This window comes from Littorina saxatilis, linkage group LG10, assembly GCF_037325665.1.
Source record: "Littorina saxatilis isolate snail1 linkage group LG10, US_GU_Lsax_2.0, whole genome shotgun sequence".
In the NCBI taxonomy this organism is placed as follows: domain Eukaryota; kingdom Metazoa; phylum Mollusca; class Gastropoda; order Littorinimorpha; family Littorinidae; genus Littorina; species Littorina saxatilis.
This window is the reverse complement of record NC_090254.1, coordinates 1,368,652-1,435,990: the sequence shown is the minus strand read 5'-3', so window position 1 is coordinate 1,435,990 and position 67,339 is coordinate 1,368,652. Positions and strand designations below refer to the sequence as shown.

Genomic DNA, 67,339 nt, shown 5'->3' with positions numbered 1-67,339 from the left:
TTTTAAGTTTAACTAAGAGAGAGAGAGAGAGAGAGAGAGAGAGAGAGAGAGAGAGAGAGAGAGAGAGAGAGAGAGAGAGAGAAAGAGAGAGAGAGAGAGAGAGAGAGAGAGAGAGAGAGAGAGAGAGAGAGAGAGAGAGAGAGAGAGAGAGAGTGAGAGAGAGAGAGAGAGAGAGAGAGAGAGAGAGAGAGAGAGAGAGAGAGAGAGAGAGAGAGAGAGAGAGAGAGAGAGAGAGAGAGAGAGAGAGAGAGAGAGAGAGAGAGTGTGTGTGTCGTGAGTGACTGCTAAGGAATTTCAGATGTGTTTCAGTGCAACTCTCAATTCTTAGTAAATGTGATGTTTCAGTGTTGTTGGTTTTTAGTGCAGCTCTTAATTCTTCGTAAATGTGATGTACACTTAGCACAACAAGTTAAGGATATTTTCGTCAGAGGTATAACCCAGATGTAAAACGGCATCTTGTTGGTCAGAAGCATATATATATATATATATATGTGTATTTAAAGATCCGCCTTTCTTCTGTTAAAAAAAGTATTATACATTTTTTTATTCCAGAAAGTTTATTACCTGATCTAGCGTGTGGAAGAGAGCGACAACACTACTGGAAAACGGCCAACAAATGCCGGATTTTGATGATGTTTTTGCTGGATAGCTGCAGTTGAAATGTAATAAATCTAAAACTACATATAACAGCCTCTTCATATTTTACATATATTTTTTATATGGTCAAGGCTCTGGAGGTGACTCCAATGAGTGTGACATGCAAGAACAAATTTCAATGTTATTACATGCTGACAATTTCCTGACAATGTACTAGGTATGGTCATGCTAAACTTCTACGAAAAATGTTTTTCACACTTGAGCCATCGTTTAGATGTATTTACAAAAATAATATCAATGTTCAAACATAACATGACGCCATCACAATTTCAGATTCAGGCAATTTAATGATCCAAGAGCAAACAAAAAGAAATGTTGGTGGTGTTTCTTTATTGCTAGACCACACATCCATCAATACAAACAAGATAAGCAGGTAAGAATCTCTAATTGGGTCAAATACCTGAGCTTGAAATTGCTTAAACATAACATGACACCAAAACACTAAGTCAAAATGCAGCATGGAGTTCAAAGACAAAATACTATCAATACTAAGTCCAAAACAGAAAACATAGATAATGTTTGTGTGTCTCCAAAATATCATAATGAAAATACTAATTATAGTCATCAAATTAAATCAATAATAGAGCCATCCTTCACTGGATGCTGCGTAATACCCGAAAATGCCAAAAATTAAACCAAGAACACGCCCAAATCAATCATTTTGGCATTAAATAATAATAAAACATTGTTACATACATTATTTCCTTTGCCAAAAAAAAAAAAAGTGGATGTGTTACCTTGTCTTTAAATGAGAGGGAAAAAAGAAAAAGTAGCCATGCTTGAACATAACATGACGCCGTGACAAAAGATACACTTGCATCATCTGGAGCTATAGATGCAAATAAAATATCAAATTCAGAAGCCATTGTGTGCATAGCGTTGGTAGCTACATTGCACAGTTAACTGCATAGCCAAGTCACAACCTTAGAAAAAGTTATTCTGAAATTAAAACACTTAAACATAACTTGACGCCATGAAACATAACATGACGCCGTGACACAGTCTTAATCAGGCTAAAGTGGCAAAACCAAACATAATGAAAGAACAGGAGGACAGCTATCTACATGCAGCGATGGTAGGTAATTATTAACCACCAAATAATCTGATGTGTAAACTTAATCTTTTATGTTTGCACAGAAAATTTGCTGTTTGAGCATAACATGACGCCATGAAACATAACATGACACCGTGACAAAAGATAAAATTACATCCTCTGGAACTATGGGTGTAAGTAAGCCATCCAATTCAGATGCCATTGTGTGCACATAAAAGGCTGCTACAGAGCTAAGTTTACTGAATAGGTGAGGGGCAACCTTAGAAACAGTTTTTGTACCATGAAAAAATGCCCAAACATAACTTAAGACCATGTTCAAACCAATTAAAAGGAAAAAATGTATAGTCTACATTTACCTGTACAAAATGATAGATAACAAGTCGCGTAAGGCGAAAATACAATATTTAGTCAAGTAGCTGTCGAACTCACAGAATGAAACTGAACGCAATGCCATTTTGTCAGCAAGACCGTATACTCGTAGCATCGTCAGTCCACCGCTCATGGCAAAGGCAGTGACATTGACAAGAAGAGCGGGGTAGTAGTTGCGCTAAGAAGGATAGCACGCTTTTCTGTACCTCTCTTTGTTTTAACTTTCTGAGCGTGTTTTTAATCCAAACATATCATATCTATATGTTTTTGGAATCAGGAACCGACAAGGAATAAGATGAAAGTGTTTTTAAATTGATTTGGACAATTTAATTTTGATAATAATTTTTATATATTTAATTTTCAGAGCTTGTTTTTAATCCGAATATAACATATTTATATGTTTTTGGAATCAGAAAATGATGGAAAATAAGATAAACGTAAATTTGGATCGTTTTATAAATTTTTATTTTTTTTTACAATTTTCAGATTTTTAATGACCAAAGTCATTAATTAATTTTTAAGCCACCAAGCTGAAATGCAATACCGAAGTCCGGGCTTCGTCGAAGATTACTTAACTAAAATTTCAACCAATTTGGTTGAAAAATGAGGGCGTGACAGTGCCGCCTCAACTTTCACGAAAAGCCGGATATGACGTCATCAAAGACATTTATCAAAAAAATGAAAAAAACGTTCGGGGATTTCATACCCAGGAACTCTCATGTCAAATTTCATAAAGATCGGTCCAGTAGTTTAGTCTGAATCGCTCTACACACACACACACACAGACACACACACACACACACACACACACACACACACACAGACACACACACACACACACACACACACACACAGACACACACACACACACACACACACACACACACACACACACACACACACACGCACATACACCACGACCCTCGTTGCGATTCCCCCTCGATGTTAAAATATTTAGTCAAAACTTGACTAAATATAAAAACAAGTCGCGTAAGGCGAAAATACAATATTTAGTCAAGTAGCTGTCGAAATCACAGAATGAAACTGAACGCAATGCCATTTTTCAGCAAGACCGTATACTCGTAGCATCGTCAGTCCACCGCTCATGGCAAAGGCAGTGACATTGACAAGAAGAGCGGGGTAGTAGTTGCGCTAAGAAGGATAGCACGCTTTTCTGTACCTCTCTTTGTTTTAACTTTCTGAGCGTGTTTTTAATCCAAACATATCATATCTATATGTTTTTGGAATCAGGAACCGACCAGGAATAAGATGAAAGTGTTTTTAAATTGATTTGGACAATTTAATTTTGATAATAATTTTTATATATTTAATTTTCAGAGCTTGTTTTTAATCCGAATATAACATATTTATATGTTTTTGGAATCAGCAAATGATGGAGAATAAGATAAACGTAAATTTGGATCGTTTTATAAATTTTTATTTTTTTTTACAATTTTCAGATTTTTAATGACCAAAGTCATTAATTAATTTTTAAGCCACCAAGCTGAAATGCAATACCGAAGTCCGGGCTTCGTCGAAGATTACTTGACCAAAATTTCAACCAATTTGGTTGAAAAATGAGGGCGTGACAGTGCCGCCTCAACTTTCACGAAAAGCCGGATATGACGTCATCAAAGACATTTATCAAAAAAATGAAAAAAACGTTCGGGGATTTCATACCCAGGAACTCTCATGTCAAATTTCATAAAGATCGGTCCAGTAGTTTAGTCTGAATCGCTCTACACACACACACGCACACACGCACACACGCACATACACCACGACCCTCGTTTCGATTCCCCCTCGATGTTAAAATATTTAGTCAAAACTTGACTAAATATAAAAAGGAAAGCTAGATGAAAATAGACTAAGAAACTATAACAATTAAACTCAATATTACACTACAACACTGTGACAGTTCAAGCTGACACCGATGTGTTATGTTGTGTTTGGACATGGATCACACTAACTACAACAAAAACGTGGTTTCTATGGGGGGGGGGGGAAAGTTATTTGAAACAGATAATATCAATATTAAATTCTACATCTGTTTTTCTTTACCAAAAATAAAATAAGTAAAAAACCGAGTGCCCAAACCTAACATTACACCAGCCGTGGCAGCAGAGATCGACTGTGCATAGCGTCAAGTTATGTTTGGACATAAAACTAGCACTCGGCGATCAGACACAATAAGGGTCTACAAGTTCAGACCCAATGATGATGTTAATGCATAGTATTCAATCTGCCACAAAAATTAGTGTATGTTAGAAGACATTTAGTTGAACGAGTTTAAACATAACGCTGACGACCTCGGACTTGGTGTAAAGTTGCGTTTGATCTCCTGCATCCCATAATATCAACCACGTATCTTGTAAATCGCAGTAAATGACTATTAGGGGTACTTCACGAAGTGATTTCATGAAGGGATGCATCATTGATGGTTGAAAACGTACTTTGCTCTATCAAACCAAAAACGCAACAGTGACACCACATGATCGGCATGAATGCACATGACAAAGCAAAAATTGACAAATGTAGGAACGAAGGAAAGTGTTGATGAAAGCACAATTATTCAGACAGGATCTCTAGTTTTATCAGAGAAACAGAACTCAGCACTCGAAAGCCTAATGTGGTCATTACTTCATATTCTATCCATAATTTCGCTGGATTTGCACAAACTCAACAAATGACGCCAAAATAAAAACCTTACTTTTCGGCCTATCCTCGGCGTCCATCGCGCGCTTTGTCTTCAAATGGCGCAATATTCTAAATTGGAGTGGTTTTCACTTCCATGCCGGATTAATCTCCAAAAAATGGAGTGAAAAATACACATACATTGTTCCTTTTTCGTGTCCAAACGCAACGGTTTGTTGACACCATATCGCTTCCGCAAAATCAATGTAAATTTCTTGCTGCATCAGAGTTTAAAATGTTCGCTTGCTGATTAATCCAAGAACTAAAACATAAAATCTTTCAGATTAGAGGTTAATCACGTGTGTTGGATGCGGATATTTCTTTCAAGTTAACATCGATCGCTATCACCCAAACATGACACCACGCGTTGTGTTTGAGCACGATTGATGACGCTCTATATAAACAAGAAACGAACAAATATTTGACACGCACGTAACGTCAATAGGAATTGATAACGTTTTAAGAATTCGGAAATCAATAAATTGACTCTTGATTCGATCTTGTTATGGTGAAAAATGCCGTCTGAAGTGACACACAGGTATGTCTGTCACGTTTTTCTTCCACCACGATCGTCGATTTTTCATTAATGACAGAAAGCAAGTTTAACTCATTTTATGTCATCACACGAAGCTTTGATTATATAAGAACAAGTGACAACAGTTTGATTTCATTAATTCTTTATCTTCAACCTTAGAATCGCAGTCAAAAATGCCAACTGGTGATTTCTGCACTCGAGCCACCTCCTGAGCCTTGACCATATATATATATATATGTGTGTGTGTGTGTGTGTGTGTGTGTGTGTGTGTGTGTGTGTGTGTGTGTGTGTGTGTGTGTGTGTGTGTGTGTGTGTGTGTGTGTGAGCGAGCACGGATATGTTAGGAAGCTGTTCTCGCAAAACGCACTAAAGTGGGTGTCACACTTGCGTTACGTTTCACGGCTTATGCATCGCCTTATGAGATGTGTTTATGAAATCGCGTTCACACTTGCGTTACGTTTCATAACGCGGTTCAACATTACCACTTCCGCTTACTCACTCGCACGTGAAAATTGCCCATTTCGAAGAAGAAACTAGTCTCGGCCCGCTCTAAATAACAATGACCGAGAATTCTTGTAATTCCTTCGCGTGACGTCGAACCCTCTTACGCCATAATGTGACCTCTTCAAGATATAACCCTGACTTTATTCCCATTTTGGGTGGGAACTCAAACTTCCGGTTAGAAAACACGTGGGTAAGAACACTTTTAGACACTAATTAACAAAATTGTCGTCACAGTTACGTCAAATGTATAATTACGTCATGTTTTTAAACAAAGGGGCGTAATCGATTCTCGTTTTTTCCCCGAGCTGAAAGTGATTAGGAATCTGTCGATGTCGCTGCGGGAAAAATTATCGGAAAGGGTGAAACATGTTTCCCACACGATTTCGCATGTGAGAATTATATACGTGTTTTTTAACCGACATTTCTGCACCTCCCTCCCCCCCCCCCCACCCACCCACACACACACACCCCGTATGGCATTCAACTTGGCTTGGGTCTGTCAATTATGATGGGTCACGTGGTCTTGCAAGTCCTGGATAAAAACAAGTCGCGTGAGGCGAAAATGCAACATTAGTCAAGCTGTCGAACGCACAGAATAAAACTGAACGCACTGCATTTTTCCAGCAAGACCGTATAAACTCGTAGCATCGTCAGTCCACCGCTCGTGGCAAAGGCAGTGATATTAACAAGCCAGAACAGCGCGGTAGTGGTTGCGCTGAGCAGGACAGCACGCTCTTCTGTATCTCTATTCTTTTTAACTGTCTGAGCTTGTTTTTAATCCAAGCATATCATATCTATATGTTTTTGGAATCAGGAACCAACAGGGAATAAGATGAAATTTTTTGTAAATCTTCTTTTTAACATAGAGGGGGAATCGAAACGAGGGTCGTGGTGTATGTGTGTGTGTGTGTGCGTGCGTGTGTGCGTGCGTGTGTGCGTGCGTGTAGAGCGATTCAGACCAAACTACTGGACCGATCTTTATGAAATTTGACATGAGAGTTCCTGGGAATGATATCCCCGAACGTTGTTTTCATTTTTTTGATAAATGTCTTTGATGACGTCATATCCGGCTTTTCGTGAAAGTTGAGGCGGCACTGTCACGCCCTCATTTTTTAACCAAATTGGTTGAAATTTTGGTCAAGTAATCTTCGACGAAGCCCGGACTTCGGTATTGCATTTCAGCGTGGTGGCTCAAAAATTAATTGATGACTTTGGTCATTACAAATCAGAAAATTGTAAAAAAAAAATACAAATTATAAAACGATTCAAATTTACGTTCATCTTATTTTCCATCATTTGCTAATTCCAAAAACATATAAATATGTTATATTTGGATTAAAAACAAGCTCTGAAAATTAAATATATACAAATTATTATCAAAATTAAATTTTCGAAATCAATTTAAAAACACTTTTATTTTATTCCTTGTCGATTCCTGGTTCCAAAAACATATAGATATGATATGTTTGGATTAAAAACACGCTCAGAAAGTTAAAACGAAGAGTGGTACAGAAAAGTGTGCTATCCTTCTCAGCGCAACTACTTCCCCGCTCTTTTTGTCAATTTCACTGCCTTTGTCGTGAGCGGTGGCCTGACGATGCTACGAGTATACGGTCTTGCTGAAAAATTGCATTGCGTTCAGTTTCATTCTGTAAGTTCGACAGCTACTTGACTAAATGTTGTATTTTCGCCTTAAGCGACTAGTTCTTTCTTCTTCTGCGTTCGTGGGCTGAAACTCCCACGTACACTCGTGTTTTTTGCACGAGTGGAAGTTTACGTGTATGACCGTTTTTTACCCCGACATTTAGGCAGCCATACGCCGTTAAATTACAATTTACATTTCCTGCAAGATGTGAATCGCTTAAGGTGTGGTATATGATCAAAACTATACAACAAAGGGAAGCTCCAAGCAGAAAATAAGTCGAGCACTGACGAGATTATCTGCTCTTAGTTATCCTTAATTGGTGGGTCTTTATCCGTTGGAAATTTCCTGAGTAAATCCCGGCTTGGCCCCCATGCGTCACGTTTCAATATATCACATAAGGTGATTATGAACGGTTAGTTACTACTAACTAACCACACCACGATCCACTCTCGCAGTCATACAAATAAATAGAATGAACAAAAGTATAAGTTTCAGACGCCTGTTTATATATTATCACGCCACCTCCCTCGAGACTTCACTCCAAAAGATGGTTTTACGTTCAAAACGTAAACAAATGGTCACTGACAAAAAATGCCAGTTAAAGTTTACACGCTGATCCCGTGTATAGCTAGAAAAGATAGCTGTCTGTGCTGGTTATAAGCAGGTGTCACACACCCCACGTTGTCACCACTCAAATGAAATCATTAATACACAAGATGACAAGGTGGTATTAGGGCGCTATGACATGGTGCACTTAGCTTTTTGCCACTGAGTGGGCGACCCGTTAATAGTCTATCTCCACAACTGTTCCGTTGAATGTAGTGCCGGCTGGCGTGGCAACGAAGCAGGGATTAGTGGAGATATCAGGCGCCTCACTCAGTCGCTGAAGATCCTCCCCGTAGTCTACCAGAAGATAGCAGACGTGTAGATTGGCAGGATGACGACAGTGACAGCAACCACCAGTACACCAGAACACCAGGTTACAGCATACCCGCAAATACGTAGCGTAGCAGTACGTAGTGTTGCTGCCGCAATGCTTGGTGTTTTTTGTCGGACGGGCGCCTGTGCCGCCTTGCACGCTTTTCTAGGGTGAAAGGGTTTTTGCTGAGTCATGCGCGAGTTCACGCGAGATTCAGATATGTTCTCGAAACGTCACTTGACACTTCGACTCGCAGTAAGACAGACCGGTCGGGTAGTGTTGTGGCACTGTTTCGGACTTGAGAGGTATGAACAGCTTTCTATTGTTTGTGATTGCAACGTAACATGATTATGTTTTAATAGAGAGATTAAGAAGCACTAGACCGATTTAGTAGAGACTTTCTTCAACCAACCACATTCGTTTCGTACCATGTAAGGAAGTGCTACGTCACAAAAGTTGTGTACATGTGACTTCCGGTCATCAGTGAAACGAAGTTCACACAAAAGGCACACACCACTTTCGTTGATTTGGGCTATTCCACGAATCTACTTTCGTTGACTTTGTAAGTATGTTTTGGTTATTTCTGTGTGGAAACCTTCAATATAGGCCTATAGGATATAGGTTACTTGATTGTTATTTTAACTGTTCATATCTTCCTACTTTAAGGTCTGGATTGGACGCTAAAGTCGATCTTTCACTGGATTTCTGAAGCATACATTTGCCGGGTTGGGCTGGGGAAAATCAAAGATGGCAGGCAGGGGCCGACTGTCGCTTCACGACTTCAGTGTTTTATTTCTTCCCTAATATGATTACAATACTTATATTTTATAGGGCAGACCTTAATTTGTGAATTGTCTCAGTTTGAAAAGTTGTAAATTTTATGAGTAGTGCTTCGGGTTGCAAATCAATCGCACATGTGTTGTCGGCGCGTGTTCGGGTTTGGTAGTTCATAGTTGGTTTGGTTCGATTACCCTTTACATTTCATAATTTATAATAATATTATGAAGGCTCACTAACTAAAACAAATCCAAGGATGGATTTGAAACCTATTTTCCCTCTTGTTTGTACTTATTTTGGTTAGTGAATTTGTGTTCTCGTCTTTCATTCATTTGGGACACATTAAGTAGTAAAGAATAAGCATGCATGTTTATTTTCGTTTGACTTAACTTGTCTTGTTACTTTTTATATTTAGTCAAGTTTTGACTAAAAGTTTCGAGGGGAAATCGAAACGAGGGTCGTGGTGTATGTGCGTGTGTGTGTGCGTGCGTGCGTGTGTGTGTGTGTGTAGAGCGATTCAGACTAAACTACTGGACCGATCTTTATGAAATTTGACATGAGAGTTCCTGGGTATGAAATCCCCGAACTTTTTTTTCATTTTTTTGATAAATGTCTTTGATGACGTCATATCCGGCTTTTCGTGAAAGTTGAGGCGGCACTGTCACGCCCTCATTTTTCAACCAAATTGGTTGAAATTTTGGTCAAGTAATCTTCGACGAAGCCCGGACTTCGGTATTTCATTTCAGCTTGGTGGCTTAAAAATTAATTAATGACTTTGGTCATTAAAAATCTGAAAATTGTAAAAAAAAATAAAAATTTATAAAACGATCCCAATTTACGTTTATCTTATTCTCCATCATTTTCTGATTCCAAAAACATATAAATATATTATATTCGGATTAAAAACAAGCTCTGAAAATTAAATATATAAAAATTATTATCAAAATTAAATTTTCCAAATCAATTTAAAAACACTTTCATCTTATTCCTTGTCGGTTCCTGATTCCAAAAACATATAGATATGATATGTTTGGATTAAAAACACGCTCAGAAAGTTAAAACAAAGAGAGGTACAGAAAAGCGTGCTATCCTTCTTAGCGCAACTACTACCCCGCTCTTCTTGTCAATTTCACTGCCTTTGCCATGAGCGGCCGGACTGACGATGCTACGAGTATACGCTCTTGCTGAAATATGGCAGCTACTTGACTAAATATTGTATTTTCGCCTTACGCGACTTGTTTGTATTGTGATTACTTTTAAAATGTTAGTTGGAGTGTTACATTCTTTCAAAAGCATCCTCTTATTCCTGGTTTTTTTGTTTATTTTTTTACAGATTTGCCGCAATGGACTACTTTCCTGACTTGTTTGACTCTGAGTTTTTAATCGATTACATCGATTGCGTTGATTCCCTTGATGATGGCTTGACTCTGCTGGCCAATGGAACTGACGAGCTGCTGGACTTGGCCATTTTGGATCGCCTTTTCCGAGCGAACGCCAGTGCCAAACGAGGAATTCTCTGTGAAGAGTGTGACCTTTTTAGCTTGCCGCAGAACTTTGTGCAGAAGTTCTTTCGGTTTCACACTACAGATGATGTTGTGCAGATGAGTGACCTGCTGCAAATGCCAGCAGAAATGCAGGCAGTCAACGGGACCAAAGCTTCAGGTATATTTTTTATATATATATATGTATAATATTGCAAATGCTCAGGCAGGAAAAGTAAAAGAAATAGACAGGTGATGTTCCAAAATAAAGAATCCCAAAACAAAAAGGGTTAAATTGTTGAAACGTGTTAAGACAAAAACAAAACATTCACTAAATACTTCACCTCTTTGTCTTAGAATTGAGCAGAACAGACAGCTTTTTACCAAAACTAGGCAGAGATTATCATACAAAGTATAACTAAGACCACAGTTTTTTTATTAGTTTAGGGGGGCTTGTTTGCAGTGTGTGAGTTTTTTGTTCTTCAATTAAAGTTACATTCTTAAAATTGTAATTGAGGTGGAATGTCCCTGCTGTAGAATGGGATACTCATTCACATGCACTGCTTAGTGCTTTAGTCCAAAGTGTCGTCAGAATAGAATTTTTGGGGAATGAATTACAGTTACACCAATGACTGAATTAGATCAGATACAACATTTCATAGTAAGGAGGTGTGTGGGTTGTCTGTAGCAATAACACGCACTTTGCTAAAGAGAATGACTTCATGATAAGAACTGACTTGATATGATTCCTTTTGACTAAAGACTCATGTTTTTTTTTAGTCAGGATGGTTTTAAAGAAACTTTAGTAGTGACTCTGCAAAGTTTTTATATATTTTTTCATTATTTATTTTCAGGCCTAGAGGTGCTCTGCATTGTCCTCCGACGCCTGGCATATCCATGCCGTTTCTCCGACCTCTGCGCCCTGTTCCCACGTACTGAACCAGAGTTGTGTTTGCTCTTCAACCTGGGTATTCACCATATATACGACAGATTTCATCATAAACTCACAGACTTTGACCAGCCGTGGCTTGCAGTTCCTGAGCTGCTGCGCTACTGCGATGCTGTTGGAAGGAAGGGAGCACCCTTGCCCAACTGCTGGGGTTTTATCGATGGGACTGTGCGCCCCATCTGCAAGCCTAAGTACCATCAGCGAGAGGTCTTCAATGGGCACAAGAGGGTGCATGGGCTCAAGTTTCAGAGCATCGTCACCCCGAATGGCCTTGTCTCCAATTTATACGGACCAATTGAGGGACGGCGGCACGACTCGGCTCTGCTGAATGCCAGTGGCGCCATGGACTACATGGAGCAGAATTTTAACGCAAATGGAGCTCCTCTGTGTTTATGGGGACCCAGCATACCCCCTTAGGCCTCATCTTCGCCGTCCTCACAGAGGTAACAACCTCGCTAGAGAGGAACAAGAGTTCAACGCCGGCATGACCCCTGTCAGGTTGGCAGTGGAGTGGGGTTTTGGAAAGATAATCCAAGAGTGGGCCTTCCTGGACTACAAGAAGAACTTAAAACTCTTTTTGTCCCCTGTTGGGAAGCTGTACATGGTGGGAGCTCTACTGACAAACTGCCTTACTTGCATGTATGGCAGTCAGGTGGGGGATTATTTTGATTTGGACCCCCCGTCAGTGGAGGAGTACATGCAGTGAGCGATTGTGTGTGTACTGAAGTTTCCTGTATGCATATATGCCTAGTTGTGCTGATCAGGTGTTGTGTGTGAGTAAATGCATACCATCTGTATGCAATTTAAGTCGGCTAAATCAGTAAATGAGATATGAATATGTGCTTGGGACTTTTGTTTTCTGATTGCTTTTTTTTTTTTTTTTAAGTTTTTGATAATTGCGATAACATTATTCAATTATCAATGACACACCATACCATGAATTGAGCCATGCCTTTCAGTTCTTTTGTTTTTGATACACCCTCTTCAGAAAAGTGCAGATGTGTAGTACCGGTGGTTTGGCCTTTATTCGAAAGTAAATGTACCTTCTTACCTCACTCTTGTTGTTAAAGTCAAGAAAAAGGTGTGTGTGTGCACGTCAAAATGTGAAAGCTTGGAGCAGAATGTGTATTTAACATTCACAAGACACATACAACACAAAGAAAAAACATGGGTAATGTTAAATACATTTAATGCAACATAACGCTTTTTTTTGTGGCCGTAACTTGACCAGACACAAACTAAAAATAACATTTTCTTCAAAGGCAGCAATAAAGTATCAGTTCTTATTTTCTGCAAGGTACACGAAGCAAATCCTATCACCATGCAGATGCTGAATGCACACAAACTATCTTGCGCAATGTCACCTGCTATTGCGTAAAATCAAAATCATGCTACCACATTCATTAGTTGACTAGATCAAACACAAAAGGATAATCTCACAATGAAATACACACACCAAAAGAGCTACACGAATGATACACTCATTCACTATAACCTTTCCATTTCTAGACAAGAAGATCATTGGCTGCCTGTATCAAAAAACAAAATTCACATCTGAGTGAAGTCATCGTAAACCCCCAAAGCCTTTAAAAACAAGATTAGACACAAAATCTTGCTATCACTTTGCTTCATGTCGACTAGACTAACACTTTCAGCGCAGGATAATTGCAAATACACAGACATGAATACACTGATGTGCAAAATAACATATCGCCCACATTGAACAAAATCAACAAGCACTTGACTTGAAAAAGCTAACTGAAAGTGAAACACTTACAAATAGAGAGAAACCCATTTTACCTCTCGCAAAGTTTACATTTTGTGCCCTAGGCAAGATCAAAACGTTCAAACAAAATTCATTCTGGGTGATGTAAAACTTTGAGCAGGCCACGGTAGTCTGTTGGATTGCCAACTATAGGCGATAACCTCAATCTTTGTTCGACTGAAAAGTATATCGCCCACATTGAACAATATCAACAAACACTTGACTAGAAAAAGCTGACTAAAAGTGAAACACTTACAAATAGAGAGAAAACCATTTTACCTCTTGCAGTTTACAAATTGTGCCCATAACATGATCAAAAAGTTAATACAAAAATGCTTCTCTGGTATTGTTTATATTGCAGTCTGTTTGGATTTTCAGTTAAAGCAGACAACCCTACCAATCATATCTTACAAAACTATTGACATTTGTATTTTAAACTATTTCTGCCTCGCTAACATTTTTAACATCTCCATCATGATGTTATTTTGGTTTGCACACTCCTGTTGCCTCATTCTCGTTTCTTCTTCTCGCATCTTTCGTTCAAAATCCAACCTTTCTCTCGCAAGATCCTGTTCAACATCTGCAACTCGCTTTCTTTCTGCCAACTCAACCTCTGCCACACGCTTTCTCTGCCAGCTCCTCCTTTCTGAATTCAATTTCACGCATTCTCACGTCAAATTGGTTGTCAGCTTGTTGCTGCCTGGAGTCCAAGTCAAGTTTGCGCCACTTCTGCTGAGCCTCTAGTTGATCCGCATCACGCTGCGTTAATCGCTCCAGGAGCCGATCTGCATCGGATGTGACCTGTCTCCTCTTTGGGCCCCTAAATGGTTTCCCCTTGGCTGTTCCTGTTGGGGTCATGGGGGCGACAGGTGCTGCTGGTCCGGTCGGGGCGACAGGTGCTGCTGGCCCGGTCGGGGCGACAGGTGCTGCTGGTCCGGTCGGGGTGACAGGTGCAGCCGGTCCTGTTGGGGTCTCAGGCGTTGCTGGCCTTGTAGGCAGCATAGGACGTGTCCGGTCATGTATGGCTGCATGTTCCACTGGGGGAGGTGGCGTGGCATCATCTGATCCTGAATGATACCAAACACAATAATAAATACAAGGGGGAAAGCATAGACTTTAAGTGTTTCAGCTTTACAATGTGCTTACAGGGAGTAAATAATAAGACAACAAATCAAAACAAAACTGTTACGAAACATTAACCCTACCTCTTGATCAACCAAAAGAAAAGCATTTTCATCCTACAATGCAGATAAAAATAATACAATCATGTAAATAATGAGGGCGGTACACTCAACACAGAGACTGTCAGGTTATAGTTTCAATTTACCCCTGAAAGTTGTGAGTATTTTAATTGGTGAGTAAAAATATTCATCTTCTCGCCACATGTGAGTCAAGTTGCTAAAATTTTGTTTGGTTTGGCTAGTCAATTTTCAGAATCAATAGCCAAAGGCGAGAAAACCATTTGTTGGACTTTCAGGGCTGCAAGGGGAAACCTTTTAACACAGAGACTTGTATTCAGAGCGGGATTAGGGTGTCGCATTTTTAAATGGAAAACTCATTCTCATGCTCATTGCGTAGAACTATATTATTCAATACTACAATGTTTTCAAAAAGGAGAAAGGAAAGGAACAGCACCTTCTCCCGAGTTCTGGCGACCAACCATAGCTGCCTGCCTGATTGCGAGATCCACCTCTGCGGTCTGTTCCTTGACCTTGCTCGCCTTGGTCTTCTTTTGCTTCATCTCCGCAATAGCGTCATCAGACAGCATAATGATCTCGTCTAGGCCAACATCAAGATGAGTGCGAGGTGGCTCGTCAATTCCAGATCTATTGAAATAGAACATTCAATGTCATACTTATCATCAACAAACAAAACTTCTGAACAAAAACAACATGGTGAATAATTTTATGCAACATAAAAGCACATACTGTATACATGCTAGTTGCTATTTTTGAAGAGAAAGAACTTGACATATCCTCCATTAAAAATAGAGTTCTTGCATTCATACCCTGCTCTCAAATTGATTTTTATATTTCTCAGTCATAGACAATCCTACAAATACTTTGGAAACCATTAGTCACCTTAGCCAGGAACATTTGTTTCTTTGTTCTAAAAGATGTCCAAGTGATTACATACATTATTAAATCAGGATTCAGGTCAGATGTCTTGCCTGTTTGAATGGAGAAAAACAGGATGAAAAAGAAATTGCAACTTACGCTTTGAGCTGGGCTGCCACTACGCTCTTTCGTTTGCCCATGAGCAGCATCACCCTGTCCCGGAAGCTTTTGGCGGTCCTCACGCTTTTACAAAGATTGGATGGCGAGGTCCACAGCTTCTGGGCAACCATCTCCCAGGACACCCCGTACTTGAACGGGTTCATGAGAGCCACCTCATCAACTATCTCCACATCCATGGCTTCGGTGAACGAGGTCTTCCCTGGTGTTGACATGATTACTGAAACAAGTCGCGTAAGGCGAAAATACAATATTTAGTCAAGTAGCTGCCCTTTTTCAGCAAGACCGTATACTCGTAGCATCGTCAGTCCACCGCTCATGGCAAAGGCAGTGAAATTGACAAGAAGAGCGGGGTAGTAGTTGCGCTAAGAAGGATAGCACGCTTTTCTGTACCTCTCTTTGTTTTAACTTTCTGAGCGTGTTTTTAATCCAAACATATCATATCTATATGTTTTTGGAATCAGGAACCGACAAGGAATAAGATGAAAGTGTTTTTAAATTGATTTGGACAATTTAATTTTGATAATAATTTTTATATATTTAATTTTCAGAGCTTGTTTTTAATCCGAATATAACATAATTATATGTTTTTGGAATCAGAAAATGATGGAGAATAAGATAAACGTAAATTTGGATCGTTTTATAAATTTTTATTTTTTTTTTACAATTTTCCGATTTTTAATGACCAAAGTCATTAATTAATTTTAAGCCACCAAGCTGAAATGCAATACCGAACCCCGGGCTTCGTCGAAGATTACTTGACCAAAATTTCAACCAATTTGGTTGAAAAATGAGGGCGTGACAGTGCCGCCTCAACTTTCACGAAAAGCCGGATATGACGTCATCAAAGACATTTATCAAAAAAATGAAAAAAACGTTCGGGGATTTCATACCCAGGAACTCTCATGTCAAATTTCATAAAGATCGGTCCAGTAGTTTAGTCTGAATCGCTCTACACACACACACACACACACACGCACAGACAGACAGACAGACAGACAGACAGACAGACACACATACACCACGACCCTCGTCTCGATTCCCCCTCGATGTTAAAATATTTAGTCAAAACTTGACTAAATATAAAAAAGCAAGGGTTCATCACTATATATGTCACTGGGTCTGGTTATTCTCACTTTTTTTTTAATGGATTGAGTTGTGTACAAACTATATTGACATCCCTGAATCCACTGAAACAAAATACAACGCACACTGTATGTGCTCGCCTAGATTATATGTGAAAAAAAGGATATTCAGTAAGTTTTAAAATAATTCTTAAAATATAAACTTAGCTGCTACCAATCTCTAAAATGTTTGATACCAGATACAAAACTCCTGCTACTGCTAAAGTGCTATACAAAGCTGATTGTCTGTTCATATTATAATGGATGCCATTTAATTTCCCTTGCAGTATACTGTCTCAGTGTCTCAGTGCCAGCTAAAAGCAAAAAATAGTATGGAACCTCGACTCTTTTTCTACATTTCATGATTTTGTTTCTCTCCATTCTCCGGTTCAAGTTTGACTAAGAGTAAGAATGAGACTGACAGCCACAATCCAATCTGAGTAATCAACAAACCTTCGAATTGATATATTATCCTTTACTTGTACAAATTATCAAAACTTAATGAGCACAGAAGAGAACGTATGAAGCAAAGAATTCACAAAGTTGGTGGCAACTTACCAATTTTCGGCGCGTGATTTCCTCGCTTTGCTTTAGGACACTGTTCTTGTTTTCAGCCGTGGAGAATGACGCTAGGGGAATTAACTGCAACTCTTGGCGATGACGAGTTAGGTCCCCTGGCTCTGCGAACAGAATTTCTCAGCTGCATTCTAAACCGCGAATTCACAACGCGCGGTGTTGAGTATTTCGTTGTGCGCGCGCATCCGCGGCTGGCAAGAGAAAGTGAGGTGGCGAAAGGAAAGTGGTGGCCTTTTCCCCCTACTAAATCGCTCTACTACCACATTCGTTTCGTTGGCATTTTTGGTTGTAAAACGTCACACCTTTTTGAGTACACGTGACTTCCGATCTCTACGAACAGAAATTCGCTTCGCCAAGAGAAACGAAATTCGTAGAATTGGTCATTCTGACGAAAGTGACTTCGGTCGCGTTTTATATTCGAATAGTCATAAAATATGCCTACCTTGTGTAAGGCCAAAAAAAAAAAAGGTCTGTTTACGGTAACATAGGCCAAAAAAATAGGGTCGGTAGGTCGGGATTTTTTTTTTTCCCCAAAAAACTATATTTTTACGTTATTTTGCCAAAAAAACAAGATTTTTTTTTTCCCCCTCAAATGCCAAAAAAAAGTCTAGGGTCGCGCGAAAAAACTAGGGTCGGTCGGGTTACCGTAAACAGACCTATTTTTTTTGTTGGCCTAATCGATGTATGCTCTGACATCTTTAGGCGCGATTTATCATTGAAATGTTTTTAAAAATCAAGTTTGAAAAGCCGTAAAGCAGGCTTGAATTGGGTAAGTGAGTGACTGAGCAGACGAAAGAAATTTCAAGATGGCGACCCAAACACCAGGCCGACTCAACTTTTCAGTCGGCTGGTCAAGCCGCCTAGAGGAGAAAAATGCATGAAGCAGTTAAAGTTTATGATGTGTTGAGTTGTGGCCTGAGTATCTGATGCGTTTCAGCAGAAGTGAGGCAGCTGGTATTATCTGATCGACACTTCTGAACCGGTGCGACCAGCGAAACGAAATTCTTCTGTCCTCTTAACCGCTGTACTAGCGACACATGGTGTTCCCCCGCCGAGTGTCTTTTGCAACCACGAAAATGCCAACCATATGAATGTGGTAGCCCTTCTTAAAGTCTCTATTAAAGTGTTATTCTGTAAGCCTACTATTGAGGTAAAAGGAACGATATGGAGTTGTAACTTCTGCTGCGGAAATGTGCGTGGTAGAATGAGAGCTATTTTTGGTCTTGACCTTGACTTGTTGTGTTTTTATCGTCTTGGGTTCATGCGTAACTTTAACGTTGAATTGTTGCCTCGCCCCAGTGTGTATCGTTGCCTCGCCCCAGTGTGTATCGTTGTCTCGCCCCAGTGTGTATCGTTGCCTCGCCCAAGTGTGTATCGTTGTCTCGCTCCAATGTGTTTTCGCACCACTGGTTTGTTTAACCTAGATTTTATTCGTTGATGTATAGTTATTAGCATACATTTTGTGTTCTTCAGGAACCTGTGTGGGCAATCCCCATGCTTTTTCGTTGTTCGCTGCCATCACTAGGAGAAGACGAGGTATGCACATATGCATTGTGAATATTGTGTTTGTAAGAAAGTGTGTATGACAACCTATGGCGAAATGTGCAATTGTTGTAAACTAAGAACAAATTGTGACCAGATTGAGCGTTGCCATCTTATTCAACTTCGTAATAATGATGTCATTAATGCAGTGTTAAACTTGTGATAAAGTAAAAGCATAATGAAAAGGTGATAGATGCTATTAATATGATAACTGTACATCACCTTTTAGCACTAGTTTTTATGCTCTTAATCATGACTGTTCTTTTGCTTTATTGCAGTCTTTTACGGCCCTGTATGACTCGAAAATAAAAGTTTTACAATCTTGACATACATCCGTCTTGCGTCTTGTGTGGAGGCAGCGACACGTAGGAACGTAGGAATAGGAAAGCTCAACAGTCTATGTAGGTAGCTCTCCTTTAAGCGAATCCGCTTCCTTTGTATGGCTACGCCCGTCGACGTTTTAAAAGCCACACCCCCGGTACTGAGTTTATCTTCTGCGTTGAAATTCTCCAACCCTCGGCCCAGAAACACCTGACGCCTACGTCGTCAAAACATATATGGTGGCGATAGGCGGTGACTCCTCCCTTGTCCCAAGAGCCCTCCTGTACTATGCAGAGCAGGCACGATGACATCAAAAATATCACCTCGTGTTGAAATCCTCCAACTCTTAGACGAACAAGTACCGTCTCCTATCGTGCCTATGTTAAAGTGGGCTCGTTTCAAGTCTTTCCCAAAACACCTTGAAACCATCACGTGACTCCACGTGTCCCATATCCAGTCCAGTCATAGTTGATTTCGCCAAGCAAGCAAAATCACGCACGTGGAACTCCTGCAAAACGCAATCCCCGTGGTTCGCTATGCTTTGTCAGCGGTTTCATACCGTCACCCCGACTCAAGCACAGGCGCTTTCCATCACAATTGGAGATAGGCACTCGAAAGAGTGTTCTTATCTCCAATCCATGTCACTAAATCGTGACACACACACACACACACACACACACACACACACACACACACACACACACACACACATACACACTCACACACACATAGGGGAAGGGCTCCTAATATGGACCGGCTCCAGATCATCATACCTCTCCATGTGATCACTGCTACACCCAACCCCCATTGCCCCAACAGCTCACACTTCGCGATTATTCGGATGAAAGTGGTAGTGATGATGAGAGGAGCGAGCCTGGAGATTCAACAGATACAGAAGATGTGTAGAGACCCAACTAGACACAGACCTAATCGGTGTATGCTCCATCAACTAGATAGTAAAATGTTCATTTTCATAATGGTCGTTGGAAGCCATTTTGGATTTGGGGCTTTTGTACCTTCGTGTCTACATTTTTGCAAAAGGCATCCAGGATAAAAACATTATTTAACCTTCAAGGAAGCCAAATCAACTGAGAAACGGACATTACAGCCTACTAGGAAGGACCTTTCAAGACTTTGCAAAAGTGACCGTTCAGACATGAAAATTGGCGGCCATCTTGGTTTTGGACAAAAATAGGCCAAATCATATAAATAATACCAAATATGAATTCCCCATGCCAAACTATCATAGAAAACATGTTTTGTGCAGCATTCTAAGCCAAACTAGTAAAACGTTAATTTTCATACTGGCCGTTGGTGGCCATTTTGATTTTGGGGCTCTCAAAAGTTATGCCCACACTTTCATTTCATTTTCATTTTCATTACTTTCGCGAGGGGCACCCATTCTAAACATTTTATTTAACCTTCACATAAGTCAAATCCATCGAGAAACGGACCTTTGCTCTCAACGGTCACGGAATCCTTGGATTTGACCCAACTAAGATGTCTCCATTTGTACTGCGTACTAGGCTGTTTCGCTATACGATCGTTAGAGTGTTTAGGGAAGCGAAGTGCACTTGAAATATCAGTTTTGTAATTGCTTGGTAATAAGTCTGTATTCAGTGTTTTACAAACACAAGGCTGAGTACATTGATAACGCGCCTTCTCACTGGGTAGAACGCACTACCTCCCGTGGGCTTAGACCGGGTAGCCTCCCGATTGGCTTATCGCCACTGGGATTTGGAGGGTAACCTCTGTCGTTAAATAGCTGATCTTTGTGTTAAGCTGGACAAAGCGATTAGTGACAGCTGTGAGGTGCTGTCAGTGACAGTGTGTGAGAACCAAAATTTGGATTCAGTAGTTTCGGCCAGTCTTGCCCTTCCTGATGGATCCTGATAACCGAGACTTCATGACGTAAGCATCGTCGTCATGAAGCTGCACAGTCTATTTTGAGGTCAGTGGTAATCTGACAAAGTTGAAATGGATTTCGACAATTCGACGATTCCCTCTGATACTACTAACGGATGGGAGTTGAGTGACACTATCTTCGTGATTTCCGAGATCGTGCTTGGCATTCTGACCGTTCTGGTCAATTCCCTTGTGCCATTAGCGTTATGGCATCACAAACAATTACGCTCGCGGGCCAATTATTACATCTGCAGCCTAGCTGTATCGGACATCCTTGAGGGACTTTGTGGTCCAACTCTGGCTGCCGTTTCTCATTCAGGACTGCCGAAAAACTTCCACGGATGTGTTTTGATTAACTGTACTGTGACAGTCTTCGTGCTAATCTCGGTCCTCAGCCTTGTATGTGTCCTGTTTGACCGTTTCATGTCCATTAACAGTCCATTGTACCGTCGCTATTCGGAAACATCTATTATCCCTGTTATTACCCTGACAGCTGCCGCCTGGGTTGTGGGAACTCTGATTGGGCTTATTCCTCTGATGGGCTGGCATGAAGATCCTCAGGGCTTTACAACCTGCAGCTACCGGCGGGTCATTCCTCTGACTTACATCGTTTACGTTACTTTCTTGGGATCCCTGGTTCCGATCCTCTTCCTCGTGATGGTTTTCCATATAAAGCTGTTTCTGCATTATAAAACACAGCACAATAAGATTAACACGGCATACGGACCTTGTTTATCAAGACAAAAAGCACATCGTCGGCTTTCGCAGCAGAGGGAGATTAAAGTGACGAAAACTCTGTCTCTCATCTTCGCCTTGTTTGCTGTCTGCTATTTTCCTCTGCACATCATCAACAGTATTAATTTGTGGTCTCCTGACACTGACGTCAGCTTTGACCTGTTAAAGTTTACCATCTTTCTCTCGCACGTCAACCCTCTCATTAACCCCGTAATATATGCGTTCAACCAACCGAGATTCATGAACGTTTTTAAAGACAGCTTTCTCCGTTCCTCGGCGGCGTCAGCTACAAAACGTTTAGCGGCAGGCGAACCAGCCAACACTAAGGAGGGGCTTGCCCCAACGTGCAGCTCAATAGGACTCTACACAGCTTTTGCCGCGTCCACCAACAGCATGCACAACGTCGGCGAGCAAACGCTGAATGCTGAATGTGTAATGCATGAACACAGATCTGACTCGACAAGAAAGGAATTTGTCATGACAGGAAAAGACCCATCATTGATGACAGTCTGGACTGAGGGCTTAAGGAAACACAAAGAAAAGGAGACGACATCTGTCGGTCTGCAAGAAGGTGCGGTCTATACCATGGATGAAAACAGCAAACTTAGTTCTTCTGTCAACAGCGAACCACCCGTCGCGGCAGAGGAAGGCAACAATACAACCTAGTTTGTCAAAGGCGTGAGTATGGTAGTTCTCCGACATTCTGATGACCAACACGTGGGTCTTACAAGGGTGTGCGTTGTCTCCTGCCCTGTTTACCCTGTACACGGCGGACTGTCGGAGCAGTGAAGCTTGCAACCTGCTTATTAAGTTTGCTGACGACTCGTCCTTGACATCATCATCTTCAAGGGACAACCAGTCAAGAATGTTCAGTGATACAAGTACCTGGGAATGACCATTGACGAGAAACTTGACTGGACTGAACACATCCCTGCTTGCTGCAAAAAAGGGCTGGACAAAACAATCCTGTCACTGTTAATGTGTTGTCTGTGGTGCAGAGCGTCACGTTGTACAACATCGTATGCTTCCTTGGGAGTGCGAAGAACACGGACGTCGATCAGCTTGGGAAAAATAATCATCAACGAAGAATTGCCAAGCATCAACTCCATCTACGAGAAGACAGCCATCACAAAGTTGAATAAGATCCAGTCAGATCCATCTCACCCTCTCCATCCCGTCCTCGCAGATCAGACTTCATCCCGATCAGCATCGAGGAGGCTGCCCTCCATCACGGGCTCCACAAACAGGTCCCTGGACCCGTTCTTGCCCTCTGCCGTCGGGCTACTCAACGCCACGACCTGAAGCAGTCTGTGTGATTTGCCGCAACCTCCCCTGCTAGGCACACTTTCGTTGATGCGTGCGTGCATGTTGGTTGGTAGGTGTGTGTGTGTGTGAGTGTGTGTGTGTGTGTGTGTGTGTGTGTGTGTGTGTGTGTGTGTGTGTGTGTGTGTGTGTGAGTGTGTGACTGTGTGTGTGTGTGAAGGCAAAAAATATTAATGAGCGTCTGTCTGTACGCGGGTGTGAATTATTGTGACCGGGTAAAATGTGTATCAGCCTGAGTTAGAAGAAAGGTGCATGCTCTTGGTCAAAACGTCTTGGTACGTGCACGTGTCTTATCTATTCATAGACATTTCTATCACGCTGGTGTGTTTTTAAACGCACTTTAATCTGAGGATATGTCATTAGTTTTAAGTTTAACTAAGAGAGAGAGAGAGAGAGAGAGAGAGAGAGAGAGAGAGAGAGAGAGAGAAAGAAAGAGAGAGAGAGAGAGAGAGAGAGAGAGAGAGAGAGAGAGAGAGAGAGAGAGAGAGAGAGAGAGAGAGAGAGAGAGAGAGAGAGAGAGAGAGAGAGAGAGAGAGAGAGTGTGTGTGTCGTGAGTGACTGCTTAGGAATTTCAGATGTGTTTCAGTGCAACTCTCAATTCTTAGTAAATGTGATGTTTTAGTGTTGTTGGTTTTTAGTGCAGCTCTTAATTCTTCGTAAATGTTATGTACACTTAGCACAACAAGTTAAGGATATTTTCGTCAGAGGTATAACCCAGATGTAAAACGGCATCTTGTTGGTCAGAAGCATATGTGTATTTAAAGATCTGCTTTTCTTCTGTTAAAAAAAGTATTTTACATTTCTTATTCCAGAAAGTTTATTGTGTGTCTTACCTGATCTAGCGTGTGGAAGAGAGCGACAACAATACTGGAAAACGGCCAAAAAATGCCGGATGTTGATGATGTTTTTGCTGGATAGCTGCAGTTGAAATGTAATAAATCTAAAACTACATATAACAGCCTCTTCATATTAATTTTGTGTGTGTGTGTGTGTGTGTGTGTGTGTGTGTGTGTGTGTGTGTGTGTGTGTGTGTGTGAGTGTGTGTGAGCGAGCACGGATATGTTAGGAAGCTGTTCTCGCAAAACGCACTAAAGTGGGTGTCACACTTGCGTTACGTTTCACGGCTTAGCCTTATGAGATGTGTTTATGAAATCGCGTTCACACTTGCGTTACGTTTCACTGCTAATGTGGCGAGGCCTTGCCTCCGAGCGTAAGTGGTTTTACAGGCCAGTATTATGAGTTGCAGCTTTTTTAAGAATACGGTCTCATTTGGTACGTTTAACTCCTTGACAAAGACACAGAATAGTTTTTGGAAGAAAAATAAATCTGAGGCAAGATTGTATCCTGCTAGGGGGGAAAAGGACGCACAATTACGTTATGGTCACAAATATGAGAGAACATGAAAGTTTTACGCCCTCACGGCAAAGCCATTAGGGGCATGTTACACGGGAAAACCCGGCTTTGTATTAAAATAAAAAATAAAAATGGGGGGGGGGGGGGGAGGATGTAGACAGCTGGCTGCCGGCTGCTAGAGGAGACCTGAAATGGGCTAGGGACCGGGTTGGGTCGTCTTGGGTCAGTCCTGGTGCTGTAATGGTTACTTTATGGGCTGTTGGCCGAACGGACACCCGGGCTTCATATTTTTGCATGCATGTATACCCAACGGTCTTTTAAGTGAACAGACAAACAAATATCACAATAAACTTATCTTGATGAATACACTTTTAGAGTGTGCTAATTTTTCCAGAGAAGGTATTCATGTGCCTGTACCACGGTGAGCCTGTGAATCTTCTTTCGATTTGAGAAGATTCTTCTTATCCGCCGTGTTAGTGACATGCATGTAGCTTATCTTCTTCACATTACCAAATGATGTTTGATCCGAACAGTTGTTTTGACAGATTGCGAGCTAGACCATGCAGCATTTGGAAGTCGACTGATTCGATTGCCTGTGCCACGTACATATAGCAGACGGTAGCGTCAGTCAAATGCGCACTGATGACCATCAATGAGTACGACCATTAATGACGTCGCACTTTTGCATGGCAGCACGCGACAGCAAGAACCTGCGCAGTCTGTCCTCCCTGAGTCTGCGCCGCTTCTCCATGACGATGTTGAAGGTGTAGAGAAAGGGGTTGAGCGCCGAGTTGAGCGGCAGCACGAAGATGGCCATGGCCACGTTGACCTCGCCAGGCACGGGCATGCCGTTGACGGCCAGCAGACCCAGCATACCGATAGGAAACCAGCACACGAAGTCCGACACTGCTACGGTGATCAGGCGACGAGCCACCGTCAGGTCACGAGAGGCGTTGTTCGTGTCTTGGCTGGCCATGGAGTTGGCCCGTATGGACCAGTAGATGACGGCCTGGCCACACGCGATGGTGACAAAGAGGATGAAGTTGAAGACGATCATGACGCCGAAGGAGTAGTCCCGTCCTAGGAAGCTGTTCCTGGTGACGGGCAGCGGGATGCAGATCCCGGTCTGACTGTAGAAGCCCCAGTGAGACAAGGACGGCATCAGGGGCAAGGCAGCCAGCAGCACACCGCCCAGCCAGGCCAGGACTGAGGCCACCACAGCAGAGCGACCCTTGAAGCGAACACTGCTGAGGGGGAAACGAAGCACAATGAAACGATCCAGCGTGATGAGACAGATCATGAAGGCAGACACCTCGTTGGACAGCAGGGACAGGAATCCTGCCACTCGACACGCCAAGCTGGATTTCCAGGTATTCTCGTGCCACAGGTATCTCCCGCGGTACTGCTGGTCTGCAACCCCCACGACGGCCAGGTACACCCCCATGAAGAAGTCGGACAGGCTGAGACAGGTGACGAACATGTTGTAGCCAGACCGGGTGATAGAGCGGCGCTGGAAGACAAGGCGCAGCACCAGGCAACCGGCGTTTCCCAACATGGAGAGAAAGCTGATGATCCACAGAAAGACACGATAAAACCCAGACCTCAGCAGATCATCGCAAGATGAGATCTCATCCTTTGGAGCAAAGCAAAAGTTTTCGTTAAAATTTTCCGGCAGTGTGGCTTGGCAACACAGTTTGTAGTTTGAAGCGTAGACGAAAGCCAGCTCTTGCAAACTGTGAAACAGATCGTCAGGAAAGTCGTCAAAGTCGCATCCCGTCAAGTCAAGCTGCTTCAATCTGGGCAGCAAGGAAAACCCGACTTTGCTGAAGCTGGTGACAGCGCTGTGGGACAGGTTCAAGGCTCGAAGAGACGGAAAGTTGGCCAGACTCGCACTGCTGAACTCAGCCAGCCCAGTACGAGACAGGTCGATGTCCACCAGGCGGTGTTGTTTGGGATCTGGATCATCTGTTATTAGGCTGGTCAGTGGGTTTCCCGTCAGACGCAATAACACAAGGTTTTTCAGAAGCACGAATGTGCGTAGGTTGAGAATGTGTATTCTGTTGTTGCTCAGGTCAAGGCGTTGCAGGTTCTGAAAGGTAACCTCTGGCCATGTGTCCAGCCCGCAGTCAGACAGTCTCAGGTAGACCAGGTAAAAGTGTCCTGTCAGTGCTGACGGGGCAATGCCGGAGCCCGCGCCATCCAGGTATCTCAAGTCAGGAACAGTGTCAGCAGGAAAAGGCTGTGTACAGACAAAGGCCAGGCCCTGACACTGACAGGCAGATGGACAGGTCAAGTTACAAAACAACTCGTCGTCACGCTGCGGACACTGGGCCCAACCATCACACAAGTGAGAAAGGTGAAGGCACACGCTGGTACCCCGACACCTGTAAAACCCTGGACAGGTGAAATGATCACAGCTCAGCTCGTCCTCCCCTCCCGGACAGTCCTTGACCTCGTTACACCTGAGATACACGGGCATGCAGAACACGGACTGACCAGGGCAGCGGAAATGAGTGACGGGGCAGGGGGCAGTGTCATTCTCCATGGACATCTCAGTGTAGCTGCCGCGACCGTCAAAATTAATGATGACAGGCGGCCCTTTCGGGGAGTGAGAGGTCATATATGCCACAGGTCGTTGGCACTCAAGCTCGTCGGTGTTGTCCAGACAGTCGGTGATTATGTCGCACACTTTGTTCCGCTCCACGTGCTGCCCATTTGCGCATCTGCAATGTGTCAGTAGGTACGATATGATAACAGCATCTGCAATGTGTCAGTAGGTACGATATGATAACATCATCTGCAATGTGTCAGTAGGTACGATATAATAACAGCATCTGTAATGTGTCAGTAGGTATGATATGTGTCAGTAGGTACGATATGATAACATCATCTGCAATGTGTCAGTAGGTACGATATGATAACAGCATCTGCAATGTGTCAGTAGGTATGATATGATAACAGAATCTGCAATGTGTCAGCAGGTATGATATGATAACAGCATCTGCAATGTGTCAGTAGGTATGATATGATATAAGCATCTGCAATGTGTCAGCAGGTATGATATGATAACAGCATCTGCAATGTGTCAGTAGGTATGATATGATATAAGCATCTGCAATGTGTCAGCAGGTATGATATGATAACAGCATCTGCAATGTGTCAGTAGGTATGATATGATATAAGCATCTGCAATGTGTCAGCAGGTATGATATGATAACAGCATCTGCAATGTGTCAGCAGGTACGATATGATAACAGCATCTTCAATGTGTCAGTTGGTACGATATGATAACAGCATCTTCAATGTCTCACAAACTAACAATGTTCCATAAAATTATTCACGATATGACCCCCCCATACCTACAAGCAGCACTCCCACCTCTCGTAGCAGCCAACAACCCCTACCACAGACGCCGCCCCTTAGAACGAAGTATACCCCCACATCGAACAGAAACGTACAAAACATCCTTTTTTCCTTCGACAACAGTACTCTGGAACCAACTACCTGAACAAATACAGTTAACCGACTCCCTCGGGGAATTCAAACATTACTTAACAAAAGACGACACACAAATTCCCGTTTACTTCTACAGTGGCAGTCGACAAACACAAATAATCCACACAAAAATGAGACTTAATATTAGTGATCTAAAGAAAGACTTAGTTGAGCGACACCTTGCGGAAAACAGCGTATGCGACTGTGGTGATGGAACAGAAACTGCAACACACTTCTTACTAGAATGCCGTTTACACTTAGCTGCAAGAAACAACACAATCAACAAACTAACCAACAACCTCATACACACAGATATTCTACTTCATGGAAACCCCTCCTTGCAAACAAAAATTAACAAAAAAATCTTTTTAACAGTGCAGGAATTTATTGGACAGTCCGGCCGTTTCGAACAGATAAACATAATAATAATAATAAAGTGTATTTATATTGCGCCTATCCCTTACAAAAAACAAAAATATTTGGCTCTAAGCGCATTACAACATGTGAAGGACTTGGTACAATCAAGTCTGACAAATACAACAGCACAATATACAGTCGGTCTCTTAGGTAAAAGCAGCTTCGACATTTAAACACTGCTACTAAAAGATCCTCTAACAATGCATACTGCTTTACAATATGCATTTATGTATAAACATAGTTAAAGAACATCGAGTTAATAGGAATTAAAAAAGGTTCTTATAATAAAACTATCTAGCGAACGACGAAGAAGAAGAAGAATAAAACTATCAATGTCAATGTATAACAAGTCATTCAACGTAAATGGCCAAAGAACAACAACAAAACAATGGTGATAAAACAGTTATACTCAATGGCTAATAACGAGGCAGAGTTAAATAGTATCGACACAAGATTAAAACAAAACATATTCCTGGAGACGCATTAACAACAATAAAGCAATGGTGATAAAACAGTTTTACTCAATGTAAAGTGAAAGCAAAATCGATACGTCTACTCGTCTCTCTCTCTCTCTCTCTCTCTCTCTCTCTCTCTCTCTCTCTCTCTCTCTCTCTCTCTCTCTCTCTCTCTCTCTCTCTCTCTCTTTCTCTTTTTCTCTCTCTCTCTCTCTCTCTCTCTCTCTCCCTCTCTCCCTCCCTCTCACCCTCCCTATCTCTTACTCGCTAACACCATAAATATTATATATGTATTCTTAAACGGATTTTTGTTTTGATGTACAATTTTCATTCAATTTTCCTTTCATGTTTGCTTGCTTTTCATTTAAACTGTACAATAGCCGCCATTTATATGTAATTTTCTAGAAAACTGTAAACACCACTATAAGCATTATGCTTGTTGTTGTTTACTCAATATGCGTTTTTTTGTAAATAATGCACAAACGTTGAATAAAACAGTTTAAACCAATGTGTCAGTTGGAATGTTACGGTAACAGCATCTGCAATGTGTCAGCAGGTACGATATGATAACATCATCTGCAATGCGTCAGCAGGTACGATATGATAACATCATCTGCAATGCGTCAGTAGGTATGATATGATAACAGCATCTGCAATGTGTCAGCAGGTACGATATGATAACATCATCTGCAATGTGTCAGCAGGTACGATATGATAACATCATCTGCAATGCGTCAGCAGGTACGATATGATAACATCATCTGCAATGCGTCAGTAGGTATGATATGATAACAGCATCTGCAATGTGTCAGCAGATACGATATGATAACATCATCTGCAATGCGTCAGCAGGTACGATATGATAACATCATCTGCAATGCGTCAGTAGGTATGATAATGATAACAGCATCTGCAATGTGTCAGCAGGTATGATATGATAACATCATCTGCAATGTGTCAGTAGGTATGATATGATATAAGCATCTGCAATGTGTCAGCAGGTATGATATGATAACAGCATCTGCAATGTGTCAGCAGGTACGATATGATAACAGCATCTTCAATGTGTCAGTTGGTACGATATGATAGCAGTATCTTCAATGTGTCAGTTGGAATGTTACGGTAACAGCATCTGCAATGTGTCAGCAGGTACGATATGAAAACAGCATCTGCAATGTGTCAGTAAGTATGATATGATAACAGCATCTGCAATGTTTCAATTGAAATGATACGATAACAGCATCTGTAATGTTTCAGTAAGAATGATATGATAACAGCATCTGCAATGTGTCAGTTGAAATGATATGATAACAGCATCTGCAATGTGTCAGTTGGTACGATATGATAACAGCATCTGCAATGTGTCAGTTGGTACGGTATGATAACAGCATCTGCAATGTGTCAGTTGGTACGGTATGATAACAGCATCTGCAATATGTCAGTTGGTACGATATGATAACAGCATCTGCAATGTGTCAGTTGGTACGGTATGATAACAGCATCTGCAATGTGTCAGTTGGTACGATATGATAACAGCATCTGCAATGTGTAAGTTGGTACGGTATGATAACAGCATCTGCAATGTGTCAGTTGGTACGATATGATAACAGCATCTGCAATGTGTCAGTTGGTACGGTATGATAACAACATCTGCAATGTGTCAGTTGGTACGGTATAATACCAGCATCTGCAATGTGTCAGTTGGTACGGTATGATAACAGCATCTGCAATGTGTCAGTTGGTACGATATGATAACAGCATCTGCAATGTGTCAGTTGGTACGGTATGATAACAGCATCTGCAATGTGTCAGTTGGTACGGTATGATAACAGCATCTGCAATGTGTCAGTTGGTACGGTATGATAACAGCATCTGCAATGTGTAAGTTGGAATGATATGATAACAGCATCTGCAATGTGTCAGTTGGGAAATGTAAGTTGGCAGCGTGTTTCAGACACACCACTATAACTAGTGACTGACCCTGCTTGCCCAACTGGTTTTAAGAAGGTAGATTTCGATTCAGAAAACAACAATATTCATGGATTGTATCCTGATTTGTGAGTATTCAAGGGATATGTAACAGGATAAATGCGTTACGTTTGTGTTGTGTGTACCAGAAATGTATATAACATCCACATTTCAGCATTGAGAACATTTCAGTCAAAAAGGAAGTTCTCACAAGATGTCGTTGCTTAACACATCGGCTAGTATGCATTGATGATTCTGACTGGTTGCTAGGTGAATAACCTATGGTTGCTTGGTGAATAAACACTCCTATTCGCAGATGGAAAGAAGCAAAGAGTGAACTTTGAAGTGTAAATACCTGAAGAGAGAAGTGTAGTTCCTGTGATAGCAGTACGACTCGTCTGAACCGTCAAAGCAATCGTATCGGAAGTCACACAGCAACGTGTAGGGAACTGCTCCTCTCCCCGACTGACACGCGAACATCTCCACAGTGATGGCTGTGCTTTCCCCCGTGTCCTTCACATTATCCTCAGACCCACCTTCTGTCTTGGTGACACAGTAAGAGACGTATCGCCTTGGTTTGCATGGGCTGTAAAAGTCACATGACATAAAGTCGTGTGTCAAGTGGTCATCAGGGCACGCAACAAGCCGGATCCAATGAACGATAATGTTGGAAAGATACGTCTTGCCCAACGTGGGAAATGTGACAAACTGTGTGGGCAGGGTTTTGTTTTGGTCAATGTTTCTTTCACAAAAGATCCCTGCACACGCTGGCATCGCACAGGGCAATGGCGCGAAAGCGTCCAGCACGTTCAGGTGAATGTTCGCACACAACCGGTTGTACGCGTTGTGCGACACAGGGCCACTAGTGAAGATAGCTCCGTCGTAAAGGGTCGTATTGTCAACCCATCGAAGCGTTTTTCTGTTGCAAAGAGTGGGGAGTTAGAAACATCAGCCGAGACAGGTCTTTATCAAAAACATCAGCCGAGACAGGCCTTTATCAAAATTCACTTCTTGATTGTACAGACTGTAATGGCTAGCATACTGTCGTCTCCCTTTGACCTGTTCATTGCATGTATAGTACCTATGTGCTATCGTGGTTCTATGTCTGCATCTACTCATGCGCCCGGGAATACAGTTTCCTTACAGTACGCCTGCCATGTAGTCACCGAACAAACGACTGTTGCACCTCACCCTTTGTGTCCGTTAGTTTGTCCAAACCCCAAGACATTACACAGATCACTTTCAAATCCGGCCTGGCGCGGGTTCTCGACCGCTCAAATAAAATTCAGAACCAGAAGGCCGCTATGCCAAGCATGCAATCATTCGCTGAGATTTTGATTTATAATTAGGCCAAATCGAGATTGCAGAATAGTAGGCCGTCTTAAAAAAGGGAGAAAACTCAAAAACATGTGTGCGAAATTCAGTCAAACACTGTACATAAGGAAGACGTGGAACTTGCGAAGAAAATGCGAAAAAGTGTTTGTGGGTTATCGTCCCTAGTCACATGCTGACGGCGAAAACAAAATGGCGGATCGCGTAGGTACCGATCGCGTGCGAGGTGGTGGTAAATTGTGCTCGGCTTTTTGTTGCAAGAACGCCCGTTACAAACAGAGCTGCTTCGGGAAAACTTTCCACAAGTTCCCTAAAGAAGAAAAAAGGTGGGTTGTGCAGTGATTATTTCATCAGGTTTACCTTCTTCAGAATGAGAATGCAATGGCTCGAGTCAACTCACTCAGATAAGCCAACTGTCTCTGGGCATTTTTGTCTGCTATGTTACTACAGTATTTATAGAACTAATATGCAAATGAAATATTACAAACATAGCATGGATCGGTTCATCCTGAGATTTCTGTACTAGCTGTACTATGTACGCGTGTGTCTGCGTGTGTACCTGTGCCTGTGTACACTGTACTTACGACTGTGAGTGTGAGTCAGCAGTCAGTACAAAACAACAGTTTACACTTGATGACAAACTACCCGTGGGCATATTTGCCGAAATCTTTATCAAACCTTGCTTACGGGAAAACTACAGTACAAAGGTACATCACTCATCCGTTTTGCGTTCAGGCAGAGCGTTAGATTTAGACTGAAGATCTGATTTATTTTTTGTCTTTCCTTTTTGCTTAGTTTAACAATAACATTGTTGTTTTTATTGTCAAACTAGGTGCAGAATATGGATGCAATTCACAAGGCGAGAGGACTTTGAAAAGCTGCAGCCAGCTGATGTTCAAGGTCTCAAGCTTTGTACTGATCACTTTGAGGCCAACCAGTAAAACAATCCTGCAGAGAGGATCACTTGTGTGGAATGCTGTCCCGACATTGTTTGCGGTGCCCAATCCACCACCGAAGGTTATTTATTCATTGGTTTTAGGTTTTTGCAAACCAATGAAGCACACTATTAAATGCAGGTTGAGTAATGACAAGTTTGAGGCTGATGTAAGAATTGAAAAAAACCAGCATTGTTCCCATCAAATAATGCCTGTTTGCATTTAGCGCAAAAAAATGATAAGGCCAACAAAAAAAAGTTACTTATTTTGGATCGACGTCTTGATTATGATGATATGATGAACTTATTTTGCCAAAAAACAGCCCCAAATGGCAAAAAAAGTATAGGGTCGGCATCAACAACAAAAAAGTTGTATGTTTCTGGTCACCTGACCCTACCTATGTTTTCCCGACGACCCTAGACTTTTATTTTGCATTTTCAAAAATAAAAGGGGTATTCAAAAATCAATTGTTTTCCTGTTTTTCAACAAAATAAGTTAAAAAGATGGTTTAAAAAAAAAAGTTTAGAAAAAAAATCTCCACCTTTAGTCATGTTAGGCCACAAAAAAAGTCTGTTTAAGGTAACATAGGCCCCCCAAAAATAGCGTCGGTAGGTCGGCTTTTTATTTTTGTATTTTAGCCATCTGAATATTTTAATTTCATTTTTTAATGCCCCCAAAAAAGTCTAGGGCCGGTGGGAAAAAAATAGGGTCGGTCCGGATACTGTAAACAGATTATTTTTTGTTTTGCCTTACGAGAAACATACACTTTTTTGTGTGGCCTAAGACCAATGCCATGAAATTGGGAGAATTGTTTCATTGTGACTGGGTGTTGGTTGTGAGTTTGTCAGTTAAAGAGCTGTGCATTTGCAGGTTGCTAGTGGGAGGAAGCCACCATCGCAAAGGGTAGCTACAAATGAAGCCAGCACCGACCTGTCGCCTGATGCACAAATTGTTCAACCAGGTAAGAGATTTTTAACCATGAAGAACACCCTGACATCAAAAAATGTTTAAACCCATCCATTACATAGTTGATAATTGCTGTATAGGGTGACGGGCGCTGTGGCGGGGTGGTAAGACGTCGGTCTATTAACTCGGAAGGTCGAGGGTTCGAATCCCGGTCGCGGCCGCCTGGTGGGTTAAGTGTGGAGATGTTTCCGATCTCCCAGGTCAACTTATGTGCAGACCTGCTAGTGACTTATCCCCCTTGGTGTGTACACGCAAGCACAAGATCTTGTAATCCATGTCAGAGTTCGGTGGGTTTTAGAAACACAAAAATACCCCGCACGCTTCCTCCGAAAGCGGCGTATGGCTGCCTAAATGGCGGGGTAAAAACGATCATACACGTAAAATTCCACTTGTGCAAAAAAATGAGTGCACGTGGGAGTTTCAGCCCACGAGCGCAGAAGAAGAAGAAGAAGCTGTATAGGGCGGATGCATGGATGGATGAAATTGTACCTGTAGTTCCAACACCTAAAGATGGGAAACATATCCTGTTAGAGGCATGGTGTAACAAGAAACAATTAAGTGGCTCTATTCCCATCTCCCCCCCCCCTTTCCCCGTCGCGATATAAGCTTCGTGGTTGAAAACGACGTTAAACACCAAATAAAGAAAGAAAGAAAGAGGCATGGTGTGTGAGGAGTTTACCTGGTACTGTTGTCCTAATCAATCAGTCAATCAATCAATCAATATGAAGCTTATATAGCACGTATTCCGTGGGTACAGTTCTAATGGCCTCACCCATTCAGTACCAAACAAGGTCAATTCCATCATTGTTCCACATCGTATCCATAGTTGCTAATACACTTCATTTCTGGCCTGCCTTCCTACGCTATTGTTTATTTTCATTTTGTGATTTAATTACACGTGTTTTAATTTCTTCCAGGTTGTAACTTGTTATGGTTATGTTATTTTATGTGTGTTTTCTTTTTTAGATGACATTCAGGCGATCCTGGAGGACATAGGATGTAAAGCATCAAAGTCGTCATCTTCCCCATCCCCTCGTGAAGCGGAACTTTGGCAGAAGGTCAACAAACTGAGGAGCAAGGTTTTCCGATTAGAAAAGAAAACGATGGAACCCCGTGTAAAACGAGCGAGTAAATTAGCCAAGCCTCCCAAGAAAGACTTTGTAGTAGAACAGTTGTCTCATATATTATCAGGCGAGGCGAGCTATTTTGCCATTTATGCCTGTTACATATTTACCGGTTATCTGCTGCTGTGTCCAATCCTGGCAGAGACGGGAACGCATGTTACCAAGGAGCTGAAGGAGAGTCAATGAGATGAGAGAATGTGATTAACAATTGCCAACTCTCTCCGTACAAAGAGGGTCCAAAATTGTATAAAAAAAATAGATGGTAGGCAATTCAAAATTAAAACAAGAAGGGCAAAGCCCATACGACTCACATGCTTTACACATTTTTCCTACCAAAATACATGTGACCTTGACCCAAGGTCAAGGTCATCCAAGGTCATGCAACACAAAGCTGTTAATTCAAGACATAGGAAGTACAATGGTGCTTATTGGCTCTTTCTACCATGAGATATGGTCACTTTTAGTGGTTCACTACCTTATTTTGGTCACATTTCATAAGGGTCAAAGTGACCTTGACCTTGATCATATGTGACCAAATGTGTCTCATGATGAAAGCATAACATGTGCCCCACATAATTTTTAAGTTTGAAACAGTTATCTTCCATAGTTCAGGGTCAAGGTCACTTCAAAATATGTATACAATCCAACTTTGAAGAGCTCCTGTGACCTTGACCTTGAAGCAAGGTAAACCAAACTGGTATCAAAAGATGGGGCTTACTTTGCCCTATATATCATATATAGGTGAGGTATTGAATCTCAAAAACTTCAGAGAAAATGTGAAAAATGTGAAAAATAGCTGTTTTTTAGGCAACATTTATGGCCCCTGCGACCTTGACCTTAAAGCAAGGTCAAGATGCTATGTATGTTTTTTGGGGCCTTGTCATCATACACCATCTTGCCAAATTTGGTACTGATAGACTGAATAGTGTCCAAGAAATATCCAACGTTAAAGTTTTCCGGACGGACGGACGGACGGACGGACGACTCGGGTGAGTACATAGACTCACTTTTGCTTCGCATGTGAGTCAAAAAGGACTCTCGGAGCATGGACTTAATGAGTCAAAAATTAAAGAAGGCTCTATGAGCCGAAGTACATGTTTTGTCTATTGTCTTTTTTATTTTGAATTCCCTACCATCTATATTTTGATACAATTTTGGACCCTCCCTGGTGTGTTGTTTCTGATGTACCTTTTAGTCTGTTTACAGTAACATAGGCACACAAAAAGAGGGTCGGTAGGTCGGCTTTTCTTAAAAAAATTTTATAACCATCTTTTTAAATTATTTTGCAAAAAAACAGGAACAAAATTGATTTTTTTTTCTTTTTCTTTTTTTCCAAATGCCAAAAAAAAAAGTCTAGGGTTGGTCTAGAAAAATAGGGTTGGTCGGGATACCGTAAACAGGCTACTTTGCTTTGTTTTGCCTAAGCAAAGACTAACAAACTTTCTTTAGGGTCTGACATTGTATATACTATACAATTTTTGGGGTATTAACTAAATACATGTATACAGTTTTCGATTCCTTTTATACTTTTTCACAAATTAGCCCCCCCCCTTTTTTTTTTGTAGTCTGCCCTGGGGGCGGGAGGTCTCCTAATTTCGGTTTCTAGGGTCACCTTATGCTTCCCCATGAGCTGAGAACTTAATTTAAAATGAGCCTCGATTTTTTTATTTGTATTTTGTAATTGTGCCTTTGTCCAGTCACATGATTTCACTTTGTACTTAAAAACTTGGCGCTGTCATCATTTATTGCTATTTATTGTTCAGTTGTTCAGTATTTATTGCTATTGGGCATCAGTTATTCAGTTGCCCTCTTTCGAATGAGCCATGCATGCATTATGGATGTGTTTAGCAATGTAAAAGAAGAAACAATGTGAAGCAAACATATAGCACCAAATAAAATAACCGAATCAGAATGGAAACTTCTTCAGTGTATGTGTGTGTGTGTGTGTGTGTGTGTGTGTGTGTTTGCTGTTTTAAATACCGAAAATGTGAAAATAAAGCAAGTCACAGCATGAGAAAGATCGACTGTACTAGTCATGACAAAGCAGGAGACAGCCTGGTCAGCATGTAGAAAAGGGGAATAACTCGTATTTAGCCATTCTCATTTCTAAGCATGCCCAATGAGGAAGTTATCCTTCTTCCCATTGTAGTTTCTTTGATTCAGTGCAGTTACAACCGAAGACAGCTTCGCGCAATATTTGTTGATTGATGATTATGTTTTCTTGGTACAAATCAGCGATTGTAGAGAATGTTATTTTGTTGGAGCTATTACAATAAATCCCGTTTAAACTGAGCTTTTCCCGAGAGGTGTGATGCGATGTTTGTGTTATGATCTATTTTGACTTGCGAAACAGGGAATTCTGGTTAGTGTCAGAAACAACCCATACTATTAGAAAGGCCGGTGTATCAGAACTAAACAAACAAGAGGCGAAGCCTTCAAGGCTCACGTAAGAAATCAACAAACAGTAACACAAACTCAATCACTCCGTCACACATACACACACACAGTAAGCATAGGTGACACGGTGCAAGAGTGCGAGACCCTAGATCTAGATCTGTCTGTCTGTAGCCTACTTACGGGGACACGACTGCCTGAGATGGCCAGATCGACACTGCGCTTTCGACAACGCTGCGCTTCCTCGCGCAGACACTGGAAACACGCTGTGCAGATTAACCTGTAGGAAATCTCCTTTGGTATCTTCTTTATCTATTTTTCTGGAGCTACGAAACCGAACAATGTAAAATCGTCTTCTCCGAATCGGCGAACTGCAGCTCGGTGATAACTGCATCTATACCACAATCCTTCACGCGATCTGACCTAACCTTGACCCCTGACCTGGTCTACATACCACACACGACACAAACCAGTCACCTGTTTTTACCCCCCCCAAAACCCCCCACCACCCGTTTTCTTTGGATACACACTTTAACTACATACGTGCCGACGAAATGTGGATAATTGCTTCAATACTTTCAAGCTGTTGCTTAAATAATAACCAAGTAAAATGAGTATTTCGGAGTTCAGTCAAATGTTAAAGTTTCTACCACAGACATACATACATACGCACGCATGCACGCACGCACGCACGCACGCACGCACGCACACACGCACGCACGCACGCACCCACAAACAGACAAAAGTTAGCATCGCATAGGCTACACTTACGTGAGCCAAAAAACGCGATGTTAATGTTTTGCCAGTTTTGATGTGATTTGCTTCTTACTGGTGACATCCCTGCTGGAGAAGACTATCTTGAATCTGATCATGAATATACACACTGCCAGGCACGGCGGTATGTGTAGTCGTAATGCTGACGTCATTACGAACTATGCAGTGGGAACCTTCTTTTAAAACATGTTGGCACAATTACTGAATCTAAAGATTACAATGGATGAGCAAAAAGGCATTCTCAATCTGAATGTTATTGCACTCAGTGAACTTGAGGAAATAGTTGAATTGTCTTACACTTTTAGCTTTTCATTTCAGTTGAGATAAGTTTGCACATAATGATGTGCTTTCTTGGCTGTGTGTATGCGCCATGTCTTATTCGTGCCTCTTGCAATCTCTGAGGTATGGCGACAATAGAATCACACACACACACACACACACACACACACACACACACACACACACACACACACACACACACACACACACTCGCACGCACCCCCACATACACGTACATTCATTCTTATACATGGATGAAATCAGAAAACCAGGATATTAACACATTTCCTGAAAATATCAATACATTGTTTCAATTAGTTTCACTCAGAGATTTTGTAAACGTCCTAAACATTCTACGACATTTTTAAATGTCGTGAATTTTGACATGCTGATTTTCGATTAACTTACTAAACAGCAAAAACAGAATTAATAAATGTGTCAAATAATTCATTAGTTACGGTTATTGGCTCACGTAAGTGTAGCCTATGCGGTGCTAAACTTTGTCTGTCTGTGCGTGCGTGCGTGCGTGCGTGCGTGCGTGCGTGCGTGCGTGCGTGCGTGCGTGCGTATGTATGTATGTCTGTGGCAGAAACTTTAACAGTTTTGGCTAAACACCGAAATACTCATTTCACGTGGTTAATTTTCAAGCACCATCTTCAAATTATTGAAGCAATGATCAACAGTGTGTCGGCATGTGTGTAGTTAAAGCGTGTATCCAAAGAAAACGGGTGGTGGGGGGTTTTGAAGGGGTACAAGCAGTTGACTGGTTTGTCTCGTGTGTGGTATGTAGACGGCAGGTTGTGTCAAGATCAGGTCAGGGGTCGCGCGAAGGATTGTGGTCCAGTTCTCACCTCGCCGATTCGCCGGGGAAGACGATTTCATGTTGTTCGGTTTCTAAGCTCCAGAAAAGTAAATAAAGAAGATACCAAAGGGAGATTTCCTACAATTTGATCTGCTCAGCGTTTTTCCAATGTCCACGCGAGGAAGAGCTGTCGAAAGCGCGGCAGTCAGTGTCGATCTTGCAGCCGTATCCCGGTAAGTTCAGAGACAGATCTAGTGTCTCCCACTCTGATAACGTGTCACCTACTGTTAATCCGTTTTGTTTTAATTTCTTTTTATTTCAGCAGACACGGATGTCAAACACAGTGCTAGGCAGTCACCTCTAGTGAAATGAGTTGATCTAAAGTGCCTGTAATGTTTGGATGTCTTTGTTCGTGGTTCGATTTATGTGAATTTCAAGTCTTGCAGTAGAGTCTCAAGTTAAGTTTACTCTGCCCGAAAAAAACTGTCCACCATTTACTTGAACATGCAGATATAAGGAAACGGAATGAATCTGTTCTCAAAGTCAAAATGATCACGATTTTTTCCTCAGATTCAAAACATGCACTGTCATGGTTTTGTCTGTACAATTTAGTAAGTCTTAAGTACTTTGCAACAACTTCCTTGAACGTGAAAGACAGTTTTTGAATGCTAGATCTGTATCGCGTTTCATTCCAGACTCGATCCTCTCTTTGATTGTAGATCTACTGTTTGCTGTTTACGCACTATCATATGATTCGCTATGTAACGTTTGGTTACCTTGCAACAGCTTTCTTGTCTTTGTTGGCATTTCTGGCTGTGTTGACCGTCAGAATTATTTTAAGAACCAGGCTGCTGCAGTCGACATGTTTCGCATATTGTAGGGTTACCATGCTGCATAGGTAAAGTGGCTTGTATAACCTGACTATTCTGTTTCAAAACACTGTTTATATTTGTGTAGGTTGTAGTCATCATAACTAATCGCATTTTGCCATTTGTTTCAGAAAGGAGGTTAACCTACAACAAGATCGACGCTATGTCAGATATGCCTCAGCCACATGAAGACTTCCGAATTTAGATCCACTCGGCATGGTGACAAGTCTTGATGAAAAGTATAGGACTGAGGACAGCAGTGGAAAAAGTGGCCACATGGCAGGTACCTAACCTATTAATTACCTAGTCATTTTATCTGTTTGCCTTCTTTTGAAAATTATACATGGAGTTGATATGATGCGTTAGTTTTAACTGTGTGTGTGTGTGCGTGTGTGTGTGTGCGTGTGTGTGTGCGTGCGTGTGTGTGTGTGTGTGTGTGTGTGTGTGTGTGTGTGTGTGTGTGTTCCGGAGTGAGTGAGTTTGTGTTTGTTGATTTCTTACGGGAGCCTTGAAGGCTTCGCCTCTTGTTTTTCTATTTCTTTGGGATTTATTAGGAAGATAAGTCTTAGCTAATTTGTGAAATTCTTTACATTTCTAGGAAATGTGTCATTAGCCACTTCAGTTGCATCGACAATTCATACATTTTGCATCATATTTATGGGTAAAACTGGAACTGACATTTTGCATTCTGCTGATTGTTAAACAAGACAATTGGTGTACATCCATTTGTCAAATACTTCAGATTTCTGAGATAGAGAGAGAGAGTGAGAGAGAGAGAAAGAGAGAGATAGAGGGTGAGAGAGAGTGCGAAAGAGAGAGACAAAGAGAGAGAGAGACAAAGAGAGAGAGAGACAGAGAGAGACAGACAGACAGACAGAGAGACAGAGAGAGACAGAGGGAGAGAGAAAGATAGAGAGAGAGAGACGCACACACACACACACACACACACACACACACACACACACACACACACACACAGAGAAAGAGAGAGTGTAGTTTCAGTCTGTGAGGTCGCCAGATTGACTTAATGTATTATTTTAGCTGTTTGCGACTTGTTTCTGAATCACAAAGGGTACCTATATTCTCGTGTTGGTTGACGATAAAGCTTCACGTAAGTACACATTATTGAAAGAAAACAATGTCGGGAGAACGATTCCAAATCTACTGTTGTGTTCTTATTGCGTGTGTGTGCGCCCTCCCCCTCCCCCGTCTTTCAGGAGCTACTCAACTTACCGGTACATGTAGTGAGACCTGGGGTGAGGTGTCAGCAGACCCACGTAGCCACATACACACTTCCTGTTGACGTCAAACAGGTACTTGACTCTGTCCACTTCTTCAGCGGTGTGCAGCGAAGCCACTTCCCCGCCCAGCTGTTGGCACACTTCCATCGCCTCGGGCCAATTAGGCCAGGTGAGGTCATGCTTGGTGACGTCCTCGAAAGTTATACACTTACCCTTACAAAAAGACACTAGCAACATGGATTTGACATTTTTGTCTGATTGTCTGTGTGTCTGATTTTACATTTAGTCAAATTTTGACTAAATGTTTGAACATAGACAGGGAATTGAGACGAGGGTCGTGGTGTGTGTGTGTGTGTGTGTGTGTGTGTGTGTGTGTGTGTGTATGTGTGTGTGTGTGTGTGTGTGTGTGTGTGTGTGTAGAGCGATACAGAGAAAACTACTGAACCGGGCAGTGCGGACTGTGGAAGGGACAGTGGTGAAGGTGTTAACAGGAGGGTTCCACTGTACCTTAATACGGACAGCGCCCGGGCAGTGCGGACTGTGGTAGGGACAGTGGTCAGCCTCGTCCTCGCCACCCTCACACTCCGGCCTCACGTTGCAGTCCAGGTGGTGTCGGAAGGCGGAGAAGTGTCTGCTGCAGTCAAACAGCCCGCTGTGCAGCTTGACGGGGCTCTCAGAGGCTGGGTGGAATGAGAAGAGTATCTGGAAACCTTTCTGGAACACGTTATACTCCGACTCTAGCCTCGCGACGAGGGAGGTGTTGTACACGTTGGCATCGACAATGGCCACGCGGCATACTTCCCAAAGCTGCGTCTTACCGCCTTCATCGTCGACAGAAAACAGCGTCAGACATTTAGAACCAGCCCCCAGGCCATTGTACCTCAAGCTGGTCATAACCACGTGATTCTCTGGGAGACGTAGCGTATAAAACATTGTGTCCCACTGTGAATACGGTACGTTGTCCTGGTAACCGTGTGGAGCGATGTATCCACTGGCTGGTGTCTGGTAGACAGCGTGCAGGCTGCCGCGTAGCCTTTTAGGCGTGCTGGTGAAGTACACCCAGAAGTCATCAGGGAGGCCCGGGGCATCCACTCGGAAGTACAGGATACTGCCGGGCGCAAGGATCAAGGGAGAGGCACCAGAATTAAAATCCTTGCAGTGCCAACTACCGATATTGTAAACGGAGTACATTACATTGGTGAGGAAATTGACCGCCATAGTAGTGGTACACAGTTCTCCGGGCCCATTAACGATTCGCGAGTAGGCTTTAAGGTAAAGCCCTTCAGGAGCTTTCACCACAAACCCACACACAAAACTGGTCCTGTTCAAATAGGCGTTGTCAAAAGAGTCTTTGTTGATGAAACCACGAATCATGCCTTCTCTCACTTTAAACCGTACAATGTATGATCTGTTTGGACAGTGGTTGATGTCCATGTAGAATTGTGGAGTTCTCTTAGAGTTCCCAGAGTCGCCAGGAACGATGCGTTTCCACGGTGATGGCATGTGTGAAGAATCTACGTTTGATCCCGTGTCTGTTTCAGTTGAAGCTAACACGACATTTTGTGTCGTGAGTTGTGCACTTGGTATCAGGCTAGATATGTTTACGTCTGTTTCTGGAGGGTCGTGGACAGACACATCCTGCCCTGCCTGGCCTGGGGTGCTGGTCAAGGTAGGGGGCGCTGTCACAGCTTGTAGAATGACCCCCAGCTGGATGAGGCCGACAGACGAACGGACCGCGCTCAGTATGGCACTCATTGTCTTCATGTCCGAGCGATCGTCTGTTGTGTTTTCACGTCAAAGCAATGTCTTTCATTTTGTGAATTGTCTTCATGTCCCAAGTGATCATCTGTTAAGTTTTCACGTCAAAGCAATGTGTGCCATTTTGTTAACTGTCATGTCCGAGCGATCGTCTGTTGTGTTTTCACGTCAAAGCAATGTGTGTCATTTTGTGAATTCAACGCACCTCACAGCGAAATCACTTGCGAGTAAAAGAGACCATGCCATAACAATGTGAATGCCCCTGCTAAGGAGCCTTCTGTGTATCTAGATTCTTTTTGTTTTGCTTGTGTTTTTTAGTCTTGCTTCTAGCTTGACTCGCATGCGACTTTCCGTGGTGGTGGCTTCCCCTTTTTGTTCTTTCACTTTTATTATCTTATCTTACTTTTGCCCCTATTTGTTCCCATTTTGCAGCCACCTCTGTAGGTTCGTGTGCGGGTCTAGCTTGCTCTTTATCTTCTAGTTTTCTTTATTAAGTATGAGCGTCCTGGTACGACCTTTGCTTTTGTTTTACTGACGTTAAATATTGTAACGTTTTTCTGATATTGTTTTCATGTGCCTGTATGGCTCACGCTGGACCATGCTAGCCTCTGGAGATTTTCCCCGGAGAGCACGGGACGCATGCTTTGCAACAGTAAACCGTAGTAACGCGTAGTAACTTTTAGTTCACCTCTGTGGTGGATAGCCTGTATTCGTTGTCACTTGCTGGGAAGCCGTTCAGGGAACTACATGTGTTTTAGTATAGATAGGGTTTTGCTCTGTTCCTGGGACCAGTTTTCAAGTTAATTTGTAATGTTCTGTTTTAGTTGCTCGCCTTGAGCCTGTTTAGGTTATATTGATGCTGTCAAAGGCGAGTATCCATTTCTGACTCCTTGTTGCTCTTATTTACCGAATTCGTGTAATTTACGTTTCGAATCTTTGTTTGTTATGACTTCTTTCTGTTTCTGTGTCTTCTTTCCGTTTCTTTGTCTTCTTTCCGTTTCTTTGTCTTACGTTTTTATCTATGCAAGGGAAGAGCTGAGACTGTTCTGGTTTATTATGATTTGACTTTAAGCCAGTTTTTGTTTGCTAACCTTCTGTAAGATTTTGGTTCATGTTCGCGAGTCGTATTTGTATTTCTCCGTCCTGTAATGTTGGTCAGCTTTCCTTTCACTGCGTGTCGTTTCTTGTTTAGTTAGCCTAGTGTGTCCTACGTTTATTCTATGTTAGGGTTTTTTAACATATTTTGTCTTGGTGTTCAGGATAGCTTTGGTGATTTTTTATTGATTTGCCGCCATCTTGTTTCGGCCGCCATTTTGACGTCCATCTTTGATGTTTATGTTTTTAGGACACCTTTTATGTTTAGTTTGATGTTTAGAATTCTAAGTTTAGTTTTTTCTCTTTATCAGTTTCCACCGCTCCGCGCTTCTCGCTCCACGCTCCACGCTTCACACTCTACTGTTCTGCGCTCTCACTCAAGCTAGTCATATCTACTCCACATTTTAGCATCTATTCACATTCTAAACTTAGATCAGTTTTTCCGCCACGCTCCTATATAGGTTACTTAGCTCTCCATAGGTTTATGTTTGGCTTTTTATATATTGATATTATGAGCTGATTCCGGATTACTATGACATTGACAAGTATGACCATATTCACAATAAAACTTTAATTAATTTTCCAATTCTAGTGTTCGTTTTGTTTTGTGAGCGCGTCGGTTCTTTGTAGCACCAAAATTACATCCTCCAGAATTTACATAAGTCATCTTAAAATCTTACAGCAACTCAAGGGCAAGCACAGTGGAAACTTTGATATTTTTTGGAACATTTTGGATTGTTTTCGACAAAGAACTTTATGAACTTTTGTAGGCCTGTGATTAGGGCCGCTGACTTTTGAACTTCTTATCCTTACGAATCTTGTGAAGAGATCATGAACCTTTTGTCTTAAAGGAACTGTGTTTCGTATCTAGCGAACAATATTTTAATTTATTTTTGTCGGGCCCAGAGCAGAGCAACTTAGGTATTATTTTAGGTTTGTTGACCATAGCATTGCACACTTCGTACTTCGTATTTTTCTTCCCCTCTAGTGAGTGACCCGAGGTGTGCCGTTTTTTGAATTTTGTTTTTCTATATTTCGCAAGTCTTTGTTAACCTCTACGTTTTCACTTGACTTAAAGTATGGATGAGAAATTACCTTCTCATGAGAGTGCCGAGCTATCCCCTTACACTTTGAAGTTAGAAAGGGATGAACATTTTGCTTCGGACACTGATAGTCGTAAGAATGAAGGCGACCATGATGGCGCTCAGGGAGAGTCTCTAGCTGAACACCCTCAGACCCAAGACACTTTGAATTCAGATAACATTCCCCCTCAAGCTGAACATTCTCCTACACAGGAAGGTTTAGGTACTGAGCCCTCCCAACAGGCTGCAAGTGCAGAGCATCTCGCTCAACGAAGTAGAGAAGAAAGAGGCCCCGCCATTGTTAGGGCTAGACTTAATGCTGAGGTGAGGGAGCTGTCAGACAAGTACTGGGCCCTAAGCCGAGCTCATAAGAATATGATCAGCGAGTTGTGCACAGCCTTTAGGGAAACACCAGACAAAAGGAGAGTCCTTAAAGCTCATAAAATAGACCTCTGTGAGCACATAGACGAGCTGAATGTAGCGAACTCGAGGCTTTGTCAAGTGGCTGAAAGTGATGTAGCTATAGAAGAGGATCTGAGCGATATGCACATGCAAACGGAGACGCTCAAAGAACAATATCGCAGTCTCTTTCCCAAGTTAGACCCGTACGCCTCCAGCTCGGACTTGACTTCCACAGTCGCTTCTGGAGGTGCTAGAGAGGTTTCTCTAGATGCTTCTTTGGCGGTAAGCGCAGCAAGATTTAGGTCCCAGCAAATGGTCGCAGATGAAAGGGCCAGACAAGAAGAGACTCTTTTGCTTTTAGAAGAGAAGGCTTCTAGGACCATGGCTCTCGCTGCTGAGAAGAAGGCAGAGATGGAAAGAGAGATGGAAAGAGAGTGTGCTCGTTTAGAGAGAGAAGCTCAAGATGAAAGGTTATCTTTGAAGAAAAAAGAAAAAGAAGTTAAGGCTGCACTAGAGAGGGTGGAGAGAGAAGGCAAGATGCAAGAAGAGCATGACGTTTTTAAGATCCTTAAAACTGACATAGAAGACCAGCAAAGGGCTAGAGAAAGATTCATGCCCCAACTACCTCGTGACAGCCCCATTGATAGGTACCTAGGTACTCACAGCACCCTGCATGTAGGTACACACATAGAGAGCATAGGAGATGTGGCGGTAGGGTATGATAGGCACACACAGCACACACAAGATACATATAAGCCTGCGACAGCCGACACCTACGCCCGCCCGCGTCACCAGCCGGCAGCCAACACCCTCGTCTCTGGGCAACATCAGCCTGCGGCAGCCAAGCCTGGACTCCCGCCACTTCAGAAGCCCACGGAGGTCAGGGCTTATGCCCCTTCGCATCTCCAGTCGGCCGCCGAGGATATCCGCGACACTCTTCGAGGCATCTCCAGGACCCTTGCTCAACCTGTCTCCGCTTTTCACCCACTTCCAGCAGCGGTCACAGCCACGGCTCCTACCACTACGACGATGACTACAGCCACCACGATGACGACAAGAGTCGGGGGCCAATTCGCGACCTCCTTTCGGCCTCAGTTTGTCAAAGCTGAGATTCCAAGCCACGAAGATCGTCCTCGCCAGATCTACGCGCCTTCCCGTTTCCCTCACAAATCCCTCAATCCATCAGCGAGACCTTTTCCCGGGCCTTTCCCTGGTCCTTTTCCTGCCATGACCTCCCGAGAGTCTCCGACCTATGTGCCAAGCTTTGCATATGGGCCTTCTGTCACGCATCCTCCCATGCAAACACAGCAATATGACCACGCTGCAAGCTTTGCTCCTGACACTGACTACACACAGCATGGTTTTCAAGAGGCTCCGGTCACGAGCCCTTCAGACGTCTACTACGGGCAAGATGCATACCTTCCTCAGATGCAAGGCCAGCCAGCGCTCTCCGAGGGTTCTGCCCTAGCTCGTACTCTAGCTGAGGCTCTCCTGATCAACAGGTTACCGACGCAGGAGCCCACTACGTTTTCAGGAGATCCTTTGACGTACCCTCTCTGGAGGTCCTCATTCACTCTTTTGATTGAGCGGCAGGGCGTTTCTGCAGAGGAAAAGCTCCTCTACTTGGAGAAGTACTTGGACGGTCCGGCGAAGGATGCGGTCAAGGGACTCTTTCTGATCAGGGATGCCCAGGCCTATCATGTCAGCAGGCCCTTCAGACGTTGGAGGAAAGGTTCGGCAGTTCTTACGTCGTTGCCAGAGCCTTCCGAGAGAAACTAGATGCATGGCCGGTAATCAAACCCAAAGATGGACAAGCCCTCCGTGCCTTCTCGGACTTTCTTGGACAATGCCTTGTGGCGAGCCGAGTGATAGGCCAGCTACAGAATCTGGAAGACCAAGCCTATCACAAGACACTCATGAGCAAGCTTCCAGATTGGTTGGTGAGAAACTGGGTGCGGAAAGTAAACAAGACCAAGAACGAGAAGAGACGCTACCCTACCTTTGAGGAGTTGTCAGCTTTCATCAAGACAGAGGCAGACATCCTTTGCGAGCCCCTTTTCTCCTCCAGCAAATCTGCCGCCTCTTCCACCTCACAGACCGCCAGTTCAGCAGTCCCCAAGAAAACATCGTACAGTACGGATTGTTCTACTGCATCTGCAGGTCAAGAGTGTGACAAATGTCTTTGTCAGCATCACGCGAAAACTGTCCTGAATACGAACTGCGACGAAGTCTGTCCCTTTTGTACCGTTCGTTTTCCGACCAGCTCTTCTTCTCATCCTCTACTCAGATGCCAGAGGTTCGATGAGATTCCCGTTGAGGACAGGAAACACTTCATGTACGAAACGTCTTTGTGCTTCTCCTGTGCCAGAAAGACTGACCATAGAAGTGTAGACTGCACTACTAGGGCGATATGTGACAAGTGCCAAGGCCCACATCTCACTATGCTGCATGGAGCGCCTAGCTACAGGAAGAAGATTCCCAATCAGCAACGGAATGCACGGGGACCGCCAGATTCTTCAAGGTTTGTCTGTCTCAGTCAAGATGCCCGTGTTTCTGCCTCTGGATCAGCATTCGCGACGACCAACAAGTCAGACAGACCAGTCAGAGCTACCATGATTGTTCCGGTCAGAGTTTCGACGAAAGAGAATCCCACGGTAGAGCATACGACATACGCGCTGCTTGACACCATGTCTTGCATCTCCTTCGTTACTGAATCTTTGAGTGACAAGCTGAACACTCATTCTGAGCCAGCGTCATTGAGGCTGAACACTATGACTTCTCAGAACACTCATATCGAATGTCAGAGAGTGACCGGATTGTGTGTCAAGGCCCTCAACTCCAATGTTTCCCACAACCTGAAAACGCTCTACACGACGGACCATCTCACCAATGACACTGAGAACATACCAACATCAGAAACCGCTCGTAACATCAAGCATTTGAGCCATATTGCCAGCGAGATTCCCCCATTGCTCGAAGGCTGCATTCCCGGGTTGTTGATTGGCTACGATCATGCAGAGCTATTCATGCCAGAGAGAGTCATCAAGGGAGACCCATACGCCGTTCTCACACCGTTGGGTTGGACCATACTGGGACAAGTGTCGCCAAAACAGTCTGTCCATGACGTGATGCACGTGTCTCTAACAGAACAGTATTGTCCCAGCGAGTACGAAGGTGAATCAGTCACTTTCGTATATCGCACGACGCTCGCCGAACCCAGCATCTCCGACGCACTCCATGTCATGGAAAGGGATTTTGTTGAATCGGAGACGGGAAACAGGTCCCAAGAGGACGTCAAGTTCATGGAGATCCTGGCAAGATCCATCAAGGTAAATGAGAAGAGCCACTACGAAATGCCCTTACCTTTTCGCGCAGATAACCCTGAGCTTCCCCCAAATCGTGATGTTGCACTGAAGAGACTCAACTCGCTGAGTCGCCGATTTGAGAAAGACTCTATGTACGCCCAAGACTACTGCAAGTTCATGAGCGAGATCATCGAGAGCGGCCACGCTGAGAAGATTCCAAGAGACGAAGTAGAGAACGACAGATCATGGTACATTCCTCACCATGGGGTGTATCATGACAAGAAGCCAGGCAAAATCCGCGTGGTCTTCGACTGCAGTGCACAGAAACATGGTCAGAGTCTCAACGGAGCACTGCTGCAAGGTCCCGACCTTTTCAATTCTCTCGTCGGAGTTCTTTGCCGTTTCCGCAAGGAAGAGATCGCCTTCTCGTGCGACGTCGAGAAGATGTTTCATCAATTTCATGTCACCAAGGAACACCGGGACTTCCTGCGCTTCTTATGGTGGGAAGATGGAGACCGCACCAGACCTCCTGTCGACTACAGAATGCGCGTTCACATCTTCGGCGCAGTATCGTCACCAGGTTGTGCCAACTACGCATTACAGCAGGCGGGACGCGACCACTCTCACGAAGACGAAGATGCCGCACAGTTCCTTCAGAATGACTTCTATGTAGACGACGGACTGCATGCTGCCAACGACGTCTCTTCTGCAGCCAAAGTTCTCATGGGAGCTCGAGAGATCTGTAGTAAAAGGAAGCTGCACCTGCACAAGATCACGTCTAACAGCGATGAGCTTCTCAGTTTGTTCCCTCCTGAGGAATGTTCAGCTTCTAAACGTCAGAATCTTGGAAGTGCAGTCGACACTGGCACTTTGGAGCGCACTTTGGGATTACAGTGGTGCATAGAAGACGACACCTTCACCTTCGCTCCCGACCTCAAGGAGAAACCGAAGACGAGAAGAGGAGTCCTTGCTACAGTGGCAGCGCTGTTCGACCCGCTTGGCTTCCTTGCTCCGTTCATTCTGAAGGGCAAGATTATTCTCCAGGAGGCATGCCGGAAGACCTCAGAGTGGGATGAAGAACTGGACGAGGTTTTGGAAGGCCTCTGGAAGAGCTGGATGGATGAGCTGCCCGGTCTAAGACAGGTCAGCATTCCGCGAAACTTTGTTCCATCGACCCTGGGAACTTTCACGCAGGTTCAGTTACACCACTTCTCCGATGCCAACACAAGAGGCTACGGTCAATGTTCCTACCTACGTTTGAAAGATGAGAATGACAAAGTCCATTGCAGTCTTGTCATGGCCAAAGGAAGAGTGGCCCCTTTGAAGCAGGTAACTGTCCCTCGCCTGGAATTACAAGCCGCAACACTTTCTGCCAAGATGTCTTCATTTCTGGAGAAGGAGCTGAAGTACGAAAAGCTTGAGCACGTCTTTTGGACTGATAGCACTATCGTTTTGGCGTACCTCGCAAATCAACAGAAGAGGTTTCACGTGTTCGTTGCCAATAGAATCAGCCAGATCCTCAGAGTCTCTTCCGTCAGTCAGTGGAATCATGTCCCCACTGAGCAGAATCCAGCTGACCATGCCTCTCGAGGACTAAGCGTCAAAGAGCTCAACGCCTCTACTTGGTTTTCAGGTCCTCAGTTCCTGTGGCAGTCTGACATTCCGAGAGGAAACATCACAGCCACTGTTGAGAGAGATGATCTGGAAGTACGCTCCTGCAGAGTCACGTCCACTGCTGAAACATCTGACGTGGGGATGGAGGCAACCTTTGCCAAGTTCTCAAGATGGAGCTTTTTGGTTCGAGGGATTGCAAAGGTTCTCAGGTTCCTCAACACCAAACGGAACATGCCTGCTTTAGAAGTTCTGGCGTCGGAAGCTACAGCGGAAGAGAAGATTGTCCTCGCTACACAAAGAGAATTCTTTTCTGCTCCCAGCAAGTCTCGGGAAGAAACACTGAAGAAGTTGAACGTTGAGAAAGACGAGAAAGGATTCTACAGAGTCGGAGGAAGATTGAGAAATGCCAAGAACCTCATATGGTCCAAGCCAAAATTGCTGCCACAAGACTGTCATGTTTCCAAACTGTTGATCGCCGAAGCACATGAAACTCTGGGACATGCTGGCAGAACCAACGTCATTCACCACATTAGGTCACGTGGTTACTGGATCTTTGGAATACGTCGCGTTGTTGCACAAGTTTTGAAGGATTGCGTCACATGCAAGAAGATGTACGGAAAGGAGGCTTCACAGAAGATGGCCGATCTTCCTTTGGATAGGGTTGAAGAATCCGCCCCGTTCACATCCTGTGGCATGGACTGTTTCGGCCCCTTCATTGTCGCAGAGGGACGTAGGCAAGTCAAGCGCTACGGCCTTATGATCACGTGTCTCTCCATGCGAGCGATTCACCTCGAAGTCCTGGATGATCTCTCTGCTGATGCCCTCATCAATGGCCTTCGAAACGTCATAGCCATCAGAGGTCCGATCAGGACGTTGAGATGTGACAGAGGTACGAACTTTGTGGGCGCTTCACGAGAGTTGAGGGAAGCTTGGAACTCCATTGAGAAAGAAGAGTTGAAGAAGAGGCTTGAAGATCGTCAATGCGAGTGGATTTTCAACACGCCTAAGGCAAGTCACATGGGAGGAGTCTGGGAAAGACAGATTGGCACAGTCAGACGAATCCTCAACGGCCTCATGCGCAAATATCCTTCCCGCTTGAGCACTTCCACCCTCAGAACTTTTTTGCTGGAGGTCATGGCTATCGTAAACTCTCGTCCCCTGTCCGTTGAGTCCTTGGAAGACCCCACCGGCCCTCTCCCTCTTACCCCGAACCACATCCTGACAATGAAGGCTGTCGGGGTGCTGCCTATCCCTGGCATCTTCGATGGCGCTGACGTCGAGGCGAGGAAGAAATGGAGAAGAGTTCAGCGACTTGCGGACGAGTTCTGGAGACTGTGGAGGCTAGACTTTTTGGCCTCTTTGCGACGAAGAAGAAAGTGGCTTCTTCCCCAACGAAACGTTGCTGTCGGAGATGTCGTCGTGCTACGTGACGAAGCCGTATGCAGAGCAGATTGGCCTCTTGGACTCGTGACGGAGGTTCGCCCCAGCGACGATGGACTCGTGCGAACCTGCAAGCTGAAGACTGTCAAGGTCACCTCGAAGACGAGACATTCCGCTTTCTACTACTGGCGCCCCATCTCTAAGCTGACCGTGCTGGTGAAGGCAGACCCGGACACCCAATGACTTTTCCAGTGAACTTTACTGTTTCGACAGACCGTTTGTGCATGTTTTGATCTGACGTAATCCGTTCGCCTTTTTTGACAGGTGGCGCTGTTTTGATTTGGGGAGAACATTTCGTCTTAATGCAAATATTTTTTGTGACTTTGTGGTTTCTCTCCTTTTGTATATATGTTTTTGGTTCCGCATTTTGGAACGAAAGCTCTTGACAGAGGCAAGCGCTTAATGAATCGGTTTTGTTTAGTCCTTCCCGCGTGCGGATGCCTGTGCTTATGATTAAGAAGACGGAAGATGTTTTTCATTTGTATTCTTCTGTAGGTTGCGACTACAGTCTTTCATACTGAGTTGCGGGTTATGTAAAGGTGTAAGAATAATGTTGACACGATATGTTGACAGTGACGGACCGACGAAATATGATGTTACATTTGTTGAAAGAACACGTGTGATTTTTTAGATTGAGACTCATAGAGAGTGCGTTTCGAACAGCTACGTTTTGGATAATGCCAAAAGGATTCTGTAACGTTTCGGATTTTGTATTTTGAACCACGTATGAGAGTGCGTTTCGAACAGCTACGTTTTGGATAATGCCAAAGGATTCTGTAATGTTTCGGATTTTGTTTTTGAACCACGTATGTATTCAATAATTTTTGTTGATTTTTGAGTCACTTGAGAAAATGTGACTCTATGTAATCGGTCAGTGTTAGTCTGTCCGGCCGGCCGTCCGGCCGGCCGTCCGTAGACACCACCTTAACGTTGGACTTTTCTCGGAAACTATCAAAGCGATCGGGCTCATATTTTGTTTAGTCGTGACCTCCAATGACCTCTACACTTTAACGATGGTTTCGTTGACCTTTGACCTTTTTCAAGGTCACAGGTCAGCGTCAAAGGAAAAATTAGACATTTTATATCTTTGACAAAGTTCATCGGATGTGATTGAAACTTTGTAGGATTATTCTTTACATCAAAGTATTTACATCTGTAGCCTTTTACGAACGTTATCAGAAAAACAAGGGAGATAACTAGCCTTTTCTGTTCGGCAACACACAACTTAACGTTGGGCTTTTCTCGGAAACTATAAAAGTGACCGGGCTCAAATTTTATGTGAACGTGACTCCCAGTGACCTCTACACTTTGACGTCTGCTTTGGTGACCTTTGACCTTTTTCAAGGTCACAGGTATGCTTCAGGTATGCATTGTGTTGTGAATAGCAATTTCTTCCTGTCCATCTGATGCCTCATATAATATTCAGAACTGCGAAAGTGACTCGATCGAGCGTTTGCTCTTCTTGTTTATGTCGACTTTTGTAAAGACTAAGATGTCTTCGAGGGGGGAATGTGAATGCCCCTGCTAAGGAGCCTTCTGTGTATCTAGATTCTTTTTGTTTTGCTTGTGTTTTTTAGTCTTGCTTCTAGCTTGACTCGCATGCGACTTTCCGTGGTGGTGGCTTCCCCTTTTTGTTCTTTCACTTTTATTATCTTATCTTACTTTTGCCCCTATTTGTTCCCATTTTGCAGCCACCTCTGTAGGTTCGTGTGCGGGTCTAGCTTGCTCTTTATCTTCTAGTTTTCTTTATTAAGTATGAGCGTCCTGGTACGACCTTTTGTTTTTGTTTTACTGACGTTAAATATTGTAACGTTTTTCTGATATTGTTTTCATGTGCCTGTATGGCTCACGCTGGACCATGCTAGCCTCTGGAGATTTTCCCCGGAGAGCACGGGACGCATGCTTTGCAACAGTAAACCGTAGTAACGCGTAGTAACTTTTAGTTCACCTCTGTGGTGGATAGCCTGTATTCGTTGTCACTTGCTGGGAAGCCGTTCAGGGAACTACATGTGTTTTAGTATAGATAGGGTTTTGCTCTGTTCCTGGGACCAGTTTTCAAGTTAATTTGTAATGTTCTGTTTTAGTTGCTCGCCTTGAGCCTGTTTAGGTTATATTGATGCTGTCAAAGGCGAGTATCCATTTCTGACTCCTTGTTGCTCTTATTTACCGAATTCGTGTAATTTACGTTTCGAATCTTTGTTTGTTATGACTTCTTTCTGTTTCTGTGTCTTCTTTCCGTTTCTTTGTCTTCTTTCCGTTTCTTTGTCTTACGTTTTTATCTATGCAAGGGAAGAGCTGAGACTGTTCTGGTTTATTATGATTTGACTTTAAGCCAGTTTTTGTTTGCTAACCTTCTGTAAGATTTTGGTTCATGTTCGCGAGTCGTATTTGTATTTCTCCGTCCTGTAATGTTGGTCAGCTTTCCTTTCACTGCGTGTCGTTTCTTGTTTAGTTAGCCTAGTGTGTCCTACGTTTATTCTATGTTAGGGTTTTTTAACATATTTTGTCTTGGTGTTCAGGATAGCTTTGGTGATTTTTTATTGATTTGCCGCCATCTTGTTTCGGCCGCCATTTTGACGTCCATCTTTGATGTTTATGTTTTTAGGACACCTTTTATGTTTAGTTTGATGTTTAGAATTCTAAGTTTAGTTTTTTCTCTTTATCAGTTTTCACCGCTCCGCGCTTCTCGCTCCACGCTCCACGCTTCACACTCTACTGTTCTGCGCTCTCACTCAAGCTCAGGGCCGGACTAGGCGAAGAGCAGGGGGGGGGGGGGGTTGCCAGTGGTGGCCCAGGGGGATGTCCCCCCTGGCGGCAGGGGCGGATCAGTTCATTTTATGACTGGGTTTTTTCAAAAGTATATTGTGAAGATATGGGTGTGAAGGCGCGAAGCGCCGAGCCGACGGCGCGAAGCGCCTAGCTTGCTAGGGGGGTCCGGGGGCATGCCCTCCCGGAAAATTTTGAAAAAAAGGATGCAAAATGGTGCAATCTGGTGCATTCTGAGGATGATCATTACCAGTTTCAGGCAGCAGATTTTGTCACTGATTAATACCCCCAAAATTGAAACTCAATGTAAAATAAAGAAATGCATACCTCATTCAATATTTTTATTTTTTGGCTGGGGGGGGGTCCGGAAACCCTAGAACCCACCCCCCCCTCCTCGTTGTGGGGGTCAGGGGGCGAAGCCCCCTGAAGCTGACGGGTAGGTCATATTCTGAGATAAGAAAATGGTCGCTCCTTGCATAAAACGGCATAAAATAAGCAATAATAATAAAAAATTAAATAAGTAAGGTACATGTTTAGGCTAGGGGGGGGGGGGTTGCGCAACCCCCATAACCCCCCCGGTAGTCCGGCCCTGAAGCTAGTCATATCTACTCCACATTTTAGCATCTATTCACATTCTAAACTTAGATCAGTTTTTCCGCCACGCTCCTATATAGGTTACTTAGCTCTCCATAGGTTTATGTTTGGCTTTTTATATATTGATATTATGAGCTGATTCCGGATTACTATGACATTGACAAGTATGACCATATTCACAATAAAACTTTAATTAATTTTCCAATTCTAGTGTTCGTTTTGTTTTGTGAGCGCATCGGTTCTTTGTAGCACCAAAATTACATCCTCCAGAATTTACATAAGTCATCTTAAAATCTTACAGCAACTCAAGGGCAAGCACAAACAATATTTAGCTTATCCTTGTTCTCGTTCTGACGAAGCCAGCTGCCGTTGTTCCACACAAAAATATATAAACAAAACTGTATCACAGGTTTTCAAAATGTTCACAGCGAATGTCTTCACCCGTGAACGGCATCTAAATCCACACAAACACAGACGCTAACCGTGCACTGATGTCAGTTGGATGATCAAGTTGAAATCCAAGCCCCATCTGACCCCATCACATTTCAGTACAAGTGTTGAGGTACGTTTACGACATACATAAATGGTCGGTGTGCTCTGCAGAATGTATCACACACGGGGAGATAAACACCATTTTATGTCAAATCTGTTCACGAAAGAGATTTCGCGAGTGTGGGAACGGGTGTGACAGCGATGCTGGGGGGAGGGGGGGGGGGGTGGGGTGGTTGCTGTAATTGTAATTAACTATGACAGAAAACATAGAATATGAACCCTGGAAGAACTATAAAGTGAGACGACAGGGGGGGGGGGGGGGTGGGGTGGTTGCTGTAATTGTAATTAACTATGACAGAAAACATAGAATATGAACCCTGGAAGAACTATAAAGTGAGACGACAGGGGGGGGGGGGGGGGGTATGGCGCAGGTGTGGGGGGGGGGGAGAAATTATGACAGGAGAATTTGATCCCTGGATGGAATAGAAAGTGAGACGACAATGCATCGCATCATTAAGGTGGTAAGTGATTCCCGTACCTAGGTATTTTCAAATTGTTTTCATACCATGCTGTAACCTTTGTCACACTGCAGAACATCATCCTCATTCTTATCATTGACTTCGGATTTCATTTCAAGAGCTTGAAACAAATGGGATTGTGTATTAATCATGTATGGACGAGTATTTGGGTGACATATATAATTTATATCCTTACGTTGGCGATACGCTTCACTGTAATAGAATATCAGCAGCAAAAACGTACGTGTGTGAGTGTGTGTGTGTGTGTGTGTTTCTGTATGTGTGCGTGTGCGTGCGTGTGTGTGTGTGTGTGTGTGTGTGTGTGTGTATGTGTCTGTGTGTGTTTGTGTGTCTGTGTTGCTAGATGTGTACGGGTGCGTGTGCGTGTGTGTATGTGTGTGTGTCTGTGTTTCTGTATGTGTGCGGGTGCGTGTGCGCGCGCGTTTGTGTGTGTGTGTGTGTGTGTGTGTGTGTGTGTTTCTGTATGTGTGCGTGTGCGTGCGTGTGTGTGTGTGTGTGTGTGTTTGTGTGTGTGTGTGTGTATGTGTGTGTCTGTGTTTCTGTATGTTTGCGGGTGCGTGTGTGTGTGTGTGTGTGTGTGTGTGTGCGTGTGTGTGTGTGTGTGTGTGTGTGTGTGTGTGTGTGTGTGTGTGGTTTGAGTCTGTGCGTGAACATTTGCTGTACTCATTTTTGAAGTCCCATGTTTCATCGTACGCTAAACGCCTTCGTCAACCGTTGAAGAGAATACTTAAGTTGATAAATTGTTCTTTAGCATTATGGCATGCAATTAGCACGACACTAGTGTAACACATCACATCTATTTGACGCCCAAAGAGTGATGATCAAGCTATCAGTTACACCGTATTGTTGGCAGTTGTTTATCATACATACGTGTGAGATACCACTTATGGTATATCAGTATCGTACACCACAGTTAATGTGAATGAGGTCATGTACAATTAGTTTGGCAGGGACCTGATTTTCCACTGCGAATAATGCCAGAGTCACCGTGACAAACGTCATTATTGAAAGACTGTTGCACTTGATGTTTCCCCTGAAATAATTTGTAGAACAACTACGTCACGCAATACTTTACAGAGTGACGTTACTATGCTTTGACGTCAAGGATTGCTCGAGGCACTGTAAGAGATCGAGCTTAGAAGCGTCTTCAATGTGTAGCCCACGCGTCGACTCAGAGAAGTTTTGAGCTGAAGGCATGTAAGTACAGTATGTACACTCGTTGCTCTTTCAAATATTGAAAAGCTCGCTTTCGCTCGCAATTTCATATTTAAAAAAGCAACTCGTGTAAATCTGGTACGACACAGCAAGCCAGGTAGTATTCTCTATGTGTCTACTTCGGATTATGAATCGTTGAAAGTGTAAATAAGTCTTCATATCAACCTGGCGCTTGGCTGTGCTTTATGCATTCATGTGTCAGCTTTCTTTCTTTGATGCTTCTGAAACAAACGTGTTTGACGGCTTCGTTAGACAATCAATGTAATCTCGTGTTTGACGGCTTCGTTAGACAATCAATGTAATCTCGTGTTTGACGGCTTCGTTAGACAATCAATGTAATCTCGTGTTTGACGGCTTCGTTAGACAATCAATGTAATCTCGTGTTGAGTACAAACTCTATCCCATGACTAAGTTAAAAAGCATTTAATTATACACTAGTGTCAAATGTTGAAAGTGGAAGGTGTATTTGTATTGTCGAAACGCCCTGTAAGCTTACATTGGGTGACGCACGTGGTGTGTTAAGTTTATTCATTGTACATTATTTGTATGTTTGACCAACATATGGCATTTTACACAGATCGAGACAGTCAGTGTTCTTCCGAGACCGCGCCAGTGGTCGAAGTGAACAATGACTGTCGAGATCTGTGTACAATTAGGTCAAACATACTTCCCCAAATCGGCGTATGCTGCCTGAATGGCGGGTTAAAAACGGCCATACACATAAAAATCCACTCGTGCTAAAACATGAGTGAACGTGGGAGTCTCAGCCCATGAACGAAGAAGAAGACGAAGAAGAAGGTCAAACATCAAACATACAAATGTATCTAACGGTTTTAGTTAACATTTCTTTTAATTTGTACTACCCTACCCTTTCAAACTGCAACATCGAGGAACAAAGAATTATGTCCTCAAGTTTTAATTTTGTCTCAAGTTCCCCATGTTAAATAGGCAGGTTCTAGCACAGCATCATATGTTTTTCAGTCCATTGTCAACATACTCTTTTGAATCAGACAAAATTTCACTTGACAGCCGATACTGATCAATTGGAACGCGAAATATTCCTTTCTTCAACCCAAACCTTGAATATGACGTCAAATTTAAGCTTTCGTCATCCCATATCTTTTCGTATTCCTAAGTGTTATTTTCCAGACTGCGGGCGTTTTGACTGACTTGACGTTTTGAAAAAAGCACCCACATGTGCTGCTACGAAGCATCTGAATATGAAAAGAAAACGTATTTCAGTCGAGACTTGCAGGACTTAATAAACAACGTATTCTTCCTTGAAATTAAATGAAGATGTCTGCTTGCCTGTCCTGTGCTTTCAAGGTAGGGATACTTTACAGGTAGGGATACTTTACAGGTAGGGATACTTTACAGGTAGGGATACTTTACAGGTAGGGATACTTTACAGGTAGGGATACTTTACAGGTAGGGATACTTTACAGCTAACGCGTCAATATGCAAGTCGCATTGGGTAAGCTTGTTGATATTTTCTTCTGTTTTTAAGTATCGTATATTTGTTCATAACCATTAATCGGGTGTTTGTCTGTCACACCCACGGTTGATAGGTATTTCTCGTGACGCAGCAGTATAGGACATTGAGCAAAATGTATCCCCACACGTTGACCTTCAGCTTGCCTCTTGGTCTGACTCGTGTTGATGTCATCAGATGCCACATGAAGGTCAATGGGGGGGGGGGGGGGGGGGAGGTCATCGTGAAAAAGGATACACTAAATTCTCTTCACTCTTCTTCTTCTTCTTCTTCGTTCATGGGCTTAGACTCCCATGTTCACTCATGTTTTTAGCACGAGTGGATTTTTACGTGTATGACCGTTTTTACCCCGCCATTCAGGCAGCATACGCCGATTTCGGGGGAGGCATGCTGGGTATTTTTGTGTTTCTATAACCCACCGAACTCTGACATGGATTACAGGATCTTTTCCGTGCGCACTTGTTCTTGTGCTTGCTTGTACACACGAAGGGGTTTAAGCCACTAGCAGGTCTGCACATAAGTTGACCTGAGAGATCGGAAAAATCTCCACTCGTAACCCACTGCGCCCGTCTTCACTTATATAAAGTAGTTGTCAACAAACTCTGCCAAAATTCCATATGCAAACAGCATTTAAATCACCTACAATCCCTTCAGCAAAGCGTTCAGGTCCTTGAATTAAAAAAAAAATGTGACGCGGTACTTACCATGCCCCAAGACAAATCGACGCGGTCAATGACCGTATGTGCGTATGTGCGGGTGTGCGTGCGTGTGTGCGGGCGTGTGTGTGTCTGTTTGCATGTGTGTGTGTGTGTGTGTGTGTGTGTGTGTGTGTGTGTGCGTGCGTGCGTGTGTACGGGCGTGTGTGTGTGTGTGTGTGTGTGTGTGCGTATGCGTGTGTGTGTGCGTGTGTGTGTGTGTGTGTGTGTGTGTGTGTGTGTGTGTGTGTGTTTAATAAAACACAATAACAATAACAATAACAACACTTTATTGTCCATTAAAATGTTACATAAAAAAGGAAAATTTTCTTCGACACACCCTGCCTGCCTGTAAACAATCAAAACAACGATTGGACAAAAGGACAACACACATAAAACATAAAACATAGGTTCACGTATGTAATAACAAGCACACCTATCATACTTCCAATAACACTGACCTAAAGTGTTGTCCGTGTTCTGTAAATTGAATACATTTACAGATAACATCTAAATAAGGTCACACGTCTATTAAGACTATCACAATCAAATATAATATTGCACTATGTAAATTTACCCTCTCATAACACAGGAGTTGGGTTTCATAGCAGAGCAATTAGGATTTGTAAACTGATCAATAATGTACACTGCTCATAGACGCAATCACACACACACACACACACACACACACACACACACACACACACACACACACACACACACACACACACACACACACACACACACACACACACACCCCTTTACACATTTTTTGTTTTTTCCCTGCTGATCAGCCTCTAGGTGATGCGAAAAGAATTTAAAATGGTGATTGCGGAAGGAAGGAATGCCTTTTAAACTGGTTTTTTGCGTGCCAAAGGGACCTTATGACGTTTACCTGAAGGGATAATTTCAAAACAAGGGTTTAGAGGATGGATCGGATCACGGACAATTTTGATAGCGTTCCGCTTAATGGCAGCTTGGTGGAGACTGATCAGCTGTCGTTGGGGTTGCCCAACAAGTTTACTGGCCGTCGCAACAATGTGGTGCAGTTTAGCCTTTTTTTAATTTTTTTTTACATGTATGGTACCATACCATGTCACAATGTTAAAAGTAAGAATGCTTTCAATCAAACTGCGATACACACGTTATAGAATGCTGTCAATCAAACTGCGATACACACGTTATAGAATGCTGTCAATCAAACTGCGATACACACGTTATAGAATGCTTTCAATAAAACTGCGATACACACGTCATAGAATGCTGTCAATCAAACTGCGATACACACGTTATAGAATGCTTTCAATAAAACTGCGATACACACGTTATAGAATGCTGTCAATAAAACTGCGATACACACGTTATAGAATGCTTTCAATAAAACTGCGATACACACGTTATAGAATGCTGTCAATCAAACTGCGATACACACGTTATAGAATGCTTTCAATAAAACTGCGATACACACGTTATAGAATGCTGTCAATAAAACTGCGATACACACGTTATAGAATGCTGTCAATCAAACTGCGATACACACGTTATAGAATGCTGTCAATAAAACTGCGATACACACGTTATAGAATGCTGTCAATCAAACTGCGATACACACGTTATAGAAGAAGAAAGTAATCAACAACCAAAGACTGTTCCAGGAAACAGCTGTACAAGTTTGCAAAGAAACGGGTGCAGCTAGTCTAAATTAAGTCTTTCTTTCGTTTCTGTATTATTTTGTCCCTCCTGTGTCTTTTGTTTTTCTCTTTAAATGCCGTTAGGTCGAGGTTCTTCTGATCGTGTTATTTTGTTAAACGTTCCATAAATGTAGCCTTTTTTATTTTTATTTTTTTATTTTTTTATTTTAGTTGTCACAAAGATGTGAGTAGCATAGTTTGTGATGTGAACAACGTCGTGATTTTAACCTCCCTAAATGTTGTAGCGCGAGGCGTAGAGACTGGAGAGCGTTATTCACGTGTTTTGTGCGTTCCACGCAAAACTGGCTTTAGCTTGAGATGAGCTGTGTTTTGAGACATGTAGCTGGTCTGGGGTTAATAACGTCACAGCGTTTGAGATTTCCAACCGGGAAGGTTGTCGGCGCGTGTCGGTCTTGTTCTGGGAACAAGTACTCTTTCAAGAGACGGGTCTCTTAAGGTAAATGATTTACTATGTTGTATATTATTGACGTTGGAATACATAGCTGGAGTGTAAAGGTTAGTGTATACAAAGTGCACCAAATCTTAGTGTGAAGCTTTGAGAGAATTCTTGATGTAAGTGTATCACGCTTTTTCATGGGGAATTTCTTGAACATAAATGTTACGCATTTATGTTATGTTTAAGACGGTGATGCTTTGTATGGTAGTGTTATTCATAGATTAAGTATTAGTTTGGATATTGAATGTGGACGGAATGTGAACGTAGAATGAACGAGAATGTATGAGTTGGTACATGAACGTTTGGAAGAAGAGATGGTTTTAGAGAATGTTGTATTAAGACTTGGTTAAATTCTTTAGGAGTTTCCATGAGGGTTTTCCATGGCGTGTACAAGAGAGGGACCTTACACGGAAGAGCGCGGGACGATGGTGGCAAGCAAGGGACCACATCGGCGCAGGATGACTAGACGAAGAAGTCTTCATCGTTACCGGTCGTAGCTGACGACGGTTGCTTTCGCTAATGGCGGAAGGGTTTCTCGGGGAGAAACGTGAAAGGTGTGTGTTGGCATCTACAGTGAGGGTTTTGGGGAATTCATTATTCTACGAGGATTCAGCGACGCAAGGAAGTGAAACTGGCGACATGCAGTGAGCCGTGATTCGAACTCGTGAGTGTCTGTCAGTACCTTCTTTTGTGCGTTAATCTATATTTGAGAAAGTATCTTGATAATATGTATTTACATGCATTGAGTGAAAGCTAAAAGATTGTGTGAACTGTGTGTCGAAAAGTTGATTCGTATTGATGTATTTGAAGTCAAGAAGTATGTTGTTTTTGATTGAGGAAATAATGAGCCTGTATCCTCTCAAATTCTGTTGTTGAAGTGTTTGGTGTGAAAAGGGTAGAGACAGTGCAATAGGGCAGAACACGTACATATGAAAGCAATTTCATTTATTTCACATGCAAACCACTTTATGACATTAGTATATGAGTGTTTCCTCTTTCAGTAGAATGCTAATAGTGCCGGTTACCTCTGATTCTGCAGTCACGTCAGATTGTAACTCAATTCAATTGGCGTTTTAATGAAACAGATTCTGTGATTGGTTAGATTGCCTCAACTCATTACAATTTACCGGTCATCAATTCTCGATGAACACTAGTTACAAAAGCCAATGACCACCTACTACTGGCGAGGCGCATTGATACAACCTCAACTAGTCTCGGTTAACTTGGAGGATCGTTTTACAAGTAAGAAATATACGAGGCCAACGAAATACCGAGACTATAAGTTATGCGAAGTGATGACGTCGATTGCTTGACGTACGTTGGTGCATTATTTCTTCCGGCCTACGTCAGTCAGTTCCAAACATCGCTTTGATGAAGAGAAAAGTGTTCAGAAACCAGTCCAAAAAGAAGGGAGCATGTATGTCGCTTCGCTCCGTGGGGCTTCAATTAGGCTTTGGGAGGGCGTCAATCCACGATGAAGACCGATAAGTTTCAAATGGAAGCCTGTCAATGTGTAATTGTAATTTTATTTTTTCCAAAGTTCGGTGTAGTTTTGAGCTTTTTTGTTAGAACATTTTTTCAAACGGATCATTTTCAAAGTGGATTAATTTTTCTGGATTGGTCTTCACCCCACAAGGTGTTCCCAGAAAAGTGAATTGTGAATGGTGGAAGATTGGGCTTGGAAGGGAGGAAAGAAGTGTGTTGAAGGAGCAGGACTGAAGCTTGACTCAGGGCGTGATGACAGTTCACGTCATACAAAGCTTGACTCAGGGCGTGATGACAGTTCACGTCATACAAAGCTTGACTCAGGGCGTGATGACAGTTCATGTCATACAAAGCTTGACTCAGGGCGTGATGACAGTTCACGTCATACAAAGCTTGACTCAGGGCGTGATGACAGTTCACGTCATACAAAGCTTGACTCAGGGCGTGATGACAGTTCACGTCATACAAAGCTTGACTCAGGGCGTGATGACAGTTCACGTCATACAAAGCTTGACTCAGGGCGTGATGACAGTTCACGTCATACAAAGCTTGACTCAGGGCGTGATGACAGTTCACGTCATACAAAGCTTGACTCAGGGCGTGATGACAGTTCACGTCATACAAAGCTTGACTCAGGGCGTGATGACAGTTCACGTCATACAAAGCTTGACTCAGGGCGTGATGACAGTTCACGTCATACAAAGCTTGACTCAGGGCGTGATGACAGTTCACGTCATACAAAGCTTGACTCAGGGCGCGATGACAGTTCACGTCATACAAAGCTTGACTCAGGGCGTGATGACAGTTCACGTCATACAAAGCTTGACTCAGGGCGTGATGACAGTTCACGTCATACAAAGCTTGACTCAGCAGGGCGTGATGACAGTTCACGTCATACAAAGCTTGACTCAGGGCGTGATGACAGTTCACGTCATACAAAGCTTGACTCAGGGCGTGATGACAGTTCACGTCATACAAAGCTTGACTCAGGGCGTGATGACAGTTCACGTCATACAAAGCTTGACTCAGGGCGCGATGACAGTTCACGTCATACAAAGCTTGACTCAGGGCGTGATGACAGTTCACGTCATACAAAGCTTGACTCAGGGCGTGATGACAGTTCACGTCATACAAAGCTTGACTCAGCAGGGCGTGATGACAGTTCACGTCATACAAAGCTTGACTCAGGGCGTGATGACAGTTCACGTCATACAAAGCTTGACTCAGGGCGTGATGACAGTTCACGTCATACAAAGCTTGACTCAGGGCGCGATGACAGTTCACGTCATACAAAGCTTGACTCAGGGCGTGATGACAGTTCACGTCATACAAAGCTTGACTCAGGGCGTGATGACAGTTCACGTCATACAAAGCTTGACTCAGGGCGTGATGACAGTTCACGTCATACAAAGCAAAGACTGGTGAAGAATGACGGTCAGTGAACTTCCTGAAAATTGATCGAAGTGATATAGTATACGTTATTTGCGTGTTTGACCAAAATATGACATTTTACACAGATCGAGACAGTCATTGTTCTCCGAGACCGCGCTAGCGGTCGAGGTGAACAATGACTGTCGAGATCTGTGTAAAATGTCATATTTTGGTCAAAAACGCAAATAACATTTATGTATCGATCGAATTCGTTTCAGGTACTATGACTTTGTTGTTGTTTTGACGATTGAACGAGCCCGGGCACACACACATGCAATCAAACACATAAGCTTCATATTTGGGCGTTTCAGGTTGACCGAAACTTCAAAGGAACTACAAAACACACGTCATGTACTGACTTTGTTGTTGTTTTGACATTGAACAGCACACACACATGCAATCAAACACATGACGTGTGTTTGGTAGTTCCTTTAAAGTTTCGGTCAACCTGAAACGCCCAATTATAAAGTTTTGAAGGCCTCTGACGTCACATGACTCAAAGAAGGGAAATCCAATCTCCAATCGATACATAAAGTTTTGTAGGCCTCTGACGTCACATGACTCAAAGAAGGGAAATCCAATCTCAAATCGATACATAACGTTTTGTTTAGACTCGATTCACATACAATACTGAGTTAACAGTTAAAACAGCTTGTTCGTCCCGGGAAATGTTTTTCGCTTTCTATTATGTTCAGTTATCTTTTTTGTGTGGTCTTGTATTCTTCTTCATTTTGTATAAAGGGAGATGTTTACAAATGATGTGTTAGACTAAAAATAGCTACCAATTAACATAGCTACAAGGAGCGCGAAAGACAAGGTCACGTGATATATTCGAAGTCGCCATCTTATCATTGTGTGGCTAAGGCCTCTTGTGTTTGTACCTGCCGTTAAGAGTGATTAAAGTACCAGTTGAAGTAGCATCAAGTCAATTCCCGTGTGTCTTTGGACTGAATGACACAGTGAAGACACATGCAGTCCGCCTTCCGGTGTCACAAGTACAATAGTATTTGCACGTGATACACATTGCAAGTTATCTCTTAAATTAGTAATGATGAAACAGGGCGAAGGAGAGAATATTAAGCCACACCCTCCCGCAGTCTGATTCAATCAAGGGTTGCACTGGAGATATGTGATGTTCATCTGTTGATTGGCAGAACTGTTGGTCTAGGGTTCTAACCACCAGGACATGTGATGTTCATCTGTTGATTGGCAGTACTGTTTGTCTAGGGTTCTAACCACAAGGACATGTGATGTTCATCTGTTGATTGGCAGAACTGTTGGTCTAGGGTTCTAACCATCAGGACATGTGATGTTTATCTGTTGATTGGCAGAACTGTTGGTCTAGGGTTCTAACCATCAGGACATGTGATGTTTATCTGTTGATTGGCAGCGCAGTACTGTTGGTCTAGGGTTCTAACCACCAGGACATGTGATGTTCATCTGTTGATTGGCAGCGCAGTACTGTTGGTCTAGGGTTCTAACCACCAGGACATGTGATGTTCATCTGTTGATTGGCAGCGCAGTACTGTTGGTCTAGGGTTCTAACCATCAGGACATGTGATGTTTATCTGTTGATTGGCAGCGCAGTACTGTTGGTCTAGGGTTCTAACCACCAGGACATGTGATGTTCATCTGTTGATTGGCAGAACTGTTGGTCTAGGGTTCTAACCATCAGGACATGTGATGTTCATCTGTTGATTGGCAGAACTGTTGGTCTAGGGTTCTAACCACCAGGACATGTGATGTTCATCTGTTGATTGGCAGTACTGTTTGTCTAGGGTTCTAACCATCAGGACATGTGATGTTCATCTGTTGATTGGCAGTACTGTTGGCCTAGGGTTCTAACCATCAGGACATGTGATGTTCATCTGTTGATTGGCAGTACTGTTGGTCTAGGGTTCTAACCACCAGGACATGTGATGTTCATCTGTTGATTGGCAGTACTGTTGGTCTAGGGTTCTAACCATCAGGACATGTGATGTTCATCTGTTGATTGGCAGTACTGTTGGTCTAGGGTTCTAACCACCAGGACATGTGATGTTCATCTGTTGATTGGCAGTACTGTTGGTCTAGGGTTCTAACCACCAGGACATGTGATGTTCATCTGTTGATTGGCAGTACTGTTGGTCTAGGGTTCTAACCATCAGGACATGTGATGTTCATCTGTTGATTGGCAGTACTGTTGGTCTAGGGTTCTAACCACCAGGACATGTGATGTTCATCTGTTGATTGGCAGTACTGTTGGTCTAGGGTTCTAACCACCAGGACATGTG

The 67,339-nt window shown here is 43.0% G+C and overlaps 4 protein-coding genes and 1 long non-coding RNA gene across 5 annotated transcripts; 3 read left to right on the top strand and 2 right to left on the bottom strand.

Moving 5' to 3' along the window:
• The first annotated feature begins 8,112 nt into the window (after positions 1-8,112).
• On the top strand, positions 8,113-12,935 carry LOC138977929 (uncharacterized). Its single transcript, XM_070350528.1, has 3 exons — positions 8,113-8,939; positions 10,488-10,816; positions 11,490-12,935. Exons 2-3 carry the CDS (start codon positions 10,498-10,500, stop codon positions 11,999-12,001), a joined length of 831 nt encoding a protein of 276 aa, XP_070206629.1. The 5' UTR covers positions 8,113-8,939; positions 10,488-10,497; the 3' UTR covers positions 12,002-12,935.
• Positions 12,936-13,732: 797 nt separating this feature from the next.
• On the bottom strand, positions 13,733-15,799 carry LOC138979164 (testis-specific gene A8 protein-like). The gene is made up of 3 exons (XM_070351970.1): positions 15,566-15,799; positions 14,985-15,175; positions 13,733-14,416 (listed from the first exon to the last, which is right to left on the bottom strand). The coding sequence occupies exons 1-3, from the start codon at positions 15,796-15,798 to the stop codon at positions 13,956-13,958; spliced, it is 885 nt and encodes a 294-aa protein (XP_070208071.1). The 5' UTR covers position 15,799; the 3' UTR covers positions 13,733-13,955.
• A 9,312-nt stretch (positions 15,800-25,111) lies between these two features.
• Positions 25,112-31,955, bottom strand: LOC138979107 (G-protein coupled receptor GRL101-like). The gene is made up of 3 exons (XM_070351918.1): positions 31,942-31,955; positions 31,153-31,383; positions 25,112-27,185 (listed from the first exon to the last, which is right to left on the bottom strand). Exons 1-3 carry the CDS (start codon positions 31,953-31,955, stop codon positions 25,112-25,114), a joined length of 2,319 nt encoding a protein of 772 aa, XP_070208019.1.
• A 266-nt stretch (positions 31,956-32,221) lies between these two features.
• Positions 32,222-35,581, top strand: LOC138977928 (uncharacterized). The gene is made up of 3 exons (XR_011459521.1): positions 32,222-33,146; positions 33,935-34,025; positions 34,997-35,581. It is a non-coding gene; the product is annotated as an uncharacterized lncRNA (long non-coding RNA).
• A 13,040-nt stretch (positions 35,582-48,621) lies between these two features.
• LOC138979106 (uncharacterized) lies at positions 48,622-52,392 on the top strand. The gene has a single exon (XM_070351917.1). The coding sequence runs from the start codon at positions 48,622-48,624 to the stop codon at positions 52,390-52,392; it is 3,771 nt and encodes a 1,256-aa protein (XP_070208018.1).
• Positions 52,393-67,339: the final 14,947 nt, after the last annotated feature.

What these genes read in the sequence shown, in the direction of transcription:
- LOC138977929 (XM_070350528.1), top strand. Translation starts at nt 10,498, where the DNA reads ATGGACTACTTTCCTGACTTGTTTGACTCTGAGTTTTTAATCGATTAC. An exon ending in CAACGGGACCAAAGCTTCAG is followed by an intron (nt 10,817 to 11,489) that starts GTATATTTTTTA and finishes ATTTATTTTCAG; the next exon opens with GCCTAGAGGTGCTCTGCATT.
- LOC138979164 (XM_070351970.1), bottom strand. Translation starts at nt 15,798, where the DNA reads ATGTCAACACCAGGGAAGACCTCGTTCACCGAAGCCATGGATGTGGAG. An exon ending in GTGGCAGCCCAGCTCAAAGC is followed by an intron (nt 15,176 to 15,565) that starts GTAAGTTGCAAT and finishes CTATTTCAATAG; the next exon opens with ATCTGGAATTGACGAGCCAC. An exon ending in TCGCCAGAACTCGGGAGAAG is followed by an intron (nt 14,417 to 14,984) that starts GTGCTGTTCCTT and finishes GGTATCATTCAG; the next exon opens with GATCAGATGATGCCACGCCA.
- LOC138979107 (XM_070351918.1), bottom strand. An exon ending in AACTACACTTCTCTCTTCAG is followed by an intron (nt 27,186 to 31,152) that starts GTATTTACACTT and finishes GACACATTGCAG; the next exon opens with ATGCGCAAATGGGCAGCACG.
- LOC138979106 (XM_070351917.1), top strand. Translation starts at nt 48,622, where the DNA reads ATGACTTCTCAGAACACTCATATCGAATGTCAGAGAGTGACCGGATTG.